This window comes from Nicotiana tomentosiformis, chromosome 6 (assembly GCF_000390325.3).
Source record: "Nicotiana tomentosiformis chromosome 6, ASM39032v3, whole genome shotgun sequence".
Classification (NCBI taxonomy): Eukaryota; Viridiplantae; Streptophyta; class Magnoliopsida; order Solanales; family Solanaceae; genus Nicotiana; species Nicotiana tomentosiformis.
In genome coordinates, this window is record NC_090817.1 from 7,832,415 (window position 1) to 7,904,503 (window position 72,089).

At 37.3% G+C, this 72,089-nt stretch overlaps 3 protein-coding genes and 2 long non-coding RNA genes across 12 annotated transcripts; 2 read left to right on the forward strand and 3 right to left on the reverse strand.

Annotated features, from left to right (window-relative positions):
- The first annotated feature begins 11,974 nt into the window (after window positions 1-11,974).
- On the forward strand, window positions 11,975-20,385 carry LOC104118185 (uncharacterized). Of its 7 annotated transcripts, XR_011408325.1 has the most exons (5): window positions 11,989-12,562; window positions 17,066-17,082; window positions 18,231-18,279; window positions 18,850-18,930; window positions 20,171-20,385. XR_011408325.1 is itself a non-coding variant. In XM_009629377.4 (3 exons), exon 1 carries the CDS (start codon window positions 12,102-12,104, stop codon window positions 12,558-12,560), a length of 459 nt encoding a protein of 152 aa, XP_009627672.1. In that variant the 5' UTR covers window positions 11,989-12,101; the 3' UTR covers window positions 12,561-12,562; window positions 17,066-17,082; window positions 20,171-20,385. The 7 variants fall into 7 exon arrangements, 2 of the variants coding, with proteins under 2 accessions (XP_009627671.1, XP_009627672.1); XR_011408324.1 differs by lacking the exon at window positions 18,231-18,279; XR_004512575.2 differs by lacking the exon at window positions 17,066-17,082.
- A 4,684-nt stretch (window positions 20,386-25,069) lies between these two features.
- LOC104118184 (fe-S cluster assembly factor HCF101, chloroplastic) lies at window positions 25,070-32,500 on the forward strand. 2 transcript variants are annotated; one of them, XM_009629374.4, is made up of 16 exons: window positions 25,070-25,282; window positions 25,371-25,493; window positions 26,570-26,712; window positions 26,792-26,842; window positions 27,288-27,443; window positions 27,791-27,934; window positions 28,005-28,147; window positions 28,702-28,771; window positions 28,870-28,965; window positions 29,102-29,191; window positions 29,564-29,617; window positions 30,036-30,159; window positions 30,410-30,534; window positions 30,747-30,869; window positions 31,451-31,519; window positions 32,153-32,500. In XM_009629374.4, exons 1-15 carry the CDS (start codon window positions 25,210-25,212, stop codon window positions 31,517-31,519), a joined length of 1,584 nt encoding a protein of 527 aa, XP_009627669.1. In that variant the 5' UTR covers window positions 25,070-25,209; the 3' UTR covers window positions 32,153-32,500. The 2 variants fall into 2 exon arrangements, with proteins under 2 accessions (XP_009627669.1, XP_009627670.1); XM_009629375.4 differs by having other exon boundaries at window positions 26,585-26,712.
- A 19,169-nt stretch (window positions 32,501-51,669) lies between these two features.
- Window positions 51,670-52,997, reverse strand: LOC104118182 (uncharacterized). The gene is made up of 2 exons (XR_691214.4): window positions 52,875-52,997; window positions 51,670-52,082 (listed from the first exon to the last, which is right to left on the reverse strand). It is a non-coding gene; the product is annotated as an uncharacterized lncRNA (long non-coding RNA).
- A 6,230-nt stretch (window positions 52,998-59,227) lies between these two features.
- Window positions 59,228-59,926, reverse strand: LOC117281944 (uncharacterized). Its single transcript, XM_033661798.2, has one exon. The coding sequence runs from the start codon at window positions 59,924-59,926 to the stop codon at window positions 59,228-59,230; it is 699 nt and encodes a 232-aa protein (XP_033517689.2).
- A 10,192-nt stretch (window positions 59,927-70,118) lies between these two features.
- LOC117281943 (uncharacterized) lies at window positions 70,119-71,228 on the reverse strand. Its single transcript, XR_004512572.2, has 2 exons — window positions 70,749-71,228; window positions 70,119-70,384 (listed from the first exon to the last, which is right to left on the reverse strand). It is a non-coding gene; the product is annotated as an uncharacterized lncRNA (long non-coding RNA).
- Between the last annotated feature and the right edge of the window lie 861 nt (window positions 71,229-72,089).

Sequence of the window (72,089 nt, forward strand, 5' to 3'; positions counted from 1 at the left end):
ACATAAAGTGCAGGGTGTAGCATGAGTACAACCACCTCAACAAGTAACAAAAATTATTAAGGAACTGAGCGATAGTGACGAGCTAAGTAAAACAGTCCAATTATTTATTTTCACAATTTAAAAATAAACAGAAATAAACAGGTAAATTCCATAACTCAGTAAATGCCACAAAGAAGTTTAACAGATAAATGCAGCAACAACACAAATAAATACAACCTCACAACAGTGTCACTCCATCACTCATCACTCGCACTCAGCACTCAATACTCAAAACACTCAACACTCTGCGCTCACTGGGGGTGTGTACAGACTCTGGAGGGGCTTCCAAAGCCCAAGCGCTAAGCACAGACAACTCACGTGCCATCATATCAATACCTGGATCCGCATGGTCAGCTCACGTACTACGTGAACAACTCACGCGCTATGGTATCAATACCTGGACCCGCACGGTCAACTCACGTGCTACGCGGATAACTCACGCGCTATGGTATTAATATCCTCACAACTAGGACCTCGGCCTCACTCAATCATGTACCTCACTAGCCTCATCATCACCAACAAATAAGGGAACACAACCCACATCAAGTATCACTGCATATTAGCAAATAATAGAGACTGAGGTAAACAGGTACAATAATTTCTATGATTGAGTACAAATAATGTGAGCATGAATAAAGTCTAAGCATGATCTCTAACATGAAGGCAAACAAGTTCAACAACAAATAAACACATAACCACAGATAATAGCCATTAGGCCTTACAGCCTCACGGGACGGACCAAGTCTCAATCCCTCATGGTGCACACCCACACGCTCGTCACCTAGCATGGGTATCACCTCCAAACAATCACGTGATGTCAAATCTCCGGGTTTATACCCTCAAAGCCAGAGTTAAAACTGTCACTTACCTTAACAGCGTAAAGATCCTACTCCGGGATGCCCTCGTCTTTGGACTCGGTCTCCAAATGCTCTGAATCTATTCACAATCAGTACAATACCATCAATATACGCTAATGGAATGAATTCCACAAGAAAAACTATCAAATTATGCCAAAAATCCGAAACTGACAAAAACCCGAACCCCGAGCCCACGTCTCAAAATCAGTCAAAAATGGCAGAATAGTAAACCTTGACCTCTCTCGAGTCTAACAATACCAAATTCATCAAAATCCGACATCGTTTGGTCCTTCAAATCCTTAAATTACTCTCCAAAAATTCCAAGTCCTAACCCCTCATTTTCACTAATTACCATGATTAAACAACGGAAAACCACCATATATACAATTATTAGGGCTCAAGTAACTTACCTCAACGAAACCTCCTTGATTCCCTCTTCAAATCTCTCCCAAAAGCTCAAAAACCGAATAGAAATGGTGAAGAATACACCACAATTCGCGAAGTGTGATATATAGGATCTGCCCCAGGGATTTCACACCTGCGGACCCTTTCTCGCACCTGCGGACTCGCATCTGCGGTCTCAGGTGCGCATCTGCGAAAGTCACTTAGACGCCAGGCTTCGCACCTGCGGCTGCCCCTTCACACCTGCAGGCTCGCAGGTGTGATCCTCTCTTCCGCACCTGCGCTCAATGCCAGGCCTCCATTTTCTGCATCCGCGACATGCCATCCGCACCTGTGGCTCACCATCCGCAGGTGCGGCCACACCAGTAGTCTTACACCAGCAGCTTCCAGCTACATTTTCCAAATTCCAAACTCCCCAATACCCATCCGAAATCATCTCGAGCCCCTCGGGACCTCAACCAAAAATACCAACAAGTCATATATCAACATACCAACTTAGTCGAACCTTCGAATCACTCAAAACAACATCAAATCATCAAATTATCCTCGGATTCAAGCCTAAGAACTTCTAAATTTCCAAATTCGGCAACCGATGCCGAAACCAACCAAACCACGTCTGAAAGACCTCAAATTTTGCACACACACCACAAATGACACTACGAACCTACCCCAACTTCCGGAATTCCATTCCGACCCCGACATCAAATTTTCCACTGCCGACCAAAATCGCCAAATTTTCAATTTCACCAATTCAAGCCTAATTCTACCACGGACCTCCAAATCACTTCCGGACGCACTCCTAAGTCCAAAATCACCTAACAGAGCTAATGAAATCATCAGAATTTAAATTCAAGATCGTTTACACATAGATCCATATCCGGTCCACTTTATAACGTAAATTTTTAAATTATGAGACCAAGTGTCTCATTTCACTCCGAGTTCCTTCCGGACCCGAACCAACTAACCCGATAAGTCATAAATAAATTAAAAGACATATATTGTTAAGTAAATGGGGGAACAGGTTTATAATATTCAAAACGACTGGTCGAGTCGTTACATTCTCCCCCTCTTAAACAAACGTTTGTCTTCGAATGAGTCTAACAGAAGAACATACCTGAAATCACAGCATCTGAAGCAATAGCGTCTGGCCTGGCTGTGAGGGCATAGAAACGGTCCTGACCACCCCCCGATCTGCCTCCCCCTCTCGGGCGACCCATGGCTGACTTGGCTCCTTCCCTAGCTGGCTGAACTCCACCCCTAGCTGGTTGGGCGGGTGGTGAGGTAACTGGTGCTGTAGTCGGAGGCTGAGTACTCCGCTACGGAGTCCCACCCAACATCCTAGGGCAATATCTCGCAATGTGACCAAAATCCCCGCACTCGAAAAAAACCCTCCTCTGACGAAACTGCTGCTCCTGATGCCCAAAAGAATTACCCGACGATACCTGACCGGGCGGGGCATAATGAGAACCATGTGCTGGCAATGCACTGAATGATGACTGACTCTGCTGAAACTGGCCTCCTTAAGGAGCACCACTGGAACCACCCTGACCACGAGGCCTCTTAGCCTCCCTCTCAGTCCTCTCTTGACCTCAAACAATCTCAATCTATCGAGAAATGTCAACAACCTCATCAAAGGTAACCCAGATACTCTCTCCCTGGTCATAAGCAATCGAAGCTGAAAACCGAGGCCATCTATAAACCTCCTGATCCTCTCTCGGTCTGTGGGAACCAACCAGACCGCGTGACGAGCTAACTCAGAGAACCGCATCTCATACTGGGTAACTGACATCTCACCCTGGCGAAGCTGCTCAAACTGCCTACGCAGATCCTCTCTGCGGGACTCAGGTACAAACTTCTCCTAAAGAGAATAGAGAATTGTTGCCAAGTAAGGGGTGCTGCGCCAATAAGCCTACTCCTCTCGTAAGTCTCCCACCATCTGAGTGCAGCCCCAGAAAACTGAAAGGTAGTGAATTAGACCCCACAAGTCTCCAGAATACCTACAGTATGGAGTATCCTCTGACACCTGTCCAAGAAGTCCTGAGCGTCCTCTCTCTCTGTGCCACTGAAAGGTGGCGGCTGAAGTCTCCCAAACCTCTCCAACCTACGATGATCATCCTCAGGCATAGCAAGAATAATATAATCCGGTGCAGCTACAACCGGCTGGGCTAGTGGTGCCTCCGGTGTCTGAAGTCCCTGAATAACCTGCTCGAGTATGCGAGCGACGGGAGTCTGAGTGCCTCCCCCAGCTTAAGAAGTGGCTGCGGCCGTCGAAATAGAGACCGCCTGAGCAAGGCCAGTACACGCCGTCAGAATCTGGGCTAGGGCCTCCTGAAGGCCTGGAATCACAATAGGCACAGGTGGTGCCTAAGCTGGTGCATCAACAACTAGAACCTGGTCCTGATCTAGGACAATCGGTGGATCTGCAGGTACTGCCCTAGCTGCTGTACGGGCTGCACCTCTGCCCCTACCGCGGCCTCGGCCTCTTGTGGCCCGAACTGGTGGCTGACCCTTTTGACCGGTAACACGAGTCCTCACCATCTATGAGAGAATGAAATACAAATGTTTAGTTACTAGAATACACAGAATGCACGATAAAAATCCAAGAATATGAAATTTTCCTAAAGGTTATGCAGCCTCTCGAAGATAAGTACACACGTCTCCGTACCGATCCTCAAGACTCTACTAAACCCGCTCATGACTCGTGAGACCTATGTAACCTAGGCTCTGATACCAACTTGTCACGACCCAAAATCTAACTATGGTCGTGATGGCGCCTATCGTATTACAAGGCAAGCCTATTCTCCAAAATATTACTACTAAACCGATTATAAGAATTTAATAAAACATTTCAACATTTGAATTTCTCATAAACTAAATCAACTTTAAATATAATTTTAGAAATACGAAAACGAGCCCCAAATATCGGGGTGTCACTAAGTCATGAGCATCTAAATCTATGAACTAAGAAATGACACTGTCTAACTGTCAATACGATTCAAAAGAAGAAATGATAAAAGGAGTGACAAGGTCCTGCGGACGCTAGCAACTACCTTGCAATCTCCACAGATAGCCGTCCTGAACTCAACGATCGCCGCGTTGTGACTCACCTGAATCTGTACATAAAGTGCAGGGTGTAGCATGAGTACAACCACCTCAACAAGTAACAAAAATTATTAAGGAACTGAGCGATAGTGACGAGCTAAGTAAAACAGTCCAATTATTTATTTTCATAATTTAAAAATAAACAGAAATAAACAGGTAAATTCCATAACTCAGTAAATGCCACAAAGAAGTTTAACAGATAAATGCAGCAACAACACAAATAAATACAACCTCGCAACAGTCTCACTCCATCACTCATCACTCACACTCAGCACTCAATACTCAAAACACTCAACACTTTGCGCTCACTGGGGGTGTGTACAGACTCTGGAGGGGCTTCCAAAGCCCAAGCGCTAAGCACAGACAACTCACGTGCCATCATATCAATACCTGGATCCGCATGGTCAGCTCACGTACTACGTGGACAACTCACGCGCTATGGTATCAATACCTGGACCCGCACGGTCAACTCACGTGCTACGTGGATAACTCACGCACTATGGTATTAATATCCTCACAACTAGGACCTCGGCCTCACTCAATCATGTACCTCACTAGCCTCATCATCACCAACAAATAAGGGAACACAACCCACATCAAGTATCACCACATATTAGCAAATAATAGAGACTGAGGTAAACAGGTACAATAATTTTTATGACTGAGTACAAATAATGTGAGCATGAATAAAGCCTAAGCATGATCTCTAACATGAAGGCAAACAAGTTCAACAACAAATAAACACATAACCAGAGATAATAGCCATTAGGCCTCATAGCCTCACGGGACGGACCAAGTCTCAATCCCTCATGGTGCACACCCACACGCTCGTCACCTAGCATGGGTATCACCTCCAAACAATCACGTGATGTCAAATCTCCGGGTTTATACCCTCAAAGCCAGAGTTAAAACTGTCACTTACCTTAACAACGTAAAGATCCTACTCCGGGATGCCCTCGTCTCTGGACTCGGTCTCCAAATGCTCTGAATCTATTCACAATCAGTACAATATCATCAATATATGCTAACGGAATGAATTCCACAAGAAAAACTATCAAATTATGCCAAAATTCCGAAACCGACCAAAACCCGACCCCCGGGCCCATTTCTCGAAATCAGTCAAAAATGGCAGAATAATAAACCTTGACCTCTCCCGAGTCTAACCATACTAAATTCATCAAAATCCGACATCGTTTGGTCCTTCAAATCCTTAAATTACTCTCCAAAATTCCAAGCCCTAACCCCTCATTTTCACTAATTACCATGATTAAATAACGGAAAATCACCATATATACAAGTATTAGGGCTCAAGTAACTTACCTCAACGAAACCCCCTTGATTCCCTCTTCAAATCTCTCCCAAAAGCTCAAAAACCGGATAGAAATGGTGAAGAATACACCACAATTCGCGAAGTGTGATATATAGGATCTGCCCCAGGGTTTTCGCACCTGCGGACCCTTTCTCGCACCTACGGACTCGCATATGCGGTCCCAGGTGCGCATCTGCGAAAGTCACTTAGACGCCAAGCTTCACACCTACGGCTGCCCCTTCCCGCAGGTGTGATCCTCTCTTCCGCACCTGCGCTCAATGCCAGACCTCTATTTTCTGCATCCGTGACATGCCATCCGCACCTGCGGTTCACCATCCGCAGGTGCGGCCACACCAGTAGCCTTACACTAGCAGCTTCCAGCTGCATTTTCCAACTTCCAAACTCCCCAATACCCATCCGAAATCATCCCGAGCCCCTCGGGACCTCAACCAAAAATACCAACAAGTCATATATCAACATACCAACTTAGTCAAACCTTCAAATCACTCAAAACAACATCAAATCATCAAATTACCCTCGTATTCAAGCCTAAGAACTTTTAAATTTCTAAATCGGCAACCGATGCCGAAACCAACCAAACCACGTCCGAAAGACCTCAAATTTTGCACACACATCACAAATGATACTACGAACCTACTCTAACTTCTGAAATTCTATTCTGACCCCGATATCAAATTTTTCACTGTCGACCGAAATCGCCAAATTTCTAATTTCACCAATTCAAGCCTAATTCTACCAAGGACCTCCAAATCACATTCCGGACGCACTCCTAAGTCCAAAATCACCTTACGGAGCTAACAGAATTATCTGAATTCAAATCTGAGGTCGTTTATACATAGATCCATATCCGGTCCACTTTCTAACGTAAATTTTTAAATTATGAGACCAAGTGTCTCATTTCACTTTGAGTTCCTTCCGGACCCGAACCAACTAACCCGATAAGTCGTAAATCAATTGCAAGACATAAATTGTGCAGTAAATGGGGGAACGAGGTTATAATATTCAAAATGACTGGCCGAGTCATTACACATAGTGATGCATTTATTTTACACGGTTTATCTGGAAAGAAAATAAAACATATCATTTATTATTGAAAGGATTTTGGGAAAATTATTGCTTTCAAACTTATTCATATTTTTTGAAAATTTCGGTAAATGATTTGGGTTTTTCACTGATGTACTTGAAATGAAGAACTATTATTTTTGAAATCATGATTTAGCTGAGCATTTTATCTCTGAGTTACTTCTCGTATTATTTGCTTTATATTGTTAAGGATTGTTGTGGACTAGTGATTTTGGACCCGAACTTGGTAGAAGTTTGTCACTACTTTCAACCTAAGGCTAGATTTATTACTTATTCAGTACATGGGGTCGGTTGTACCGATACTACACTTCTGCACATTGCGTGCAGATATTGGCTGTCGTTGTTGCTGTGTTCGATGGTTGCCGGATTTAAAGATGTACCTGCATTCCTGTTGTAGCTGCCTCTTGTTCAGGGTAGCCTTAGATTTATAAAAGCTCTGTTTATGTATTATTCAAACAGACTATGTATTTATTTTATTTTTGTTTTGTATACTCTATTCTTAGAAGCTCATGATTTGTACTACCAGTTCTTGGGGGATGTATAAGATTAAGATCTTTATTCACTTAAATTGCTTTAATAATTATTATTAGAATTGGATAATTGAAAGTTGGCTTACCTAACGGGTTGGGTTAGGTGCCATCACGACTAGTTGGATTTTGGGTCGTGACAAGATTTCACGTGAACAAGAAAAAAGAAAGATTCTTCAAACCAAATGAAGTCCGGAAGTGAAGTCCACAACACTTATAAATTGAGTGTTTCATGAAGACATAACAACTACAACCACCATCCGAAGAAAAACATACTCTCTTCCCTTCACCATTCCCTTCACCTACACCAGAAAAATCATTATCCACAACTCTCTTTGAAAAATATTTCCCTATGTATACTTTAGTTTTCTATGTCAAGTATGTAAAATAAATAAAGTTTTATGCTTTAGTGTGCAAGTTTTTATTTTCAAGTTCAGTAAACTCTTCGGGTTTAACGAAAGAGAATTCTCTCTCTTGTAAACATGTAAGTTACTGTTTTTATAAATTATATTTCTGTTTATTATCCCGATTTATTTAAAGCTTTATATTATGTCTTTATATCTTTAATTTCTTAGTTGCTAGTTTGCAAATAACTAAAAAATCACTCTAAGTATTTGATTACCTTTCCAACTTCTTAATAACCCTGATGGATTAACCTGTAAATTTCTAGGAGAGATCAATTAAGATGAGCCCAAAATATTATCAGAAAGGCGTTAAAGTGGGCAAATATAATTAACTGCGTCCAGGGTGAGGTTAAAGAAAGATATGTTAAGAAAAGATCTATATCTTTAAAAGGTTGGAGAGAAGAGATGAACAGAGTGGGAAATTAAAAAAAAAGTATATAAAATGGGGGTAATGTTTAGTTCATAATTTGATAAAATAATAGCGATACAATTTTACAGATCAAGAGAGAGAGAGTATCGAGTAGGATTTTACAACATAAGGCTATCACCCTATCACTTTCTAATATATTTTTATATTAGATAATACTAGCCTTTTCCTTTGTTGAAACAAAATAAATATTATAGTACTATATTTAGCTAGCGTTTTCCTTTGGGCATAAATTTGATTGAAACTTGATTATTTTTTAAATTGTATTGAAAAATAATTTTTGAAGTTGAAGTTGTATTTGAAAATGTATTTTACTAGAAAAGAGGTTGAAATTTTATGAGTGAAAGAAAACATTTTACCCAAAAACTGGCACAAACCAATTTTCTGGAAATTGAAATTTTTTCTTCAAAACATTTTCAGAAATTCATCAAATTCTATAAACAAATAATATTTTTTTTGTTTTTTTGAAAAAATTAAAAAAATCAATGTTCAAATGGAAACTTAATAGGCGTTTGGATATAAAAATTATAATTTAAAAAAATAGTATTTGAAGTTAAGTTGAAAAAATAATATTTAAAATTTAAAATGTTGTTTGGACATGTATGTCACATGAAAAAATATTGCAGTTTTGTGAATGAGAAAAAAAAAAATTAAAAAAGTAGTCAAAATAACCTTTTCTGATTTAAAAAAAAAACCCATTTTCAAAAATCTCCAAAAATTTTAAAAAATTCATAGACAAATAGGTTTTTGTAAAAAAATTTCCAAAAAAAAAAAGAAACAAAATTTATAGGCAACGAATCCTTAATCACAAATTTAATTTTCAAAAAAAGAATCATCTATACTATATTAAAAGCTTGAAGGCCCTATCGAAATGCCGTTCACCTTTTTTACCCTTCGCAAGTGTATTATATGTTGGATATAATTGTAAATGTAATAATTATTTTCTTCAAAATAAATAAAAAAACTAATTATCGGCTACTTGCCCAAAGTTTACCCTGATTGAAATTCTTGCCTTTACTTCCCTTTTGATAGCTTTGGATTCAAATTCCGTTATCTATTTGGTCTTAGTTTAGGACACGTCCCTTTTGATCAGTTTGGGATTCAAATTCCATTGTCTATTTGGTCTTAGTTTAGAACTCAATTTCTTCAAAGTTTACTGATCGAATTAGGCTTTTCCTTTCGTTTCTTCCCAATGTTTTGAAATCAATATCGTATTAGGATTGTCCCTTCCGTTTTTACTCTTTGTTTTGGAATCAATTTTGGTTTCTAGAATTTTATAACTATAAAAGAAGCTATTATTCTACATTCTTTGTCATAAACTAACGTCCCCATAGCGAATTTGCTTGTCACTTCGGTAAATTTCTATCTTATACTATATTCTTGAAGTTATGTAATAATTCAACTATATGTCTCATGTATGATCATTGGTTTATGTCTCATGTATGATCATTGGTTTAAAGTCACTTACAAATATTGTACATATTGTTTGGATCGTTGCTTTCATCACATAAAATTGGTTAGGTATTCTAACTCATATCAAGTTACTTATTTTATTAATTAAGATTTTTATCACTCTATAGTTGATATATAATTTTAATTACTAATTATTATGCCACACTCTATGGTTGATGTATAATTTTAATCATTAATTGTAATGCCATCTGAAGTTGCTCATATTTTCTCACAAAATTAAATTTATTATCTCTTCTAATTGACTATAGTATATATATCACAATTTTAAAATTGTGTTCTTAAAGAATAGCCCTTGACAATTGGCGTCGCTGAATCTACCTAAAGTTTTGACAATTTTCATTGGTTCAGGTAAATAATTCTCCTTATCGGTCTCATAAATAATATTTTATATAATCTTCTTGTTATGATGAATATATTATGTTATGAAAGTTATGTAGCTTTCTTGCAGTTCAACTATGATTTTTCTACTACTTTTCAAAATTTGAGATTGGGATATTCTGTATTATCAATTTACATAAACTATATGCTAATTTAACTGCTTTGGCTTTATTTGTTATTTATGCTACTATTGAAAAGTTAGTTTTTACTATGCATAACAATTATACATGATCAATGAGTTGTGTTCTTGTATATGTAATAACAATTTTGAGGCGTGTTCTTGTATATGTCATAAAAAATTTATTAATCCTCAATTTAAGTAGTTGGCACATTGTGGTTGGATTAATATACTTTAGTGCATTAGTTATCCTTATAATTGGTCTAAATATTTCCTTTAAATCTTCTTTTAAATAAAATTTTTATAATTATGAATGTCTTCTATGACTTTACTACCTTTTGGATATTAGACCACCTGTTCGCACTTGATTTCAGGTACTCGCAATGGCAACTGAAACTGAATTTGCAAACGAATGTGTGCTACTTAACAGTTTGAGAAGATCTGATTCTCAATGGATAATAAAAGTCTTACTTATTCAATGTGAAGTAGTTAAAGAATTTAAAAATGAAACAAATCAAGGCTTTCAATGGACTCTGATATTTGTAGATGAGAAAGTAATGTTATTTTTATCTTTCAATTATATCCGATATTTTTCGTATTATGTTCAATCACTATATTAAATTATGATAAAATTTTACAGGGAACAAAAATGCAAGCAATACTTTTCACTAATCAAATGAATATGTGGAAGGAACATTTAGAACAAGGCAATATCTATTACATCATTAACGACCGCATAAATGATCGTAAACCTAATTTTCATTCAATACACAAAGACTTTGAGATTGTGTTCAGTAACAATACTATAGTCAAAAAATGCAACAACCAGTTTTCCACCGTTAGCTTCTCAAATAGTTTTGTTTCGTTCGAAGAGGCAGTCCAATGCACCAATGGAATAATATTTGATAATTTCTTTAGATTCATTGATTAATCTTACATTATATATAATATTTACTTAATAATTCTTAGTAGTTATTTACATATATTTTCTATTAATATTCTTTTGCAGACACACTTGGTATCTTAGTGAAAGTTAATGCTTCCATCGGAGATGGTAACAAGAAACGAAGAGAAATAATGCTAATGAACGAAACGTAAATTGAAGTTAGTTAACTTATTCATTTAATATCATATTATTAAATGATCAAATGTATTAACTATAGTTAATATAATATTGAATTGTAAAACTCAAGTAAAATCGTCAAACTGTAACTTCATGGGGAGAAATAACAGAAAAGGATGGTGATATGCTCCAAAATATGATGTTTGAAAAACCTATTGTAGCCCTTTTTGAGGTTAAGGGTACAACATACCGAGTCAACAACAAGAGTTTTGGTCATGACAGATGAACCAAAGAGACGAATTGGCACATACACCAAGAATATTGTCTACAAAGAGATATTAGGTAAGATACAACAACATAACATGTTATTTACTCATACGATATATTTATTTATAATTACAAATCCTATACATATCACGACCTTAATTAATTACAGTGTTGATGTTTGCAGGTTCAAAATAATTTATCTATTAAATCAATGTAATGACACTCGTTTTCTCATTTCAGTTTCATGTTCAATCCATTTTGATATCAATTACTATTACACACAGTTCATTTGTGTGATAGATAATTTTCTTACAAATAAACGCGGCTTATACGTGCAACGTACGTGCCCAAAACCTTAAAAACAAGTGTTGAACATAATAAAGGAAAGGAAAAAGAAAGAAAAAAGTTCTCGTCACATACGTGGCCTTTTTTGAGTCACTTGGCGATTAAAAAGGTACACGTGAATTCCTAAGTGATATATATATATATATATATATATATATATATATATATACACACACTTTATCCACTCCTTTGGTCAAACTCTTCAATCGAAAAAATCTCCATTTCCCATCTCCCTTTTCTTCCCAGCAAATTCCGAAACCTCAAAACACACACACACACACTAAAAATGGAAAAAACCCTCTTATTCTTCACCATTCTTCCTCTCCTTTTCACCATCTCTTTATCCTCTGCAAACCCGAACCCGACTCCATCTGAGGCACATAGAGAGCTAATCAAATACGGGTTTCCTATCGGGCTACTTCCCATAAACGTGAACGGCTATGCCCTAAATAAAACTTCCGGCAACTTCGTTGTTTCTCTAGGCGCCACGTGTAAAATTACACTTCCTCCGGACAATTACCTTGCCACGTATTCGAAGAAAATCACTGGCAAAATTGTTGAAAACCGAATTGCTGAGCTTGACGGAATTAGCGTGAGGGCATTTTTTAAGTGGTGGGGTATTACGGGTATTAGATCTAGTGGTGAGAATTTGGTGTTTGAAGTTGGAATGGTTACTGCTAAATACCCTTCTAACAATTTTGATGAAAGTCCTGAGTGTGAGGGGAAAAAGCATTCCTCTTCCTAAAGGTATCTTTTTTAATCTATTATTTAACTATTTATTTAATAAAGTTGTTACCTTTTTGTATATTACTCCTGGTGTCTCAATTTATGTGGCCGATTTTTGAGCATGTAGTTTAGGACATAAAGAATGAGTTTTGAATAGGGGCGAAGCTAGAAGCCGACATACCGGTCGAACCCAACAGCTAGTTAGTCAAACTATGTCTAGGTATTGTCTAGGTATTAAGAAATTTATTAAATATTTAAAAAAATTAAATTCAAAACGCAATTACTAAAACCTTATGAAAGCCCTGAGTGTGAGGGGAAAAATCATTCCTCTTCCTCAAGGTATTTTTTGTCTATTATTTATCTATTTATTCTAATTAAGTTGTTACCTTTTTGTATATTCTTTCAAAATTTGGGGTGACGTTATCTTGAGTCAATATGATTGTGGTTTATTACTTCTGGTGTCTCAATTTATGTGGCTTGTGTTTGATTGAGCATGTAGTTTAGGAAAGAGAGAATGAGTTTTGAAATTTGTGGGTCTAAAATAGGGCGAATGACATAAATATGATACCTTTGTGCCATCTTTGACCCCGGTAATAGAAATTTTGGGAAAAAAAGCATGGCGCCGTAATTTTAGCAAGTTATTGCTGATCATTAGAATTTCTAGTCAAATCCTGACGATACTAGAATCTTTTTTAGCCACAATGCTGAAAAAAATCTGGTGTTCGTCATTTGACGGATCACCAAAAATTTTCAGCATACAATACTAAATTTCTGGTGCTTTAAAATTCTAGCAATTGTCAGGAGCTTGATTTGCAAATCTAGTGCGGGCTATTTTCCCAGAATGTTTCTTAACAGGGTCAAAATATGAATAATAGCTTAAAGAAGGTCCATCCAGCGTAATTTCTCCTCTAAAATAAGTTATAGCTATTTAAATGGCTATAAATAAGCTCATTAAGTTAATATATTTAGCTCCACTGACTTAGAATCTTGTATCTGTCTTTCCTCTTCCATATAGGAGACACTACCATGTATTTTAATGGAGTAGCAAATAATGATTTAGCTATTAGGGTTCCCCACTTGTAGCTTTATAGGAACTAGCTGATTTGTGCTTTTGGTTTTATCAGAACCCTACAATCTCTATTGAAGAAAGGGCCATTTACACTAAAAAACAAAAGATATGATGATTGTGCTGCATCTAGGATGTGTTTGATATGACGGAAGTTATTTTCCATTGAAAATGTTTTTGGTATTTAGTTGGTCAGTAGGAAATATTGTTCAAACAAAATATGTACTAAAGATTAATAATAAGATCAACAAATTGAAGAGTATTATGATGCAACTTTGAGTTCTAGAGATTAATAATAATGCAAAGTAATATTAAGTTAAAAGTTAAAGATTGTTGTAAGGAAAATGACTTTCACCAATAAGGTAGGGAAGTCATTTTACTCCTTTTGATGGAAAACATTTTCTTCCATCATACCAAATATCAGAAAATGACTTCCTCATGAAAAATATTTTCCTGGAAGTCATTTTCCATCATACCAGACATACCCCTAAAGGAAAAACAACGAAAAAGGTAGAAGCCTGTTAACGAGTAGTATTTAGCAGCAGTACATGGGTCTTTGATTATTAGAGGTTTGTCTTTAGGAAACATTTTAAGATGTTGATGGTCTTGTTGGTTGACCACTCTGCAGAGGATATAACGATTTTCCCAGCAACATCAACTTCCTTATTGTATTTCCAATCCAAACTAGGGTTTTGATTAAATAATATTTTCCCAGTTATATTCTTGGTCGATTGGGCACCGTGCACAAATGTCGTAATAACGAATAACTGACTTAGCATCATATCCTTTGTATGCTGGAGTATCCTAAACATGACATATAGATGATTGAAATGAAATTTAGCTCTACTGATTCACTGGTGAGCTTTCTAATTATCCAATTTTTTTCTTCTTTAAAATCTACAATTATTTGACCAGTTGTTAATGATGAGTTTTTTGGTTTGTTGGAAGAGTGTGCAACAACGAGGTCCCTATTCTTAGAAATCTTCTTAGGTAAATTGGAGACCTTTTCTTTGATAAGTTTGATCTTTTCTATGAAACTAAGAAGGTAGTAAACACTAAACAAGATGCAAGAGATCATTATCTCTAACAAGAACTGAATTAATGACATCTTTTGCCTCATATGCCATTTGAAACACGTGTCCACATATCTTTATGCAATTCTTGTTCAACATTCCCTAAGAAAGATCTTATGAATTCTAGATCTTCTTTCACCAGTCTGATTTTTTCCTTTCATAACAATTGAATGAGCATTGGAATTGAGTAAATCATCATTTAAAGTATTTTAGTAGAAGATTCATGAAAAGTGGTCTGTCACTCTTGGAAAACCAGAGTTGAGATGAATCTAGTGCTCCCAAGTAAACATATTTGAGATCTTCCTTTATGATTTTAATATTTTCTAGCAAGTCGAGAACTACATTTGTTTCATTGATACTCTCTTCATTCCTTGATTCATTGATACTCTCTTCATTCCTTGATCTCTCTTCTAAGTCGCGTACAAAAATTAATACCTTATTAGGTATCATGATGAAATAATTTGTCATGATAAATAAAGTCCTTCTAGAAACATCTTATGGGTCTTACTCTCCTGTTCATCATCTCTCTATCCTCTGTAAACCCGGAGTCAATATAGTTTAATACGTCTTATCTCATTCCAACTTATAGCCGAAAGAGTAGGATACTTCTGTTTTGCCCTTTTAGCTGATCAACTTGATGAAATAGAAACTTGACGAAGTAGATGAACTTGATGAAATGGATGAATTTGATGAGATACGTGAACTTGATGTCCCTCTACTGGATTTCAAGCTAGCTTATCAATTCTTGAAGATTATTCCTCTTGGCATCAAAGTCAGCAAATGCCGAATGCCGGACGCCTCACTGAGTAACTCCTACAAGCCTTCTCCGACATTCATAGAGAATATTTGATTCTCGAAAGACTTTATTCATTGTGACAAATTATTTGATCTCTTGGCAAGTGTTGGAGCACTTACAAGGAGATATCAATTCTTGTTCGCGAATTAGAAGAGAAAGCAAGGAAGGAAAAGAGTATCAATGAAACAAATTAAATTCTGCAACTCTTGACTTGTTGGAAAATATTGAATTTCTAAAGGGTGATCTCAAACATATTTACTTGAAAGCGCAGACTCACCTCAATTGTATGTCCCCACGAGTAATGGACCACCCTTTATTAATCATTTACTCAAACTAAAATTATTGCTTAATTCTAAAGCTTATTCAATTGCTTTGATGAAGAATGAAATTGGGTTGGCGAAAGAAGATCTAGAATTTATTAGATCTTTCTTCGGTAATATTGAGCAAGATTTGTATAAAGATTTATGGACATGTGTTTTACATGTGGTATATGAGGCAAAAGATGTCACTAATTCAATTCTTGTTAGAGATAATTGTCTCTTGCATCTTATTTACTCATTTTTTAGTGCCATAGAAACGATCAAGCTTATCAAAGAAGAGATCTCCAATTTACCTGATGAGATTCTAAAAATAGGACCTCATGTTGTAAACTCTTCCAACAAACCAAAAGCAACTCATTATTAATAGTGAATCAAATAATTGTAGATTTTAAGGAGGATGACATTGCAGTACTAGATGTCATTGCAGTCATTAGGACGCCGGGTTTAGGTAAAACTACCCATATAAATAATGATAAATCAGTTACTAGTCATTTTGACATATGTCCATCGTGCACAATTGACGAAGAATGCAAGAGAAAAAATATGTTGTAGAACTATTTTGATCAAGTTGCTGGTTCAGATGGAAAATACAATATTGATGATGATCTGTGAAAATCACTATATCCTCTACAACCTGACACCATCGGGGCCCCACAAGGAACTAATCAAAGGGGTTCCTCATAGGGCTACTTCCCAAGAATGTCAATGGGTATTTTCTAAACACCTGTTCCTGCAACTTCGTGGTTTCTTTGGGTACAAGTGTTCCATCACCCTTCCTCCGGATAACTACATTCCCACCTATTTCAAGAAAATCAGTGGTAAAATTGTTGAGAACAGTATTGTTGAGCTTGATGGGATTAGCCTTGAGAGCTTTCTTTAAGTGGTGAGGTATTACAGGTATCAGATCCAGTGGTGAAAATAGGTGTTTGAGTTTGGAATGGTTACTGCTAATTGCTCTCTCTAAGAATTTTGATGGAAGTCCTGAGTGTGAGGGGAAAAAGCATTCCTCTTCCTGAGGTATTTATCGATTTACTAAATTTGTTACCTTCTCATATTTTCTGTGAAGTTATGTCATGGGGTGACGTTCTCTTGCGTCAATATGATTGTTGTTTATTACTTTTAGGTCAATTTTGAGAACTATTATGCGCTTATTCTTAAGTTGTGGATCTCTTTGTTTATCCTAAGATTGACACTTTCCTATATTTGGAAACTCTTGAATTTTAACATCCTCATTTTTGCCCTTTGTATGGAATGACATGATTGTTGAAGACCACGGGATTCTAAAGGTAATTTTGGTGTGTTAAAATATTTAGTTTCTTTGAAACAAAACATATTTAGATTGTGCGTCAAATATTCTTATGTAAAATGAAAGAGAGGAAGTATTGGGTTTCAGTTGCTGAAGTTTTGGGTACTTTTTGACAGTGTAGTTAGCAGTCTGTCCTTGGCTTTTTATGCTAAGTTGGTATGCATCGTCACAAAACAGTAATGGGTGCTGTGATATATTTTGCATCTACCAACACAGAATCTTGTATTGGACACTCCTCTTCGGTATAGGAGACATACTGTGTTTATTAATGGAGTAGCAAATCGTGTATCAGCTTTTAGGTCCCCATTTTTAGCTTTATAGAAACTGGCTGTTTTGTGCTTTTGGTTCTTATCAGAACCCCTCAATCTCTGTTGAAGAAAGGATCAACTACATTAAAAAACATAAGATATGATTATTGTGCTACATCCAAGGAAAAAGAGTGAAAATAGGTAGAAGTGTGTTAAGCAGTAGCATTTAGCAGTTCAGGTGTATGTGAATTGTGATTAATAGATGTCTGTCTTATGGAAACATATGTGGTGTCATGAGTGGTTGTCTTATTAGTTGACCAGTCTGGATATGTTGGATACCTGCTTTAATCATGTCATGCAATGAATTTCATGCTCTTTGTTTTCCACGAGAATTGGTATTTTAATTTCAAGTTTTCAAGTTTCAACTAAGCTACTCATACTCTGCAGAAATTCCTATTGGTCTTTTGGTTTAGTTTGTTGTGGTGTCATAATGAGTAAAGAAGTGAAAAGAGAATTCTTCTCAAAAAAAGAAGTGAAGAGAATAAAGAAGGCATGTGTTTTTTTTCATTTGCCTTAGTTCTGTAGATAAAGAGTTCTATCTTACGCGCATAAACACTACAAATTTATGGTTGTTTCGGAGTTCCGTGAGGATGTAACCTTTTCAGGTTGTATTTATCTTGATAGAAAGGATCTTTAGGGTTTGGTGAGAGGCTGAGAGCTCTTCTTTAAGAAAGGCCTTATGAAAAAAGTCTTATAGAATAAAATCTTCCTTGAAGTTACTCGCTTAAAGGTATATTTACTTAATACTTAATAGATTTACTAGGAATCAATTTTGAGAAATAATTGTCATATTTGGCTTTTGGAACACTCCCCCCTGCAGTTTTCGAGAAGTCTTGCCTGTATAGCAGTTCTTTTTTTCTTCCTAAGAGGTACTTCTCACGTTCCTTCTTTTTTGAAAGTTCTTTCTCAGCATGCTGTAATATTTCCCTGAGTTCCATAAAATTTGCTTAGGATCCACATATTCGTTTGGCACTACTGGATTGCTCAAAAGCATTTCATAACACTACCTTATTTCATTGTTGGGAACTCAAGTTTCATGCATATGGTCTTTCCACAGTATTTCAACTAATGAGTAAAAGTTTTTGAACCATCCTTTTTATTTGAATTACTTAGTATTGGAATCACGACTTACTGGGAGGGAAAAAAAGAAGGGGAAAAAAAAGACAATGACAGAATCATGGAGACAAACAAAGTAAATTATCCATGGAGTTTGACTGTCAATGTCATGTTTTCCAGCTCTTTGGTGACTTTCTAAAAGTAGTTTTACGGGCCATGGTTCTTCCTTTATGCTGTATGTGTGATTGGTGACATAAGTGATACTTGAATCATTGAATTGTTAATGACCTGTTTGTCATGATTGCTCCTTTATTTCTCAATTCAGGAAGCTGTACTCTCCAAATGGGTTACTAATAAATGATATGGTTATGATTTATGCACAGTGTAACTGCCCCTTCTCCCCTCCGGCCCAACCAAAAACATAAAAATAAAAGAGAGAAAGAAAAACAAACAGAAATATTAAGGTAAAGGAATATTTACCATATCAAAAGTCTTTACTTTCCATTTTCTTTTGTTGCGTTGATCATCTAAATTTTTTGGTGAAGTCAAAGTTGCTACAACAACCTTTTGCTAAGCTTTGCTTAACATCTATTCTTCAGTATATGGGGTTATGAATTCTTGGCACGTTGAGTGCCTTTTGTCCATCTGCCTCTCCTGAGTACATATTTTCTGTTGATGTGTGCTAGTCTTTGTTTTGTCATAATAAACTGGTGGGACAAACAGTTGGACATGAAGGGATTAAATTCCTGACTTGAATTTTGGGAAACTCAAAATATATGGTTTATTAAAGCAAGAGAATTTAAATTCACTGTTGTAATTTTTTCTTTAAAGAATGGAAAAGTGGTTGATTAACACTGTTCATGTGAAACATTTCCAATTTTAAAAAATGTTAGCCAATATAGATAATGCAAATGTTATATTGTGCGAGTTTTTCCGACAAAGAAAACACGGAAACGAAAACTCTTGATTTACTGGTGTCTTCAGTCTCTCATCCCTTTTCTTCTTCTCTCTCTCTCATATATATATATATATATATATATATATATATATATATATATATGTTATATTTCTTCTTCTTTTCCCCCAAGGCCCATTTCTTTTGGAGCCCAACACCTCCAAACTTAAACAAATGGGCTAGAGGAACACTTCTTTTTCTTCATCCAAAGTCCAAACGAACGTTTTTAAATCTGTGAAGTAGAAAAAAAAACATTGTATAAGAGGAAGCTAAAAAATATTGTGAGAAAAGATGGTAGATAGTGAAAAAGAAAATGGAAACTACCTGTCCGCTTTTCATGAAGCAAACACTAGCTTAGATTCAGTTATTTGGAGTTCAAAATATCCTTAGTTGTTATTGTTGGAATGTTGAAGTAAATTATGCTGAACTTTACAATGGATAGGACCTCAAGAGCAGGATAATGCACATTCAGACAAGTTCATGGTTTCACCATACTTGGTGTTTATTTTGATTAAGTGCATTCTTTGGTGGTGTATGCTTACTAAGTTGGTATATTGGGCAACTTTTACTTATGCTTTTACTTTTGGTCCAGTATTTAAAGTAATGTGAATGTTCAGGAGTTTTTGATGAAATAGTAGCTTTGTGGTTAGGAACAGAATTTTCTTATGGCATAATGTTCTTTATTGATTAAGCATAGTATACCAGTACCTTCAAGTTTGACCGCCTTATATCTTCTTTTCAACCTGCAGGGCTTTTGTCAGCTGCTTCTTTTGATTGGCTTATGAAATAAACCATATGGAGTTGGGCATGATGGTGCTTGATATGTTAAAGTTATCTTAGCACATTATCTTATCTGATTGACGATTTAGCGAATTGTGCAAGCAGTTGCTAAGTGTTATTGTATATATATGCTCTCTATTTTTATCTGGAATGTTATTAATGGCAATAGAGAGATTGTTGACTATTTTCCTCTGTGTTGTATATTTGCTTCTGTGATTGTGACCTTGGACATAGGACTTGTTTTATTGCAGACTGGTTTGATTAGCTTAACCAGGGATGGTTTATAATGAAAACAATTTCTAACCCCTGTTCCCTGTCCCTCTCCAATCCCAAAAATAAAAAAGAGAGGCAAATAACTGTATAGTTTGTCACTTCAGTTCACGGGTAAATCATCATTAAGACTTTATTTTCGCAGCCAGTGGCCATAAACTGATTGTGTTAGTTTTATAACAGTTTGACTCTATATCTTTTCCTTATTCTCCATCTGGAGGGAGTTTATTCTAAGCGTTTAGGAAATAGCAGGTGTCTCAGCTATATGGATTCAGTCACTGTGCTCTGTTGTTACTGAGAGAGCTGATGTATGGTCAGCAACAAGGGCTAGTGAAGCTCCTTATAGCTTAGTTATCATTTCTTGTTTAGTTCCTTAAAGGTAGCATTAGCTTGTAACAAACGAATGACAGTCTTCTAGCGGTAAAGTTTGCGTACACTCTACCCCCAATTCTACTTTGTGGTATTACTCTGAGTTTGTTGTAGTTGGTGTAGTAGGCCTCAGCCACTGATGAACTGGCTCCATATCAACCTTGATTCTATCTTTAGATACAGTACGGCTCGAGAGTGCTAATGTGTCCAATCAGGACTTACACTTCGAAAATTTGGCATAAAGCCTTTGTTCTCTACGTGAGATCCCTATCTGAAGATGTCAAGGGGTACAAGCTCACATACTGTTACGGCTATGGAAAATACGTGAAAAGATGCCATTTGTGTAGATTTTGATAATGAATTGCAGCCTTGCACAGAGTATTCTAGGGAAAAAAATCAGAAATAGTCATATTTACAACTGGTAAATGAAAAATAGTCACATTTTAAAAAGTAATCGAAATTTAGCTATTTTTCGTGGTAAAATCTGAACAAAAATACGCGTAATAATCCGGAAAAATTTCAGCATAATATGCTGGAGTTCGAATTTTTTACATATGAGATTCCAGCATAATGTGCTGGAGTTCCAACATAATATGCTGGAAGTTTATATGCAGGAGCTCCATGATCCAACATAATATGCTGCAACTTTTCGTGTGCTGGAGTTCTAACATAATATGCTGGAAGTTTATACATAGGAGCTCCATACTCCCTCACATTATGCTGGAATTTTTCGTGTTTCAGCAAAGTAATGGCTATTTTTTAATGATTTTGTAAATGCTGGCTATTTTTCAATTAGCAGTACGAAAACTGTGTAGCCCGTGCTATTTTTACAGTATTTTGAGGATGTTTATTAGATTATGACAAATTACAGGGACTATTTAAGAGAAGAATCGGGTAGTAAATCCTCCTCACTAGTATAATTTGTTTATATAAATGTATAATATAATTAGTCATTAACTGAATATACCTACTTTAAACAATATTACTTAATAATTAAACACTCATCAAATAATGGTAAAAATAGCACGGGCTAGCCAGTTTTCGGATTGGTAATTGAAAAATAGCCAGCATTTGAAAAGTCATTAAATAATAATTACTATTTTGCTGCAACACGGAAAGTTCCAGCATAATATACTGGAGATTGGTGCACTTGTGTGTGAAGTTCCAGCATATTATGCTGGAACTCCAGCACACGGAAAATTCCAGCATAATATACTGGAGTTTGGAGCACCTATGAATGAACTTCCAGCATTTTATGTCGGATCAGTATATTATGCTGAAACTCCAGTATATTAGTAAAAATTACATGGGGCGCTCTATTTGGTCGCCCCTTTTTAACTTATACTCGTTTTGTTTTTTCGTTTGCATCCGTACCCATTTTTTTTTTGTTAAAAGCATTTTAAAAAGACGAGTTTGCCCTTCTTTAATAAAAGACTATTGACAAACTGCAGGACAAAAACTTAAGCATGTTTAGGCTGAAATTATTAATTCGTCCAATTAATTATATTATCCCGTTCCTCCTAGAATAATTAATAACTTGTTTTGACAGTTTATTCATTTAGTAAACTAAAAAACTTCAGCTTGTTTAGACTGAAGTTTCGGATAAAACTCAGGACAAAACTGTAGACTGCGTTACAAAACTTCATCATGTTTTGGTATGAAGTTTTAGCAAATGAACTAAATAACTTCAGCATGCATTAGCAAAAACTCTTTAGAAAATTACATACTGCAAGACAAAAACTTAAGCATGTTTAGTCTGAAGTTTTAGTAAATGAACTAAATAATTTCAGCATGTTTAGTCTGAAGTTTTAGCAAATGAACTAAATAACTTCAGCATGTTTTGTCTGAAATTTTAGCAAATGAACAAAATAACTTCAACACGCATTAGCAAAAACTCATTAGAAAATTACATACTACAAGACAAAAACTTAAGCATGTTTAGTCTGAAGTTTTAGCAAATGAACTAAAAAATTTAAGCATGTTTAGTCTGAAGTTTTAGCAAATGAACTAAATAACTTCAGCATACATTAGCATGAAGTTTTAGTTTCAATGTGAAACAACTTCATGCTATATTAGCATGAAGTTTTAGCTTCAACATGAAATAACTTCATGCTACATTAGTATGAAGTTTTAGCTTCAAGGTGAAACAATTTCATGCAAGTGTGATTCTGAAGATGAATGTGGACAAGTTTCTGATTTTTTTATAAAGTTGCTGAGAGGAGAGAAGGAGATCATTTTATATCTTTTGTTAGGGGTGTAATTGTCATATTATTACAGATTTTTTGTGAGATAGCTACCAAATCAATAATTTTAAAAAATAGGGTACAAGTTAAAAGGTGGCACAAATATAGGGTACGACTGCAAATCCCCCAGTATATTATGATGGAGTTCCAGTATATTTATACTCGAACTCCATCATAATATACTGGAGTTCCAGCATAATATATTGGAAATTCACATGTAAAAAATTCGAACTCCAGTATATTATGCTGGAATATTTTTCGGATTTTGAATAGTGTTTTTGCTCAAATTTATTTTTACATGAAAAATGGCTAAATTTCAATTACTTTTGAAACTGTGGCTATTTTTCAATTACCATTTGTAAATCTAGCTATTTTTGAATTTCACCCCGAATCATGTGAAACAATCAAAATCAAGTAAGAGGCTTAGCTTAATTTCTCTATTCCTTGGATTTATTATTTCAATATAAGGAAATAAAATCTAGATTTACCAATTTCCAAAGTCATTTTTCCCCTTTCTTTTTCCAAAATTTCCAAAGTGTTGAATAGTGAGTTCTTAGTCGATACTCCTATTTCATTTTAAATGAGATTGTTATCATTTCGGGAGGTAGAATTGTGTATATATATATATATATATATATATATATATATATATATATATATATATATATATATATATATATATATATATATATATGATATATTCTGGTCTCCTAAAAATTTATATTTGATTTATCCAGACCGATTTACTGGAAAATTTTATCAAGACTACTGGGAGATTATTGGCTTTGATATACACACCATTGCACTATATTTTTATGGAGGTGCTATACTGCCTAAGTCCATTACACACACTAATTTGGTGTTGTTGCCTAAGAAACCTATGGTGCAAATATTTTCTGACCTTAGACCAATAAGTTTGAGCAATTTCATCAATAAGGTGATATCTAGGGTACTACACGATAGTCTGGAGAAGTTCTTGCCTGCCTTGATATCTCCTAATCAATATGGATTTGTGAAGGGTAGGAGTATCTTTGAAATACCAAAGTCAAGCTATTACGTTGAGAAGGTTGTAGATAATTTTTGCAGCGAGCTTACTTGCCATGGTACAGATTTATAGACTGTGCAATGCATCGTGGTAAAAGATGAGTCACCAAATAATTGCAACGGATATAAAGTGTGTAATCAGTATGGGATGGATCCGAAGGAAGCATAACCGAGGATAAAGATTCAAAGGTTTGACATCGGATAAGATTTAATGAGCAGCCATTACAGAGAATATCTGCATATATATATATATATATATATATATATATATATATATATATATATATATATATATATATATATATATATTATGTGTCATATTATTAATTCTGAGCAATCATAGCTTAACTTTTAATTCAGCTTTTAAGAGTATAACTTTTATGTTAAGAAAAAAATAAAGAACCTTTTATAGTCCAAACTTCACTCAATAAAGTTGGTGAAGATTCTAAAAAAAATTAAAATTAAAATTTAGCAGGAAAAAGTTTTAAATAATTATTTTTTTCATTTTTTCGAGCCATAGAAGCTGTTTCGTTCAAGGGATTGATAAAATTTATAGTTAAATTTTTTGGTATAACTTATCCCATATAAAAAGTAGGATAAATTATTCACGTTATAGTGCCAGTTTTAATTCCAAGTTTATAATCCTTAATTGAACTAAACGACCCCTTAGTGATCAGAATTACTTAGTACTTGTACCGGTTGTAACTGATAAGAGTTAATAAATACCGCCTAATTTGAGCCGGATAAGATCATTATTATTATACATAGATTGTATATTGATTATACAAAGTTATACATAAATTATACATGTATTATACTATTTCTAATTCAAGAGATCTTTAAAAAAAAAATTAAAAAAAAATCAAGAGATCTTTAAAAAATAAATAAAAAACCTCCCTTGCTATATATGGCAGTTTGGATCAGTTGTGTCAGTTGTGGCTAAGATAAAGCGATTAGATTCCTAACGATCATTTGACGTGACACTAAAACTTGAGGCTCAAAATGCTCCCTTCACCCGAACTCTCAACTCCACCTCAATTCCCACAGAACAGAAAGAAAACACACATTAACCCAACTAAAGAATGACACAGCTTTTTCAAGTTCCATCTTCTTCTACTCTCACTTTTCATCAATTTACATCACAACCCAAAGCAGGTATTGTGCAGTAATTTGTAATATTCATCCAGTTGTGTTTGGGTCCTGAATTTGGTTTTGCTGAACTTTTGTGCTTTGCTCTTTACAGGATTATATGTAGCTGAGAAGTCTGGTTCTTGCCTTTTGTCTCAAAGACATGTTAGGAACTTGAACGTTTCGTATACTTATTCAAATTTGAGCTCATTTACAGCTAAGGTTGCTTCAAATGGAGGTAATTTTGATCCCTTCTTCAACTGAAAGCCTGGAACCTTCGTCTTATAAAATGCCCAATTTGTAGAATTTGTCAAAGTGTTGCACTAGAATTTGTGTAGTTTTGTCTTTTTGTTCTTCTAGTTGTGCTGTATGCTTGTTTTCTGCTACTTAGTTTTTGTCAAAGTGTCAAAGTGTTTTTTTTTTTTGTTGAGGGGAGCCTTGTAAAGTTGATGCCATGTGACCAGGAGGTCACGGGTTCAAGCCGTGGAAACAACCTCTTGCAAAAATGCAGGGTAAGGCTGCGTACAATACACCCTTGTGGTCTGGCCCTTCCCAGACCCCGCACATAGTGAGAGCTTAGTGCACCGGGCTGCCCTAGTTTTTGTTAAGTCTCTTTGGGGCACTGTCTGAATTGAATGTCTCCACATGTTTGCTTCACTAAGTCTAATTTGTTCTTTTTGTGTACATAAAATACTCGTCCATAGATTATAAGAAAGAATTGAATTTTTGAAACTTGTAGTTTTAAACATGCCAAAACATTTGTGTGACTATAAGTAGGGGAGGACGCACAAGCCAAGCTACGGGTTCGGCCGAACCCAGTAGCTTTTCTTAAACAATGTATTTGATGTTTAAAATTCATTAAATATGTACAAATATAAAATTTAGATCCAAGTCACTAACACTTGAAATCGTCGTTCTAAAATTTAGAACCCATAAGATTGAAATCCTGGCTCCGCCTCTGACTATAAGACTTTTGAAGCTTTAAACATGCCATAATATTTGTGTAGCTTCTCATTTAATGGTAAAATGGAAAGTTTTAAGTTAAATTGTTTCTAAATTTAGAAAGAGGTCATTCTTTTTAGAAATGACTAAAAAGGATAGGGTCACTAAAACAGGAAGCAAGGGAATATTTAATCCAGGACTTCTCATAATGCCTGACTGGTTCTTGGTTTCTGATGCTATGCAAATTCTATTGGGCTTAAACTCTTATTCTTTTAACTTCCTCCCTTCCAACATATGGTAATATTTTTTTCGTCCTACACTGCCGCTGTTCGAGATCATTACTCTTATACTAGCATATTCAGTAACTTGCAGCTTGTGCTTCTACAGTGTCAGGTCAAACAGCTGAGTCTGAAGTACTTAAAGCCCTATCCCAGATTATCGATCCTGATTTTGGGACTGACATCGTCTCCTGTGGATTTGTGAAGGACCTCTTGGTTGATGAGGGTTTAGGAGAGGTCTTGTACAAACTATTTTCTCACATTCATAACATATATGTGTGAATTATTTTCCTTATTCAATCTGTTGGAATTTCAGGTGTCATTCCGGTTAGAGCTTACAACACCAGCATGTCCGATCAAGGACATGGTAAATGAAACACAACTACCACTATTTCATCAAGAATTGATGTGTATCAAGTGGTACATAATTTATATTTTTTACTTTTCCTTTTCACCGCAAATTAGCTTATCAGTATATACTAGGATACACAAGATCAAGAGCAAACACGTTCTTGTTATTTCACTAATAATTTATTTTTCAGTCATCATGTGAGCAGTGGTGGAGCCACGATTTTCACTAAAGAGGTCAAAATATAAAGAAGTAAACCCACGAAGAAGCCAAGGGGTGTCAATATGAAATATATGTACACTAAAAGAAACTTTTACCTAGCTATGCAGCGTATTTTTTCCGACAAAGGGGTGTCAGTTGATGCCCCTCGAATATATGTGGCTTCGCCACTGCCTGTGAGTGCGGATTTGTGATTCATATAACTATGATTAGACTAGAAATCTGATATTCAATTTTCCAACAGTTTGAGCAGAAGGCGAACGAGGTGGTTGCTGCACTTCCTTGGGTTAAAAAGGTCAATGTGACAATGTCAGCCCAACCAGCAAAACCTATGTATGCCGGACAGCTTCCCGCCGGGCTACAAACAATCTCCAATATAATTGCTGTTTCCAGTTGCAAGGTGAAGAATTCCACAGTCTTTCTGCTTCCGTGCTTTTTAACCCGTTAAAACATTTCTTGTAGTAAGTATCAAAGATCAATTCCCATCCCCCGAGAGAAAATAAAAAATAAAGATTGAGAGGAGAAGGACTATAGCCTTCATCTAAAAGCAACATTGTAAGATTTGTTGTTATGCAGCATTTAGTTTGTTATTCGGTGCTTTATCGCTTGAGCATGTCTCAATATTATTGCTTTTCATATTTTGTGTTTCTCCAAACCCTCAATCATTTTGCTTTGATCAGCTTAGCATATGCAATTAATCTTATGTGTCCTCTTTCCTTTATTGATGTTAACCTCTATAAACCACAGGGAGGGGTAGGTAAATCAACTGTAGCGGTCAACCTCGCTTACACTTTGGCTGATATGGGAGCTAGAGTTGGTATATTTGATGCAGACGTATATGGTCCTAGTTTGCCAACAATGGTGTCCCCAGAAAACCGGATACTTGAAATGGTAATTTTCATTTTGTGGACTGAACGAAGTTTTCTCTACTGCATATAACCGCTGAAAGATTTTTTTGTAGAATGCAGAGAAAAGAACCATTATTCCAACTGAATACATGGGTGTTAAGTTGGTATCTTTTGGATTTGCTGGGCAAGGGCGTGCAATTATGCGAGGTCCTATGGTGTCTGGGGTCATCAACCAACTTTTGACTACTACAGAATGGTATGACATGCTTTGCATCTGAAGAGAAGTCAAGAACCATCAACCAATTAACTTAAGACATTTCTTTGAAATTTCTATACCGGAGAAATGCTTCGAAATCTATTGAAATTTCGTATTCCGGAGAAACGTTAAAAAGATTTTTTTGTTACACTTTTCACTCTACATATCATGTTTCAACCTGTAATGCAATCTTTTTTAGATTGTAACCTGGAATTTTAAGCAGCTTATTGACTATTACTATATACTATATTAGCCTTTATCAAGATTAAGCCATCAGCTTCCAAATAGGATGGCTACTATTTTGAAAAAGCCAACTAGTACCTACTGCATTAATGTGTTGTTGTAAGATTAAAGCTTTATCCCGTGGAATTAGTCGAGGTGCGCTCAAGCTGGCCCGAAAAAAAGGATTAAAGCTTATTTAAGTAGATTTGCATGTAGTCTTAGAAGTTTGTTTTGGAGGATTACTGCATATGGTTCTTTTGAGAAAGATGGCTATGCTTTAAATCTGGTGATCTTTAATTACTTTATTGTCCTAAATGTGAGCAAATATGCAGGGGAGAATTGGACTACCTTGTTATTGACATGCCCCCTGGAACTGGTGACATTCAACTTACTTTATGTCAGGTTTGCTTATTGACCGTACAACTAATGTGTGCATGTTTGTGAGAGTTCGTGGTAGCATTTCATCTTATATATCCTTCTTTGGCTGTTTCAACTGTTAGGTTGTTCCTTTGACTGCTGCAGTTATTGTTACTACACCTCAAAAGCTAGCATTTATAGATGTAGCAAAGGGTGTCCGCATGTTCTCAAAGCTTAAGGTACAGGTTCCTTGTGTTGCCGTGTTATCTGCAATGTTTTTTTCTCTCTCACTGTGATTAGAATGTAAATTCTCTTTATCGAGCTGAAAAGATGAGTTGCTGTTTTTTATTGTACATTTCACACTTGAATGTACAGGTTCCTTGCGTTGCCGTAGTTGAGAACATGTGCCACTTCGATGCTGATGGAAAACGTTACTACCCCTTCGGCAGGGGTTCAGGGTCTCAGGTTTGCCGTTGCTCTTAGGTCCTATTGATGTTTTTTTCTCCTTTCTCAAAGTTTAGCAATTTTCGCTTTCCTTTGTTTGAGTAATTCAGATTTTTTGGAATGTTAGGACATTGCCCTCAATTCACACAGATACTCGAGCGGATGGATTTGGTCTAGATATATTATTCTCAATGCATACTAACCAACCTAACCGTGGAGATTCAAACACCAAATCTGAAATTTTAATACAATCCTCTAATCCAAGTCTGCTTGCAGAATCTTCAGTGTCGTGAGATCAATTTTGTTTGGGATCGTTATTGAGACATGATCATTAAAACATGCAATTCATCGTTGAAGAGTATGTTTATATAAATTTCATCTGTATCTCTGCAGGTTGTCCAGCAGTTCGGAATCCCCCATCTATTTGATCTCCCTATCCAACCAACTGTAAGTTGCAACATTTAAAACTCTAAACTGGTTCAAATATTTGAAAATTCACATTTACATCACTTAGGTCCGCACTAAATATTGTAAACATTTGAACTACTGAAGACTTCCATTTAGATTTCTCTGTCAATGAGTCAGAATTCCTGCATTATCCTTTCCCTTAAAATAGTGAATGTCATCTTTCATAGATTCACTTCATCGGTCTGGTTTTAAATACAACTAAGATTCTCTCTTCTGAATTACGACCTATTCTTCTTCAAATCATTCTTTCACCTGACTAGTGGAGATAACCAATTCAAACGAGTTTGACTATGAATTGATACTGCTCGGGACTGAACTTTAATAAGTACGTGTATAGTTGTAAATTGTCACTTCGGAATTTCTGAAAAATACGCCAACTTTGTGTTAAATTGTAAAGCTATCTGCTTCTGGAGATAGTGGAATGCCTGAAGTGGTAGCTGATCCTCAAGGTGAAGTTTCCAGAACGTTCCAAGAGTTAGGCGTGTGCGTAGTACAACAGTGTGCCAAGATTCGTCAACAAGGTACGTTTTATTTATTTGTTTATTTCTCTTTTCAATTACTTATTCAAGCCAAATTCATTGGAAAGAAAAAAAAAAAGATTTCAGTTCTATTCAAGAATTCCTGCTAATTATTCATGCGATACAAGCTTCATTCTAGTGGGAATATATTTGCGAATATTTTTAAAATCTATTGTCAGTACTTTGCTTGAACTAGATATAATGGTTACTGATTGTCTCTTTTTTGTTTTGTTGGTTGTTTATTTTGTTACAGTATCAACTGCAGTGAGTTATGATAGATCTATCAAGGCGATCAAGGTCAAAGTACCTGATTCCGATGAAGAGTTTTATTTGCACCCTGCAACTGTAAGAAGAAATGATCGATCTGCGCAAAGTGTGGTATGCATTCAAGTCTTTTAAGTTACTTTTCCAGCTTTCCAGATGCGTTGCACTGCACGATTAATGACATGCTAAGACATTTATATCAATATCATTGCTGTCCGCCATGCTTTTTCTTGGACTAATACTCTTCTTGTTCTACTGATTTAATACAAAATATTTCATGTCGTTAACATTTTGACTTTTTTTTCTCTTCAATGTCTTTGGTTCAGGATGAGTGGACGGGTGAACAGAAACTGCAATATTCTGATATCCTAGACGACATTGAACCTGAAGAGATTCGGCCATTAGGAAACTACGCTGTGGAAATAACATGGCCAGATGGATTTAACCAGGTCTTTTGACACACTTATTTTCACCACTTGATCATTCGTCGCTCTCATCTAAGTTGCTTCTTCTATCTATAGGAAACCTAACAAGTATGACTGTATTTAAAAACTTCTACAATGAAAACATGCTGTAAAAAGCATGACCAATTAACTATTTGGACTTATTTGGTTTATGTCTATCGGAAACAACCTTTCTACCTTCACAAGATAGGGGTAAGGTCTACGTACACACTACCCTCCCCAGACCCCACAATTGAGACCGCACTGGGTATGTTATTGTTGTTGACTGATTTGGTTTATACAAGTCAAATAAAGTGGAGGTCAGTATTTTACGACTGTTGTAAAGTGGTGCCGAAATTAAAGATCAGGCTAATCTATGTTGTTCAGCTAAATTAAACTTTCCGGTTAATTAGTAAGCTGGAGCCAAGTTTTCCTTAGATCTTTGTGATGCAAACTTTTTCAGGACTATCCTCCATTATGAAACACAACAAAGAAAGTCGCCAATTCTTATTTATGAAATACACGCTTCAGTTGGCCTATATATAGCAGATTGAAGTAGGTTTTTTGGTTTTATTTTTGTGTTGCAGATAGCTCCTTATGACCAGCTGCAAATGATGGAGCGCTTGGTTGAAGTTCCTCAACTTACTCCTGCATAGGTAATGACAAAGTCGCATCTAAGATTTAAATTTAATGGGTTTAACCTTTAAATTTCTTTGAACTGAACTCATTGTACTTCTGAAATTACGGGTTCAGAACTAGTATATGGTAAAACACTTCAAGAGTTTTTCAAATATATATCTATGTTTGGCATCGAATATACTAGTTCAGTTGAACCCTGTGTTCGAGGTCTATCGGAAACAACCTCTCTGCCCTCCAGGGTAGGGGTAAGGCCGCATACATCTTACCCTCTCTAGACCCCACTTGTGGAAATCCACTGAGTTTGTTGTAGTTAAACCCTGTGTTGAAAAACTCCATCCACCTGAGGGCCTGGCTTATATGCATTATCAATTTTTTTCTTTTTTACTTAGTTAGCCTAATTAGTGGCATAAATCTTCACGTGACTAAAGAGGAGTCTTGGAGCAACGGTAAAGTTGTCTCCGTGTGACCTATAGATCAGGGAATCGAGTCGTGAAAGCAGCCATTAATGGTGCATTAAGGTAGGCTGTCTACATCACACCCTTAGGGGTGCGACCTCTTCCCCGGATCCTGCGTGAACGTGGGATGTCATGTGCACCGGGCTGCCCTTTTAAATTGTTTACATGACTCAAACTTTCATGTTTTATTTCTAGGGATGAATTAGAAGTCCAAAATCAGATATAAATACAGTGGGAAGATTTTTGCTTTGCTCCTCTACCTGGCCAAAGTCACAAGAAAGTTGCTAGCTGGAGCTACAAGGATCTCAGTGATGTTTCATTTTTGACTTTCTGTAGATAGTAATCTCCACTACCATTTGTTCAATATATTATTTTTATAGCAATCTTCACTAGTGTGAATCATTTTGTCACAACAATCTATCTGTCATCATTGTTGTACAGCATGCTCCAGTGCTTGTACCTTGATTGGTCAACAAAAGGAGATAAAGTGAATTGGGGATGTAATCAAACCTTAAAATTGTGAAGATACATACGTTGAGTTTATGTTCACAATGTAAAATTTTATACTATTCGGTTAAATTGACCTACGAAATGTAATTTTACCTATCAAGTCTCTTATAGTAACCAGAAAAATAAAGTAATATCTTGTTATAATTGGTTAAATTACATTAAACACTTTACATCGTAATTGTACATAACCAGAATTTCTGGTTAAATTACATTAACCAGAAAAATAAAGTAATATCTTGAATTGTTATACATTTGTCACCTCCTGCGCCATCATCTTAGAAGCTCGAAAAAAGAAAACAAACAAAACAAATGAAAGAAGTCAAGAAAAACATGAATTTAACCACAAAATGCATTTTTAAAAGGAGAGAATTAGTCAAAATGTTGGGCTAGTGTTTGACTCTCTAGAATTATTATTATTATGTTCATAATAAGGGTTCGTCTAGAAGCATTAGATAGGATGGTGAGAAGTTTTACTAAAGCTTAATGGCCTAAGATTGGTAACAACTCACTAAAAATCCGGGTGAAAATAGAGGCGGAACCAGATTTTAAGTTCTGGACTTGCCGCCGATGGATTTGCAGTTAAATATTTATATATATTCAATAGATTATCCTTATATATATATATATATACATAGTTTAAGCAAAATCTATTGGGTTCGTTCGAACCCATATATAATTCTCTTGCTCCGCCTCTAGGTAAAAACGTGACATTTATGGATTCTATATTTTATTGGCAAAGAGGAAAAGTTAAGAGCATGCAATACAATGAATAATGTAATAAAGACAAAAAATAAATGTATCTAGTCATCACTTTCACCAAACCATTGAATCGCCCGTCGACATAGACAAGTAGAATTAAAACTAAAAGACTGTGACTTATTTTCTTTTGTGCATATTTTTAATTGGAAAGTGATTGTGATTTAAGCATTCATTTTTAGACATACTATATAATAGTTGTAGAAGTGTGCGGTATAGTCCCTAACTTGATGATATCCACAAAATACGAGAGAGATATTAGGTATATAAGTAGATAAATCTTAGACTTTAGTGACGCGTTTTAAAACCGTGCAAGTTTAGGTCTAAAGTGGACAAATCACTAGTAAGTTGGGCTGTTACATATTGTATCAGAATCACTCTGCGTGCAACTTTGAACGATGATGGGACAAATCTCAACGAGGAAACTGAGTCCCTAAGAAGGGTGTATGTGACACCCTAGACTAAGTTGACAGCTAACACAAATCAATGAAAATTTATATAGTTGATGTCGACTTATTTAGAATTGAGACTAATTATTGTACCGATAGCAATCGAGAACCTCAGCTTTACATGATCTTGAATTCTTGATAAAAAAAATAAATAAGTAAAGAACTTTTTTTAATTAAAGAAATACGTAGTACATACGTCGGATATTCCAATAATTTCCCATGTCAAATGAGGATAAGATTTGGGCAGGCCAGATTTGATGCTTGTTTGACGTTGGCTGTATTGGCCCTGCAAACAATTATTCAGCTAAGATAAAGCCTCTTACACTCTATGAGAGGCCACAAAATTTGGCTTACCTAATGTACTTTACTCTTTTTAATTATTTTGATAACAACATATTCAACGTTGTTGATGAAACATTCCATCAAGTTCAACCGGAGAATAATTAATAAATTAATAATTAATAATCAATAATAAAAACACACCCGGGTGTATAAAGTATTCGCGTTCAAGCATGGTCCGGTGAAGGGATGCACCCCATGAAGTAATGATGTAGACAGTCTACTCTAATGCAAGCATTAGTGGTTGATTCTACGACTTGGGATAATAATAACAATAATAATAATTACGTAACAGTTAAAGAAATTCTTTTAGAATATCACTTATTAGAGGGGTCTTCAAAGTCATGCATTATCTATAATTTAAAAAGTGATAGTTATCAATAATAGGGATAAGAATTAAAATATTCAAAACCTTTTTCTTTTAAGTCTTAGAACTATGGTTGTTACTGTGGTGTACATAGGTCGAGTTAGTTTGGATTTTTTAATTATCAAATCAAATCAGTTGTAATCAGATTATTAAATCTAAAGACCAAACCAAACCAATAAAAGTCAGATTTTTTAGTCTCGATTTTTCTTGAGTTTTTCGGATTTTCGGGTTTTTCGGGATTTTTTTCCATAAAGTCTTCATAACACAAAACATAGAATTTTTGCTCCAAATATTTCTTTAATCCTAGTAAGACAGAACTATATAAGGTATTTTTCAATAAAATAACATAAATATGAGATGAGTTATGGCATTGTACTAAAATATTCAACAATAAAGATAATAAAATCGCACAAAATAAATATTATTAATAAGCCAAAATAAAAACAAACATAATTTAAAATTACTAATAAGTTGCTAAAATAAGTACGACTAATAAGTACTATTATTTACATGACTAAACACTATAAAAGAAAAATAAGTTATGCATTTTATCTAAATAATGGATAAGCTAAAAAATAGATATCCAACACTATTTTCATTCGTAGTGCAATTGAATTGAATGTCTTTTATTAGCCTTAGTATTGATTTGATTTTGGTTTAGGATTTATTTGAGTTACTAACATTTATGGACTATAATACTGATTGGAGCATCCAAAAATTATAAGTTCAAGCTTGAAATAATACGTTAAAAGATAAAACTATGAAAAAATTTAAGAAATATTTATAAACTACACTACAATAAATATTTTTATGTATTAAATATATTTAAAACTTCTATACATATAATATCGAGTTGGTTTGGTTTCGGTTTGACTTTTTTAGTTAAAATCAAACCAAACCAAATATGGTCGAGTTTTTTTTTCAACACCAAACCAAATCATAGTCGAGTTTTTTTCTCGGTTTGACTCGGATTAGTGCGGTTTGTCGGTTTCATTTGTACACTCCTAATTGTTACTAGTCTAAATATAATAAAAGCCTCACAGAGGTTTAAACTTTTTGGCTAATACGAATGTTGCTTGCTTTGTGCGAGATTGCTTAGTTAATAACCAGTTAATCCTTTGTATATTTCTTTTTTGAAAAGGATATTTCTTAGAGCTAATAAAGTTAGAAAGATAATTCTAATATAACAAATGGACATAGTGGTAATTGGCAACTTTTGCTCACTTCAGTTAAAGAAAAGAATCAGCATAGTAATAAAGTGATAATTACCCATTCATCTTTAATCAATAGTCTCGGCTTCGAACCTTGAGTATGAAATCGTTTTTCTTAGGGACACTTTACCCCACTTTAATATAAGATTTCAGACACGATCCAGATTTAGTCGGACCATAATATGAGTGTCGAACACCGAAAAAAATATATACAAAATTCATATTTCCGAATGTCTTCATACGTGTGAGTCCCCTTTTAATTTCTCTCTTTATATATATATATATATACACACACTCTGCTGGCCGGTCAATGTCAGCTGTTTGAATTTTGAATTGCTTTCGGTCAATGTCATTTTTACGATCTGGGTTTACTTTTTAGGAATTGTGTATACCTCTTTGCCTGCTCATTGTTTGAGCGATTTTAAAGCAGTTGTAATCGAAGATAGGATATTTGGTTTTCTCAACTAAATGGGAACGATCTATATGTTTGATCGATCTCATTTCAGTAAATCACATGTTATTTCCTTTGCGCTAATGATTATCTTCGGGAAATATATGGATGTTTTCGTTTCACTTATATATACAACCTCTAAGGCTCTAACTATCGGATGGCGTCTATGATCAATTCCTGATTTATCACCAAAATAGAAGTGCTACTCGAATGTTATGCGATAGAAGCCTATGAAAGTGAAAGGTAAGTTCTACTTCTATAGAACATCTATAAGATCGGCTATGTTAATGTTGGGCTGTTAAAGTTCAACATATCCACAAGATGAGTACTGTTGCAGAAATGCGAATGCTAAGATAGATGTGCGGTTATACAAGATTAGATAAGATTAAAAATGACCATATTCGTCGGAAGGTTTAAGTAGCACACATTGAGGATAAAATGAGAGAAGGTCGCTTGAGATGATTTTGTCATGTCCTGTCCTAAGTTGCTTGTAATTGAGTCGTAGTAGTAGTAGTTATTGTTATTTTAAACCTTTTCTATAATCAAGAAATCCATCCGGAGCTAACTCTTAAGAGGTCTTTACTCTATTTTTCTACACTTAAATATCAGACTTAGTTTGCATGACGAAGAACTCAAACAAGTAATGACACTTTTTAAATTTTAAATTTTAAATTTTTTGTTTGACTTTTAATAACATTATGTTATAACTAAGCAAATATCTATAGTATATTTTAGACAAAATATTTTAGCTTTTTATTTTTTTCTTAAATACCGTATCTAAGTCGATCTAACAAATTACACAAAATTGAACAGAAGGAGTGTTATACAGGGAGTTGTATATAAAAATAAAGGAAAATGGCCAGAATTGTCCCTGAAGTATTAGAATTGGTACAAAAATGTTCTTCATCCACCTATTTGAATAACAATGCCCTTACCGTTATTTTTTTGGCTCAATATTACCCTTATTACTAACAGAAATTTCTTGGAAAAAAAGAAAATTTAATTAATATCCATGTTGTTGTTCTATTGGCATAACTTAAACTTCAACCAAAATATAATTAAACTCACTCGTAACCCCGTCCGAATATTGACCCGCTCCGATTTTAAAACATAATATTCTCTCTCTAGTAAAAAAATTGACAACTATTATTAGTACATTATATGAACCCAATATGTATGAAATTGCACAATACCAATTCCCCATAGCAGAAAAGCTTACATATTAATTAATAGAACGAATAGCGAAATAAATTAAAAATAGAAATACACATTACATAAACAGTAAAAAATCAAAAAAAATCCTCAAATTTTTACAAAGGAATGACAAAAAATAGTGAATAAAACCTTCAGAAATTTCAAATAAAAATATTATACAATAAAGAATACCCATTACATCAACAAAAAGAATCTAAACTTTTTGCATTAAAAAGAATATGACAATTCCTTCCATCTTCCATAAAAATTATGGCAAAGGGTCAAATATACCCCTCTACTTTCGAAAATGGTCTAAGAATACCCCTCGTTATACTATTGGATTATCTATACCTCTGCAGTCATACTTTGAGTTCAAATATACCTCTCATTTAAATGGAGGGACACATGTCATCGTCTTGTTGATCAATTCTAAATATCTCCTAATTAATTAAAAAGACTCATTACCCATACCCGAAAAATAATTTATTTTTTGTAAAAACTGGAAAAAATAAAATTATTTTTTACAAAAAACTGAAAAAAACGAAAAATATTTTTTTTTCTAGTTTTTACAAAAAATAATGCTTTAAAAAAACTGAATTTTTTTTTCTAAAACAATATTTTTGTAAAAACTGAAAAAAAAGTTGAAAATTAATTTTCTAAAGCAATTAAAAACTGAAAAATACTGAAATATTTTTAACTAAAAACTGAAAAAAAGAAAATATTTGTTTTTTCAGTTTTTACAAAAATATTGCTTTAGAAAATTATTTTTTAGTTTTTTGTTTTCAGTTTTTACAAAAATATTATTTTAGAAAATATATTTCAGCTTTTTTTAAAGCATTTTTTTTGTAAAAACTAGAAAAAAAAATATTTTCATTTTTTTTCAGTTTTTAGTAAAAACAAATTTAGTTTTTTCCAGTTTTTACAAAAAAATTGCTTTAGAAAATTTATTTTCAGCTTTTGTTTTTCAGTTTTTACAAAAATATTGTTTTATAAAATATTTTTCAGTTTTTTTAAATTATTTTTTATTTTTTCCAGTTTTTACAAAAAAAAAAAAAAATTCGGGTATGGGTAATGGGTCTTTTTAATTAATTAGGATATATTTAGAATTGACCAACAGGACGATGACACGTGTCCCTCTATTTAAATGAGGGGTATGTTTGAGCCTAAAGTATGACTGAAGGGGTATAGATAACCCAATAGTATAACGAGGGATATTCTTAGATTATTTTCGAAAGTAGAGGGGTATATTTGGTCATTTGCCGTAAAAATAAAAACTAGATTATTAAAAAAGAAAAAGAAAAGAAGAAACTTTTCCGTGGGTGGGAGTGGGACCATGAAAAAAGAAGAAGAAGAAAAAAAAACTCTCCGATGGGACCGAGGTGGCTGAAATCTTAGCTTATATAAATATAACTACCAAAATTAATTGTTCACTCTTCCTTCTTCAAACAAACTTCCATCTAAAGCCGCCAAACACAATGACCCTTTCATACTTCTTTCCATCGTCGGAGTCTCGTCGGAAAACCTGCCGGAAATCTACTTTCCGACAACGGTCGTTGACTATGGTAAAGCAACAGAAAACAAGATTCTACATCCTTAAACGTTGTATCATCATGCTTTTGTGTTGGCAAAGTCATTCTGTAGCTGATTGATTTGCAAATAATTCAATCATTTCTTGTGAATATTTGTGAAAAAAGAAACTTCAGAGATGTTGTTTTTTCGTCCCTTTCAAATGGGTAAAGCTTTGTTTCAGCTGGTGACCATGCTTTGTTTGAGACGAGGGTCTATTGAAAACAAGCTTTGTGCACACATATATATCATTTTCAGATATTATTTGTGAGATTATACCGGGTATATTCTTATTTTTTGTTTCGGCTGGTGATCAAGGCTTTGGAGATATCAAAGATAAAATTATGATAATGAATTTCAAGAATTCCAATGGCCAGAATTTGTCAAAGAATTCAGATTTATGGAATTTGGAAGAGTGAAGAAGAGGGAAAGATTGGAAAACATCTTTATTGATCACTTCTGCAAACCACAACGAGTAGAGGCTGATTTAGAATTTAAAGTTTAAGAATTTTTATAAATTTAGAGTTAAATATTTGTATATATTTAATAAATTGTTTAATATATATACAATATCGTCAATAGGTTATTATACAAATGATAAGTTTTTGTAGGGAGTGAAAAGGAAAAAGTTTTGAAAAAGAGGAGGATTTGTTTCCCCTTTATTATGTATTTTTTTTATCTGTTTGATTTTTCAATGTTTATAATGATTAGAGGTGAAAATATCCGGCACTAAGTGGTGTGTTCTACTTTTCTGCAGACCTAATTAGCATTACTTGAATAAACATATGTCATGATTGAATATTGGAAAATCTCAATCTAGCAATCTATTTTTGAATTAATTGGTTATTAAGGGCTTTTAGGTAGTCTTTTTTAGTTTCCAAAATTTAGCTAACAATTCTTCTCAAAGACCAAAAGAAAAGGTTAGGAAAATGAATGAAGAGAAATGTTAAAGGAAATGTAGTTCGGTTTTGTTCTTGTACATGTCCCATCCTCAGTAATGTTATCCTTCTTGTTATTTGAAGAATGAATGAAGCTTTTGCGTAACTTTTAAAGTTGATGCCATATGATTAGGAGGTCACGAGTTCGAGCCGTGAAAATAACCTCTTGCAAAAATACAGGATAATTAGGGCTGCGTATAATAGATCCTTATGGTTCGGTCCTTCCTCCGACCCTGCACATAGCGGGAGCATTATGCACTGAGCTGCTTTTTTTAAATCCTTAATAAAGTGATTAAATTCTTTTACACATAGCTAGAGGTCTCAAGTTGAGCTCTTCTATAGGGAGTTCTAAAACCTCTTGAGTCTTGAGTGAACTTTTACGGCATAAATATGAACTGGTCGGATGATATGAGCGCGGAAGCAAAAACTAAATAGAGCACAAATAAAATGATAAAAAGATAGAAAATAGCAAAGAACTAACTAGAAAAATAAGGAATACTAGCATTAAGGGATATTTATTTAGGAAGCTAAGTATTACAAGTATAGCCACCAAATACAATATAGTCTTCAATTGTTGGCCAAATTGCATATGTAACCGTTCCATTATGAAAGTAGCCTTCAATTAGAATTCAAAATGTTCGAAGATTATCTAGATTTATCATCGAATAAGTGAGTTCAGAATATATGGAATCTTGAAAAAACAAAAAGAAAAAAAAGAAAAGAAAAGAAACCTAGCTACTACAAGTAGCAAGAGTTATTGTAAGCATTGAGGAGTCCAAAAAGAATAGACAAGACATTCCAAGTAGAGATGAGAGGGAGGTAGAATAAGAACGAACTTTTCAATATTCCGTTGCTTATCTTTTTGGTTTAGATACAAGTGGACCACCTTCCATATGCAAAAACACTCTAACAACTTGAAATATGCATATGGATTCTCCAAGTTTTTACCCGTACATAGATAGTCCCTTCGTTTTTCGAAGAGTAGGTTTATCGAAATGACGGGAAGCGATAAATGGACCTCGGTTCCTTCCTTCGTACATTACAACCGAGATGACGGGTCAACGAAATGTCCCATCAGTCGCGTCGTTCTGACTTCGGACACGTGCCAGCCGCCGGTTGACTTTCCTCGAATGTGAAACATCACACATTGATTGTCCTTCCTCTATAAAAGCTCCGACCCCTTTTCCACTTCTCCACTTTCCGATTTTAGAGCTCTTTGATTTACCCTCGAAATCTTTACTTACCTTTAACTCCTTCAAAGCTTCATATATTTCTCCTTAGATCTTTATACCTTCATCCTCAATCTTCATACATTCTTGTTGAATCTTCAACCTACACCTTCATATCTTCATTTTATATTCAAATCTTCATATTTTTTCTTCAAACCTTCATATTTTCCAGAACCCGATGGCACAAACTTCCAAATACGTGCCTCATCAAATTCCCCATTCATCTTCTAACCCGGCCACAGACGCCGAGGTAGCCATTCCTGAGGTGGCCCAAGAGCCTCCCTTGAAGATCTTTGTCCTCGAGGGATGCTCTATCGAGAAGGATTTCAACGTCGAGAAGGCTTCCAATCAATAAGACCGAGGCGAGGGAGCACAGAGGTACATATACTCCGGTACTGCGGAGACGCTACCCATATTTCAGGTAGACTGTACTGGGAGGGCAATGAGGTGGTCGTCCGCGGGCCCAACGAATACATCACTACTCACGTGGAGGGGTACCTAAGTATTTACACTTACCCCTTCACGCTCGCCTTGGTGGACCCCATAGTCCTCGAATTCTGCAAAAGGTACCGGTCTACCTTGGACAAATTCACCCGTCATTTTGGAGGATCGTAATCCTCCGCCGACACTTTGTAAACAACACCGAAGCATCTCGATTCACCCTTGACCATCTGCTTCGTCTATATAGTCCCTGAATATTCCAAGGCGAGTTGATCAAGCTCGTTCGCCGAACAAGGCTCTGTTCTCGAGCATCGATGATGATCGAGACCGAGGTTGGCAGGGGAGGTTCGTTCGGATGAAAATCGAAGATCTCATCCCCTCTGAATTTCTGCCATTCCCGGAAAAGTGGAACGCATCTCGTAAGCCTTTTCCTTTTCGAGTATTTGGCATTTCCTTTTATTCTTTTCCTAATTGCCAGTGTTTGTCGTCATGCAGCGGTTGCCTAGATTCCTAATGTAGTCCCCCGCTTCAAGGAGTGGATCAAGGGGATCTGCAAATATATGTCCTACTTCGAGCGCATGACACAAACTCTTGAAGGGTAAGTGAGAGGTCCGTTCTCATGGTGAGGCTTCCCCCTGAATGATTACATTCACGCACTCGACTTATATATTGCTAAGTCTTCTTCATTCTCACAGGTTTGCCCAAGACCACCGAGCTCAGGCCATTCGATGAGGATCCGTCCTCACTCGTCGAACCCTCCGCTTCCAAGAAAGCTGACCACAAGGCCGATCCCCCTAGCTCAGGAACTAGAGGGAGAGACGGAGGTCGCGGCCTCCCAAAAAGCCGCTCATGTACCGAAGGAGGTAGTTGGTGTCATTGACATCATGGATACATCATCCTACACTGAGTCCATTCTCGGAGAGGCTCAAGCGGGCAAAGAGAAATCAAAAGAGACGGCACCGCGCCCAGATGATGCCCTCAACACGATCTTCGATGGCATGGACATGGACGCGTTGGAGGACTTTTTCGGGCTTGGTCACCCAGAGGTCCCAAAAAAGGATGTGCCATCGGGAGCGGGCGAGTCGAGCCCGAGCCCTAAACTAGTGAAGCAGTTCCCTGCCCCGAGTGTGGACCCCGACCGTAAGAGAATGGTCGTTCTCACTATCCCAGCAGACGCCCGGGAGTTGTCTGCTCCGGTGGGCATGGCCAGCTACCTTCGTTACCTGGTGATCGAGAAGGACCATGCAAAGATGAACAAAGTAGGAATGTTGATCCTCTTCAACGAGGTGCAACGAGCGTTGAACCTGGTGAGACGTTTATCCTTCGTACCCCTTGCGAATTGCGCTTAGTTTTAGACATGTTCTAATGACTTCGTTGTTTTTTCAGGCTTCACTATTTCATTATGAAAGCTTTCTTTGGTCCTGCTTGGAGATCAGCCAGCTCAAGTTTGAGCCTAAAGAGCAAGTCTAGAAGAAGGACATGTACATGGCTCTTAATGAACAACAAGATGAGGCCCTCAAAGACCTCCCGATTCTCCGAGCCGAGCTGGAAAAAGCCCAGAAGGAGGCCTCGAACTTGAAGTGGCAGCACGCCGATCTGGTTGAGAAGGTAAGGATCTTTGAGGCTAAAAATGAGAATCTACTCGTGGTGACTAACAACACAACTTTGTAGGTCCAAGAGAAGATAAACCTGATCTACCAGCTTCGGGCTGAGATGGATGAGGTCAAGGCCACGACCGAGGTGTGGAAGGGCAGGATGGACATGTTGGCTTCGAAAAAAGAGGTTACAAAACCGGAGCTGACATCGGTCAAGTACCAACTTCGAGTGGCAAAGGATAAGGCCGACAAGTGGTCTCGGCTAAAGGATGAACTCCGGGCACAGCTGAACTCAACCATCACAGAATGAGATGCCCTCGGCCAAGAATATAACGCGTGGAGGTCCAAGTTGGAGGCAACTTCTATTTATTCCTACGATGCCCGAGGAAATGCTGGCCTAGTATAAGGCTGATTAGAGATAGCTGAGGCCCTCTTAAAGATGAGGACTGAGCATGTAAAGCAGCTATCCCGGAGAAAAACCCTCGAGGAGATCCATGCCCGAGGTGTTGACTTATCGGCCGAGATTGAGGAAGCCAAGAGACTTGAGGCCGAGGCAAAAGAACTCTATGAGCCTGGGGTCCCAAAGGCTCCGAAGGTTCCGAGGGTTCCGACGATTCTGGTGACGAGTCGAGCCCCGATGAAGACCATGCGTAAATGCCTTTATTCTTTTTTAGTTTTCCCTTGTATATTTTGTTTTTATTTTGAGACCGTTTTATCGTGCCTTTGTAATTATTTTTTGAAATATATATAAAAAAACCCTTTTTGACAATGCCGTATCTTTACTTTCCTGCATCTATTTGTAATTTTTTTATTTGCGCATCGTTTTAAATGCTTTAGCATAAAGTCAAATGTAATCTAGAGTATCCGTTCATTCGGAGGTTCGAATGTGTCCCGATTTTAGTGAAAACTCCGGGTTACTCGTGGCTTCGATATTTTGATAGGATCAAAAGCTTTTAAGATGCTTAAGTGTCTTAGACGATGCTTTTGCTGAGGGTAACGTTTTAATAGGTTTTGATTTTTTGTAAGGGAATTACTTTCTGAGTACGAACTTCGGACGACTCCGAGCCACTTTTAGGGCGGCCGTAGCAGGCCTAAAAAGCTTGGTGCCTCGGGGATTCTGTAGCTCGGGTTGTCTGAATTTTTATCGATCGATAGTCCCCGAGTAGGGGTAGCCCATGGGCTTTAGGATTCAGTATCGGAGAAGTGAACTGTGCAGTAATAAAGTATAATGGAAGTAGAGATTTTTTTCATTGTTTAATATGTAACGTACATGATCGGAGGCGCATAAGCCTTGTGCTGTGGTTATAGTGGATTATATGGGCATGGTTCACATGACCGTTTGACCCTTACAATGAATCCTAACCACCAAGTCTTGGCTTTTGACATATAAAATTTTCTTTTCCCTTGCTAAAGATCTTAATTTAGGGGTAATGACCCCCAGTATTCGAGGCCGAACTTGCGAGGGATCGGATACTATTGATTAGGTGTAATCTATCATCAATTCCGGTCTAAGGCCAGCCTTCAAAACTAAGGTATCACATTTTACTGTTGCCTCATTTAAAACCTTGCCGAAAAACCAACTTCGGAACAAAATCAGTTCAAGGGAAAAAGAGTATAACACGTGCTTTCTGACCTAATAGTCGCGTTCGCCCCTGGCCGAGTACCTGCATACGTTAGTCCGTAATGTAATAAAATTAAAAAGGAATTAAGTTCATACCTAACAGTAGTATCGCTTTAAGTGTGCCACATTTTATTTGTTTGGTAGTTGTACATCATTTCCCGATTTGAGTTTATATGAGCCTTTGCCGGTTATTCCGACAACTCGATACGGTCTTTCCTAATTCGGGCCTAGTTTCCATTTGTTTGGGTTCCTGGTGTGTAGTGTTACCTTTATCAGTACCAAGTCCCCGACTTGAAAATGCCAGAGGTTAGTTCTCTGGTTGTAGTACCTCCCTATTCGTTGCTTCTCTGCGGCCAACCGAACCAGGGCGACTTTCTTCCTTTCGTCCATTAATTCCAGGCTCGTGTCCATGGCCTCGCCGTTTGACTCTTCGGTAGCATACTAGAACACGAGGCTCAGTTCCCCTACCTCGACTGGTATTAAGGCTTCTTCTCTGTAGACCAGAGAGAAAAGGGTCGCTCCGGTACTCGACTTCGAAGTCGTACGGTATGCCCACAGGACTTCGGGTAAGATGTTTTCCATTTTCCTTTCGAATCTGTCAGCCTCTTTTACAGGTTTTAGAGTATGGTTTTATTCGTCGATTCTACTTGCCCATTCCCACTAGGGTGGTAAGGTGTTGATAATATCTTCTTGATCTTGTGGTCTTTGAAAAACTTACTTACCTTGTTGCAGACGAATTTCTTTCCGTTGTCGCAAACGATCTCGGTCGATATCCCAAATCGACAAATTATGTAATCCCATATGAAGTAGATGACTTCTTTTTCTCGGACCTTCTCGAATGCCTGAGCCTCGACCCATTTGGAAAAATAATTGATCATGAATAGTATGAATTGGACTTTACCGGGTGCCCATGACAAGGGTCCGACGATGTCCATTCCCCACTTCATAAACGGCCATGGTGACAGGACCGAGTGGAGCATCTCTCCTGGTTGATGAATCGTTGGGGCGTCTCTTTGGCACTCGTTGCATTTTCGCACGAAGTCTTTTGCATCCTTCTCCACTTCATTTCAGTAGTAGCCAGCTCTGATTAGCTTCCAAACTAAGGATTCTGCTCCCGAATGGTTCCCGTAAGTGCCCTTGTGAACTTATCTGATGGCATATTCAGTCTCCACCGACCCTAAGCATCTGGAAAGTGTGGTGAAGAAAATATCCTAAACAATGCCCCTCCGACTAAGCTAAATCTGGCAGCTTTGGTGCAAAGGGCTCTTGATTCCTTGGGATCCGAAGGCAATTTTCTTGTCTTCAAGTTGTCTATGTATTTGTTTCTCCAATCCCAAGTCCAACTCGTTGAGTTTACTTCGGCGTGACCTTCTTCTATCACCTAGTTCATTAATTATACCAATGCCCCAAGCTGAATTCATCGGAGTCGACAAATGACCATAAGTTAGCCAGTGCGTCAGCCTCACTGTTTTGATCTCGGGGCAGATACTGCAGAGTCCATTCCTTGAATTAGTGTAGGGTCACCTGCAATTTGTCCAGGTACCTTCGTATCCGTTCTTCTTTTACTTCGAATGTTCCGTTGACTTTATTTACGACGAGGAGGGAGTCGCATTTTGCTTCGATCACTTCATCCCCAAGGCTCTTAGCCAGTTCTAGACCTACAATCATGGCTTCATACTCGACTTCATTGTTAGTCAAATAGTTCTAATAAACTGTCTAATTATGCTTCCTACTAGTGGATTTAACACGATACAAAGTCCGGAGCCCTCCGCGTTGGAGGCACCATCCGTGAATAGGGTCCAGATTCCTAAATTATTCCCCGAGGTGAGCAGTAATTCTTTTTCGTCTTCGGGTATTAAGGTCGGCGTAAAGTCATCCATAAAGTTTGGCAAAATTTGAGATTTTATGGCAGTTCGAGGTCGGTACTCGATATCGTACCCTCTAATTTTCACGGCCCATTTGGCCAACCGGCCCAAGATCTCGGGCTTATGCATGATATTCCTTAGTGGGTAAGAGGTTATGACATATATGGGGTGGCATTAAAAGTACGGTTTTAGCTTCCTGGTAGCACTTAGCAAAGCGAGCACTAACTTTTCTAGGTAAGGATACCTCGATTTGGCATCACCTAGGGTTCTGCTAACATAGTAAATAGGAAATTTTGTACCTTCTTTCTCCCGGACTAAGACACCACTTACCACCAACTCAAAAATCGCCAAATCGAGGTACAATTGTTCGTCTGCCTTTGGAGTGTGCAGTAGATGAGGGATCGACAAGTACCGTTTGAATTCTTCCAAAGCTTGCTGGCATTTCAGAGTCCAGGAAAAATTCTTCTTCTTTTTAAATAGTGAGAAGAATCGATGGCTCTTGTCCGAGGACCTCGAGATGAACCAGCTCGATGAGGCTATACGTCTGGTTAGTCTATGAACCGCCTTGCTGTTTTCTACTACGGTGATGTCCTTTATGGCCTTTATTTTGTTGGGGTTGATCTCTATTCCCCGATTGGATACCATAAACCCAAGGAATTTACCCGAACCGGCCCTGAATGCACACTTCTCCGGGTTTAGCTTCATGTTGTATTTCCTTAATATGTAGAGGGTTTCCTACAAATGTTTCAAATGGTTCTTTGCTCATAGGGACTTGACCAACATATCGTCAATATAAACTTCCATTGATTTCCCTATTTATTCTTCGAACATCCGGTTTACAAGGCGTTGGTAGGTTGCACCAGTGTTTTTTAATCCAAACATCATCATGTTAAAGCAGTATATGCCGAATTTGGTTATGAAAGAAGTCTTTTCTTGATCATCCGGGTCCATCTGAATTTGGTTGTACCCGGAGTAGGTGTGGAGAAAACTGAGTACATCGTGCCCGACCGTTGCGTCGATCATTCGATCGATGTTAGGCAAAGGGAAAGAATCCTTTAGACATGCCTTGTTTAGGTCTTTATAATCCATACACATCCTTAGTTTATTTCCTTTTTAGGTACTACCACTATGTTAGCTAATGAATTCGAGTATTTAACTTCCTGGATGGATCCTATTTTTAGAAGTTTGGATACCTCGTCCTTGATGAACGCATGTTTGATCTCAGACTGTGGTCTCCTCTTCTGCTTAACCAGATGGAACTTTGGGTCCAAACTCATCTTGTGAGTGGTTACCTCCGGTGGGATGCCTGTCATATCATGATGGGACCAAGCGAACCAATCGACGTTAGCTTTAAGAAAATTAATAAGTTTTTTCCTAAGCTCATGGCTTAACCCCGTGCCCAAGTATACCTTTTGATCCGGTATATGTTCGATTAATATGACTTGCTCCAACTCTTCAACCATTGATTTGGTGGCATCGGTGTCATCAAGAGCTATGAATGATCTCGGGATGTTGTAATCATCTTTATCGTCTGCTCCTCGTTCTTTCTGTTTCTCCAGTTCGACTGAGGCAGGTATCAGTGATTGCTATTTAATCTCTTCCCTTTTGGTCGGTTCTGTATTCCCTGATGTTGAAACCGCGGGCATCGGAATTATCTCGTTGACAACAAATATCTCCCTTATGGCTGACTCTTCTCCATAGACCATTTTGACTCTCCTCGGTGTGGGAAATTTTAACGCCTAGTGTAAGGTCGAGGGTATCGTCCTCATGTTGTGGACCCATGGCCTTCCGAATAGAGCGTTGTACCTTATGTCCCCTTCGATTATGTAGAACTTCATTTTTTGGGTTGTCCCGGCGGTGTTTACTAGCAATGTTATCTCTCCTTTCGTGGTCTCACATGCCATGTTAAATCCGTTCAATACCCGGATCACTGGTACGATTTGGTCCTATAACCCCAATTGCTCTACGACCCTTGATCTGATGATGTTGGCCGATATACCTGGATCAATCAACACACGTTTAACTCGAGATTTATTGATAAGTACGAGTATTACTAGTGCATTGTTGTGAGGTTGTACGATGCCCTTAGCATCTTCGTCGCTGAATGAAATGGCTCCATCCGTAATATAATCCCGGGAATAATAATAAATAGTTTAGTGCATTTTATCATTGTCCCTTGGGGGACTTCGATTCCCCTAATGATCATATTGATCACATAGTACGGATCCTCTTGTTCGACCTGTTTGTTGGCGTCCCTGTTTATGAAGTGGTTTTTGGATCGCTTACTCAGGAATTCTCAATGGTGCCCGTTGTTGAATAACTGAGAAACTTCTTCTCTTAACTATCGAAAATATTCGGTCCTATGACTCTGAGTGCCGTGATACTTACACATCAAATTAGGATCTCTCTTGGTAGGGTCAAACTGAAATGGTCGGGGCCACATGGTCTATTTGATGCACCCTATAGATTATATGATGCTGGCAACGTCCATGTTGAAGTTGTACTACGATAATATTGGTGATTCCCTACTCCTGAGCGGCCTGTCGAATCCATTCTTGCTCATCAGACCTCGGCCTGTCGTTCTTTACGGGGAGACACCCGAACCCATTTCCCATTCGGTACGTACTGTAAGGTTAATACCGATCTCGTAACGGTCTTGGATCTTGATCAATGGCTCTCTTAGATCAATCATCGGCCCTGATGGGGTAAACAGATTCAGAAGAGACCCCGAGTTGGTCGTCCTCGGCCCTGATCTTTGACTGGTACCTATTGTGGACGTCGGCCTAGATTATTGCCGGGTACTCCACCAAATTTTATTTTAGTTGTTGAGAGGCCAAGGAACTTCGGTGGTTGAGCCCCTGAGTGAATGCCTAAACGGACCAATCATCTACAACAGTTGATAGGTCCATCCGTTCCATCTGAAATCTTAACACGAACTCCACGAGCATCTCATTATCCCTTTATTTCACCTTGAAAAGATCTAACTTCCTGGTATCGACCTTGATGGCCCCGACATGGGCCTTTATGAAAGCATCTGCAAGCAAAGCAAACGAGTCAATAGAATTTGGGGGCAAGTTGTGATACCATATCATTGCTCCCTTGGACAAAGTCTCCCCAAACTTTTTCTGTAATATTGACTCTATCTCATCATCTTCTAAATCGTTTCCCTTGATTACACATGTATAGGAGGTCACATGCTCTCGGGCATACGAAACCTCTTCGAGATTGGCTTTGGTGCCGCTATCGGAGGAAAGGGCTTCTTGATAGATTTTTTGGAGTCTGGTCATTATCCTGGAGTTGTCGGGCATACGAAACCCCTGGAGTTGTATGTTTTCACCGCCTTGTCATTAACCTCAATCTTTTTCTCACCTGACTCCACCCGTTTTGTCAACACTTCTAGCATTTTCATTACCTCGGGATTTACCCCGGGCTCGACTTCACCCGGTCTCTCAGTAATTTGCTCATCTCTTCGAGTGCTTTCCTGGTATTGTTCGGGCTCGACCCTGTTGGGGGCGTGACTTTGATTCTGCAACTGTGCTATTGCCGCTTGTTGAGCCTACAACATTTCGAAAATCAGCCATAGGCTCACCCCATCACCTTCGCCTTCAGGCGCTTCTTGAGCTGGTGGTCAGGGTCCCCAATGAACGCTATATTTGGGATCAGTTGGAAAATTGATGTTGATGGCCACCTGCAAGTTAGCATCGACCGGGTCGGCAGCTGGGACACCATTGGGATCGGCAGGAAGAACATCGTTGTTGGGCACCAAATTATTATTTTTTGCTGTGATGGCTAGACTCATCGTCAACGTTCAAGTAGACTCATCGTCAACGTTCAAGTGAGAAGACTACGAGTTTGACATTTTAAAACTTAGCTGAGATTAAGATTTCAAAGAACAAGCATAAAACAGGGTACGTTATGTAGATTCGTATCAAATCACCACTATTATTCTTAGTCCCACAGTGGGAGTCAAACTGTTTACCCAAAAATTGGGTAACAATTAAATTTGTATGCAGTTTAAAGGATACATGGTTTAATTCAACACGAATAATTAAGAATATTAAATAAATTAGAGACAAAATAAACGAATAAACTAATCGCAATGTTATGACCAAGCCTGAACTTAGATTAAACAGTGATCTCGTCCTCGATTGGACCCTCGGTTTGACCCCAGTCATGAATGAACAACAGAACAAGTGAGCAAAGTCTTTAACAGTAGCTAGAAGGAAAAAATAAAATTTAATTTCTTTGAATTGCGTGTTACAATATGACTGACTAAAGAAAAACTTTCCCTTTATATAGTAGGAGAGTTTCAGTCCTAGTAAAAGTCTAAAAAGGTAAAAATCTTCTTTTTCCCGTAATTGTTGATCCATAATCGACATCGAGAGAGATTCGCGCCATGATTGTCACACCTCCTTTTTTCCGATAGGGATAGGGAGTTTTTCTAATTAAAGTGACATTGTTCGAAATGAGATTATTTATTTGATTTTAAGAGTCGCCACTTGGAATAATTATTATGGTGTCCCAAGTCACCGATTTATTTTAAATCCCAAATCAAGGAAATTTGACTCTGTTTTAAAGTCTGCCAATACAAAAGACCGGGTAAGGAATTCTGTTAACCCGGGAGAAGGTGTTAGGCATTTACGAATTCCGTGGTTTTAGTACGGTCGCTTTAATCATACCTGGCTTAGTTAATTTGTTTAATTACTTACTTTTAGAACCTATGTGTATTTTTTTTTTTTTTACCTTTTACCACTTTTAATTACTCGATTATTCGAATCACACGTACTTGTATTCGTCTTGTTTTGGTATGTCAAAGTCATGTCACGCGTACGTGTACACAACTAATAACACTTTATTATTTTTAAGATTGTTTGGCCAAAGTCACGCGAACGTGTACACAATCACGATAGTAATATAAAGAACGCGCCTAAAGCATTTCTACGAATATTTGTGATTTATTACCTATTCTAACTTGAGATTATTGGTAAAGTCGTGATCTATGGAAAATTAAACAAATATGGGTTCAATTTCATTAGACATTGGCGAAGGACCTCTGATGGGCTAAGCAAATTGCATGTGGATTTTTAGGTGAGGCCCAAATGTGCTAATTCCTTTTTAAAAGCATCAGCACATGACACTGGGCTCAAAATGGAGCCCAAGTGAATAATAAAATTCCAATAACCAACTGGAAACATGATTTCTTCCCTTGGCCAAACATTCTTTTACACAATTGGCCCACGCCATGCCCAATAAAAGGTAACTAACCTTAAATCATATTCAATACACAATTATACAAGCCTAAAAAGAAACAATACCCATTTGCAGCATTAAATAATTACATGTCTTGAATCACAGTTTCAATTACTCTAATTACAATTCATGAATGACTACATAGATCCGGAAAACAGAGCAAGCATGACAATTGAACTAGATAAGAGCTTTAAGATGAAATCAACACACCACTTGCACTGGAGTATCTAAACACTTTTGGTGTTTCCTTCTTATGCTTTAATATCTACTGGTTTAGCCAAACCCATTAGCAATTGAAACCTGAATTAGAGCTATGTGTGCATCCATCACCGAGGCTTTCAAGCTAGCATGCAAATCCAAAATACCACTAGTAAAATTTTACAACTTAAACAAACACCTTATCAAGTGTAGGTTATCACAGTTTCTAATTCTAACTGGTAACAAACTATAAACTTTATGGCTAAAGAATAAATTGTATAGATGAGTAATTTCATACAGGTCTGCAGATAACTTCAACTTAACGAATCTTAGTCATTGTTTAACACGATACATTGTAGTAATTCAGCTAATAGATCATAGCCACATTCCAACAATAATTAAACAACACACACAGATTGATAAACACCAAACACAATCACCATACTACAAACAACAATTTCATAACTCAAACAAACTGAAGTTTACATTATTTGATCAAGTGTAATACCTTACAAGTAATAAAGAACAACAAGAAAATAAGCCTATGAATTTGAGAAACATAGCTAAAAACAGAATCAACTACAACTTAATGAAATAGTATCCAACACAGAAAATGAAGCTCAACCAAACTTCAAACCCAGAACTTGGAAAACACAACTATCCGATAGTGAAGCAAGTTGATGAAAACCTTTGTTTTTTTTTTGTTTCTGAAATCCCAAAGTTGGTTTTCCAAAAACTTTCTTTACTAAAAATGAAAGTGAAAGACAATGGATTTTTCAGAAATCAATGTAAAAATCAGTGAAGTAATGAAATGAGGAATTCTGAATTTTAGAGAATTTATGTGTAAAGTTCGTGTCTTTTTTGAGTGAATGAATGTGCAGTCCTTGAAAAAAACCTCCTAGAGTGTGAGGAGAAAGGTTCCTTTATAGAAAAATACCTATGCCTTATGAGGGAATGGGATTACACCAAAATGAATCTGCCAACCTTCCCTAAATTTCAGAAAATTGGCATCTTTTGTACCAGAAAATGGACAATTGTATCCAATTTCAGCATCTTTTCTAACAGATTTGGACAACTGTCCCTTTCTAAAAGTTTTTTTTTTTCATTTTCACTCTTTTTAACTTTTGAAAATTACCTCTTTTAAACCAAATCTGACCCAATTTCTTCAATTTATTATATTTTAGCCCCCATTTCTAGAACCTTCCAGGCAATTCCAAACTAATATTCCCTGATTTTCTCATTTCTTTTTCTCCCCTGGTATTTTAGTAATTACAAACAGCTATCATAAAAAATTAGATGGATTAAAAATCGCAGCACAACAAGAAATATTCAAACTTTAACTTATTTTGTGTGATTAAACTAATTCAAACGTGTAATTAACTAATTAAAGTCATTTTAACCTAATTAAAACTGACTACTATGCTTTTAAAATATTGGATTAATCACAGAGGACTAATTAAACCTAATTGATGAAGTTGAAATCCTAACTAATCTAGAACATGCTAAACATACAAGAAGACATACTAACAATCAACATATTGATGCAACCTTAAAATAACTATCAATTGATTAATTTAACAAAAGTTGAAGCCAAACTAAAAGCATGCTGTTAATTTGAAGTAAACCTAATCTATAACATGTAACACAAAAATGTCAATCCATTAACCTAAAATAGGCAGTAATCAAAAAAATGAAAAGAAGGATTACCCATTGACGACAAGGTTGCCCGAAAAAGACATCCGACTAACAGCCAACATCGTTACATGAGCATTAGCCCACACTCGTGCGTAGCCAATGCTATATGTGACGATGTTCGCCATATACCGGCAAAAGAAATCAACATTATGGGGGTTCCATGGTGGTGGCCTAGAATAGGTCCAAAACTGACTCCAATTGATAACTCTCAACAAGAGTGTTCAATCAGCGTTGGTATAAACCTCAGGTAGGCCGAAATTTGGGGAAACTCAAAATGGGGTGAATTTAGGTTTTTGTGACTTTTTAGATCTAAAATTCAAAGGATTTGGTGGGTCTTTTGGGAAAATTGATGGTAGATTTGGATTGAGGATGAGGAGAGGAGTATGGGTTGTGAGTTTGAGGGAGTTTGGAGTGGTACCGCCGTCTTAGGGCGATTTCTGGCGGCGACGGAAGGTGGGGCATGAGAGAGAGATGAGGGAGATGAGTTTTGGGGTCTCTAGGGTTAGGAAGGGCTTCAGACAATTAAATCTAAAAGGGTGTTGAGTTCTGGACCGTTGGATCTGGTGCATGAACGGTGGGGATTTGAAGAGATCAAAACGGGGCCGTTTGGGTTTAATGGTGCTAGACGGGGTTGGGTTTGGTGGTAATTGGACCTTGCAGTGTGGGTCTTTGGGCACTTGGGCCGCTGAAATTGTGCTTTTGGCTCAATTCCGCACAAGACTAAACAAAATATTCCTTTCTTTCCTTCCTTTTTCTTTCTTTGATTTTAACTCCTAATCAAATTAATTAACAACCTAATTAATTCCTAAATCAAGTCTAATTTTCCAAACCTAATTATCTATTTCTAACATTTAAATAATTAATTAACTTAACCCTAATTAATTTAAAACTGAAAGCTAAAATGTAAACATGACTATGGTATTTTTGTAATTTTTATTTAATAAGGCAATTATGTTCTAAAAATACAATTAAACATATGATGCCATGCCATGAAGAATTAAACATTTTTTATTATTATTTTTCATGATTTTAAAATATTAAATATGCACAAAAATGAAACTAAATGCAAACAAACAATTCGAAAGGAATTCCTAAAATTCTATGAAATCAAAAACAATTAGAAAGATTTATTTTTGTGGATTTTGTAGGAGTATTTTGATCGAGCAAAAATCGCGTGCTCGCAGCTACCCCTATTTGCTCGAGAACATAAAGAGTTTTCAGGCAAAGATAAAGCGAGCAATTATAAGCAATTTTTGCCCACCTGATACTCCATGGGAAGCATTTTGAAAACGTTTAAACGAACCTTGCTTCGGAGGTTGCCTACATATCCTTGGCTATAAAGGAATCAGGTCAGTGTAGTTTTGGAAATTTTGGTAGCTGGGACTACCGAAAAACTATGATTTCATTGTTGTTACTGTTGTTGCTTCTTGCTGAGATCCTTATTACACCAAAGTCAAAATAATAAAGATTAACTAAGCCTATTAGCTACGAGTTACAAGATTCCTATCTATGAGTCTTTTGAAGCTTGATCTTGAGTCTTGAATGGTTCTTCATGCAGACTCTGATCTGAACCTTGATACTTGCTAGCTGCAGGTGCTAGTTCATTCTTCTTCGGCTTTTCAGATCAAAACGGGAAATGCAATGGTCATGACTTCGGTCATGTCCTGAGCAGTCTATATCCGTTCATCCGCTTCTGCATTTTGGATTCACTTTTCTTTTCTTTTCTTTATCTTGGTTTGAGACTTCTTCTTTTGGTCATCTCAAACTCGTGCCTCGAGGTAATACCTACTCGGACAACAAAATAAACAAACGAACAAAATTTTCTGTCCCAGTTTTCCCAAGGAAAATTTCGTGAGTTATTTGTATCAAAACGATATACTACTTCATTATTGAAAGCAATAAAAGGTCTGGATTAGTGCACCCCGAGAAAATCAGAGTCTAGGGAGTGGAAACCCTATATCTAAAAATTAAAAATAAAGCCAACTAGGGAGTGAAGACCCTATGTTAAAAAAAATAACTAGGGAGTGAAGACCCTATATCTAAAATAAAAATCAACTAGGGAATGGAGACCCTATGTTGGAAAAGCAGACTAGGGATTGGAGACCCTATGTCTAAAATAACATCAACTAGGGAGTGGAGACCCAATGTTGAAAAAATACTAGGGAGTGAAGACCCTATATCTAAAATAAAGCATCAACTAAGGAGTGGAGACCCTATGTTGTAAAAGCGACAAGGGAGTGGAGACCCTATGTCTAAAATAAAGCATCAACTAGGGAGTGGAGACCCTATGTTGGAAAAGAGACTAGGGAGTGGAGACCCTATGTCTGAAATATCATCAACTAGGGAATGGAGACCCTATGTTGGAAAAGAGACTAGGGAGTGGAGACCCCATGTCTAAAAATAACTTTAACTAGGGAATGGAGACCCTATGTTGGAAAAGAGACTAGGGAGTGGAGACCCTATGTCTAAAAATCAAATCAACTAGGGAGTGGAGACCCTATGTCTAAAAATCAAATCAACTAGGGAGTGGAGACCCTATGTTGGAAAAACGACTAGGGAGTTGAGACCCTATGTCTAAAATAAAATCAACTAGGGAGTGGAGACCCTATGTTTAAAAATGCAGCTAGGGATTGGAGACCCTATACTAACATGATTTTAAATTTTCTTTATTTTTCATCATTTTTTTAAAGAGAATGAGTAAAATGCAGGAAAGAATTTGGAGAAGACTTCCTTTTTTTGGAGTGGTTGTTGCTGCAGAGCTATTTCAGTCTCCACATAATTTTCTTTTTGGTTGTACCTGCGTCTTGCAAGGTTGCTTTGGATTACACCTATTTCCTGTGGTTCAAACAAAGAACAATTTGTCAGTTTGAAATGATGGTTGCATTTGCGACCTTAGGTGTTTCAGTCACTTGATTGTCGCAGACTTCTTTAATGATAATGTTCACTTGCAACTGGTTATTTCCTGAATATCGCTTGCACTTCGGACCCCGGAGAACCTTTGGCTTCTCCAAACCTTGCCATAACGGTTGGTCACGTGGGACCTAACCATTTCAATCTTTGTTTTGCCTTTGTGTGCATTTGACATTCTTTGTTTTTCAAAGCATTCAATTTCAGAGCGTTGGGGAACCTTTGGCTTTTGACACATTTCCATAACGGTTATCCACGTGGGACTAAACCTTTTTAACTTCATTTTCCCTTATAGGCACTTCAATTTGATTTCCTTTTTTTATGAGCTTTTGATTTCGAAACACCGGCTATGATGGCCAATTGGGGTCAACTTGACGCCCCTGCTGAGGTTGGGTGCCTTTTTTGCATATTAGCTCGTATCAAATTAGAACCCTGTAAATCAGTCTTGCCATCCCTTCTTTTCCTTAGTTTGGAACAGAGTTAGATCGAAAAGGATTCAAATAAAAACAAACAATGGAATGGATAATGAATTTAGACAAGAGGTGTCACTTTCGGGGAAGAGAAAGAAGGACTTATCTGGAGTGCATGCAGACTTCAATGAACCTGACATGCCTCTTGGACTGGATGCCTGATATGTGTAAACTGTCCGACTATCAGAAATTCATCACAACTTTTGCTTCGAAATCGAGAAACCTTGACTAGGACTGTGTCAATGTCAGTGACTGAGGAACCTCTTTTCGATCAGTGGCGCTCTTTGCGGGTTTTCACTAGCTGACCTCTTTCATTTCTCTTCTCATTGTCGCCTTATAGTGCTCTTTGCGAGTTTTTACTAACAAGACTCTCTCATTTTCAATTTCTCTGCTTACCGTCGCCTTACGGTGCCCGATTTTCACCAATAAGACTCTCTCATTTTATTTCTCTCGTTTTGATTGCATCGGATCCAAGTAACCATATTCTCCGATCCTTGAACATTCTCACCGATTGATCGGAAGGGCTTGAAAGGATTCAGGTAAAAAGGATTTGGATTGAATTACAACTTTGGAACCTTTCAGGCAAAACTATAGCCGAAACATTATAACAACTGCCTCAATTTCAACTTTGGGGAAGTGTGAATTTTTATTTTGGTGTGACTAAACCCCAGAGAGAGGCTGCCTACGTATCCTTTCGGAATCAAGTCAAACGTAGTTCAAGGAACTTTTTTATTTTATTTTCTTTTTCTTTTTCTTTTTCTTTTGTATTTTTTAATTTTAATTTTAAATTTTTTAAGTTTCATCATTGTTTTTAGTAACAAATTCTATGTTCCAAAGAGGGTAACCAAAGAAAGAGGGAACCAACTCAAAAAGGTTGTAAGGATGGGTAGTGTTTGGGTAGCGAGAATGAAAGCCTTCGTCATCCCAATCAGAGCATGTTAATGCTGTGACAAAAGGGTCAAACTTAATACCTCTTTACCGCATCTGCATTGAAAGCTGTCTCGGGGTCATTTCCTTCAATGTCTCCCAAATATAGCACTCCCTTTGGCAACACTCTCCTTATAATGTACAGACCTTTCTAGTTTGGAGAAAATTTTCCTTTTGCTTCTTTATGAGGAGAATACGTCTCAGGACGAGTTGACCCACTTCAAATTTCCTGGGCCGCACTTTCTTGTTGTAGACACGGGCCATTCTTTGTTGGTACAATTGCTCGTGGAAAACTGCGGCCATCCAGTTTTCATCAATCATAGTCAACTGTTCCAACCGGGTTTTGACCCATTCCCCGTCCTCGATCTCGTCTTCAACAATGATCCGAAGATAGGGAATCTCAACCTCTACTGGTATTACAGCTTCAGTACCATAGACCAATAAGTAAGGAGTAGCCCTAAATGTTCGCACGGTTGTGCGGTATCCCGATAGTGCAAAAGTCAGCATTTCATGCCATTGCCTAGAGCTTTGAATCATCTTCCTGAGAATCTTCTCGATGTTCTTGTTTGTCGCTTCAACAACACCATTGGCTTTGGGTAGGTAAATGGTAGAATTGTGATGTGTAATTTTAAACTGTTCACATACATCCCTCATCAAGTGATTGTTCAGATTTGCAGTATTGTCGGTAATGATAGTTTTAGGAGTAAACAAACGACAAATAATATTGGAATGCATGAAGGCTACCACTGCTTTCTTAGTGACGGCTTTGAAAGTGACCACTTCGACCCACTTTGTGAAATAATCAATGGCAACTAGGATAAATCTATGCCCATTTGAAGCTTTCGGCTCGATTGGCCCAATAACATCCATGCCCCAAGTAACGAACGACCAAGGCACCGACATAAGAAGTAACTTTGAAAGCGGTGCATGAATCAGGTCACTATGTATCTGGCATTGATGGAACTTCCGGACGAAACTGAAACAATCATTTTCCATGGTTATCTAGTAATAACCTGCCCGGAGAATTTTCTTTGCCAGGACATATCCATTCATGTGAGGCCCACATACTCCAGAATGCACTTCGTTCATGATCTTTTCAGCTTCTCGGGCGTCTACACACCTTAAAAGATTCAGATCTGGAGTTCTTTTGTACAAGACCTCTCTGCTAAAAAAAAAAAACTGCTGGCAAGCCTTCTGATAGTTCTCTTCTGATTTCCACTGGCTTGCTCGGGATATTCCTTTGTTTTCAAAAACCTTTTGATATCATGATACCATGGTTGAACATCTGGTTCTATTTCAATTTCATTACAATACCATGCCTTTCTCGAATTTGGATTTCCAGCGGGTCAATATGGATATTTCCCTGGTATGGCAGCATTGAGGCCAAGGTAGCTAGTGCATCAGATAACTCATTGTGGAATCGAGGAATGTACCTGAACTCGACGGACTTGAACCATTTGCTAAGATCTTCCATATGTTTCCTGTATAGGATAAGCTTGATGTCTCGAGTTTCCCATTCACCTTGGGCTTGCCGAATAATCAGGTCAGAATCCCCCATGATTAACAATTTCTCTATATCCAGATCAACTGCCATATTCATGCCCATAATGCAGGCTTCATACTCAGCGGTGTTATTTGTACAGAAAAACCGAAGGCGGGCTGTGGACGGATAGTGCTGACTTGTGGGCGAAATCAGAATCGATCCAATCCCGACACCTTTTGCATTTACAGCTCCATCAAAGAATTTTTTCCAAGCATTAGTGTCTTCTAGAATTACTTCAATCGAGTTTACTTCTTCGTCCGAAAAATAAGTACGTAGGGGTTGGTATTCATCATCAACCGGGTTCTCAGCTAGATGATCCGCCAAGGCTTGAGCTTTCATCGTCGTGCTGGTGACATAAACAATGTCGAACTCAGTGAGCAGGATTTTCCATTTTGCTAACCTTCTCGTGGGCATTGGTTTTTGGAATATGTATTTCAAAGGGTCCATTCTTGTTATGTGATACGTTGTGTAGGCCAAAAGATAATGTCTGAGCTTCTGGACGACCCAAGTAAGGGCGTAACAGGTTCTTTCTAGCAACGTATATTTGGCTTCATAACTGGTGAACTTTTTGCTCAGGTAATATATGGCTTGCTCTCTCTCTTCCCGGTCACATCATGTTGCCCGAGGACACAACCGATAGAATTTTCTAAGACTGTCAGGTACAAGAACAAAGGTCTTCCGGGCTCAGGCGGAACCAACACTAGCGGATTTGACAGATATTCTTTGATTTTATCAAAAGCTTCTTGACACTCATCTGTCTATTTGATCGATGCGTCTTTATTCAGCAACTTAAATATGGGTTCACACATGGTAGTAAGCTGAGTAATGAATCTACTGATGTAATTAAACCTCCCTAGCAGACTCATGACCTCTTTCTTGGTTTTAGGAGGTGGTAAATTCCGAATAGACTTTATCTTTGTCGGATCTAGTTCAATACCTCTTTGACTGACTATAAACCCAGAAGTTTCCCAGATGGAACTCTAAATGCACATTTAGCTGGGTTCAGTTTCAAATCATACATGCGCAGACACTCAAAGAACTTCCTCAAGTCTCGCACATGGTCTTATTGCGTTATGTATTTAATGATCACATCATCCACATACACCTCAATTTCGTGGTGCATAATGTCATGGAAGATGGCAGTCATAGCTCTCATGTAGGTTGCCCCGACGTTTTTAAGACCGAATGGCATGACCCTGTAACAGTAAGTGCCTCACGGTGTGGTGAAAACTGTCTTTTTTGCGTCTTCTTCATCCATCAGAACCTAGTGATATCCAGCGTAACAATCCACAAAAGACTGTATCTCATGCTTGGCATAGTTGTCAACAAGAATGTGGATGTTTGGCAATGAAAAATTTTCCTTGGGGCTTGCTTTGTTCAAATCCCGATAATCAACACACACTCGGGTTTTCTCATCTTTCTTTGGCACTGGAACCACATTAGCCAACCACGTGGCGTATCGGACCACTCAGATCACACCGCCTTTCAGTTGTTTGGTGACATCTTCATTGATCTTATCACTAATATCTGTCTTGAACTTTCTTTGCTTTTGTTAGACAGGTGGATAGCCGGGATAGGTCGACAATTTATGTACCACTAAATCAACACTCAGTCCTGGCATATCATCATAGGACCATGCAAACACGCCTTTGAATTCAAACAAAAGTTGGATTAATGCATCTCTAGTTCTTTCATCAGTGTGAATGCTTATCATGGTTTCTCTGATCTCTTCTGAACTACCCAAATTAACTCACTCGGTTACATTTAAGTTTGGCTTAGGATTATTCTCAGGTTGTTCCAATTCTTGGTTTATTTCCCTAAAAGCCTCATCTTCATCATATTCTGGTTCTTGATTCATTATATCACGGTTAGACAATGTTTTAGGATCCGGGCATGAAGTCTGCAAGCATGTCATGTTATTTAAGTCCGCATTATTAGAACTAAAAAGAAAAAAAAAGAGAAAAAGAAAAAAAGAGAAAAAGAAAAAGAAAATAGCAAAATCAGAATAAAAAAGAAGAGACATCTATAGACGATGAAATACTGATTTCATTTCATTGAATTGAAGATAAGAGGGTTTACATCTAAATTAAAAGACAATAAAAATAAATCATTCGAGTTACACCCTGAAATAACTCGTAATGCAGAAGAGATGGCAAGACTAGATTACTGGGACTCCCGTCTGACAGGGAATGGAGTAGCCTTCTAATTCTAAAGCTTGGCATCTAGCCCCATACACTGCACCTCGGCAGTGCTCGTGCCTTCCCGTTACAGGACCATGTGAACCGCATACAACATTTGTTACATGGCCTCACAAATATCACCAATCTCTTCGACCGTGAAGGCCTCTTCTTCTTCTTTTACATATTTGGGCTTGACAAATGATCGGGCGAGATGTGGGATAGGCTGGGGTAGGAACCAAACTTCTTTTTTGCGCTTATCCGCCCATTTTCTATCAACTTCGGTAGCTTGGAAACCCACGCCGAAAAACTTCTCGTTGGCGATCGAAGTGACGGGCTCTGTGATGCCTTGTAGAGATACCCCGATCCCCTTTCTGAGCTTGTACCCATGTTTAATCATTTCAGTGGTGACCATGACTGAGGCATTAGATAAGCAACGCTATGGGCATGGGGACCCTTCTTCATATTGATCAGAAATCACAATCTCAAAAGCCTGGTATACAATATGCTTACTGCCTTCCCTGGCTTCAAGGCATGAGACTGAAGGATCCCTGTAGATGGACTGCTCGTCCTCCCCATGAACAACAATTTCTTGATTCTTGTACTCAAATTTGATCATCTGGTGGAGAGTGGATGGAATGGCTCTAACAACGTAAATCCATGGTCTTCCCAAAAGAAAATTGTATGAGGTGTCTATGTCTAGAATCTGGAAAAATTTCGAAGTTCACAGGGCCAATGGTCAAAATTAGATCAATTTCCCCTATTGTATCTCTCTTGATGCCATCAAAAGCCTGTACACAATCATTGTTAGGTCGGAATCTTTACGTTCCAATCTCCATTCTCTGGAGTGTTGAAAGAGGGCAGATATCAACCCCTGAACCACCATCTAGAACGACTCTCTTCACATAGTAGCCCTCATATTTGACAGTCAAGTGAAGGGTTTTGTTGTGGGCAGCTCCCTCTGGGGGAAAATCGTCGCGGCTGAAAGAAATCCTATTGACCTCGAAGAATCATTCGGTCATTCTCTCTAGTTGCTCAAAAGAAGTTTCAATTGGGACATATGCCTCGTTCAATTTCTTTAAGAGTACTTTCTGATGATCATTTGAGCTCAACAATAGAGATAGGAGTGAGACTAGGGAAGGAGTCTTCCGGAGCTGGTCAACTATTCCATAGTCCAAAGTTTTCATTTTTCAAAAAAACTCTTCTGCCTCCCCACGCTCACATGTTTTTTAGGTGAAAACCGTTTATCCCTTTTCAACTTTAATTTTTCTAGGTTATGGTACTTTCGAGGTTGATTCATTTCGTTTACCTCTCCCATGACTTATTTGCCCCGGTAAGTGACCACTATTTTGTTGTAATTCCAGGGAACTGCTGTGGGGTCTCTCATGGGGTTCTGTGGTGCGTGGATGATAACCACGGGCTCAGTCAGCCCGGGTGAAATTATTGTCTCCCGTGCCATGTAAGTCCCCTTTGGCACATACAGCTTCGGCACGTGACCTTTCTTGGCTCGAATCTCTTGGGAGAATTCAAAGTGAGTTGTTCTTTCCTTGGGGCTTTAAGAACATAGAGAATTGTGTTCTTAGCAGATGTTTCCCTAGTTTTTGTTTCTACAACTTTTTTTGCCACTTGAGGAATTGGAGTGATTTTCTTCCTAGTTTTGGCATGTTTTACCGCAGCTTTGGGTCTTGTTTCTGAATCGGCAATGGCAATGATAGCTTTCAAAATTGGATTGAATTCCTTATCCTCACATATCATTCCAATGACCGGCCCATTTTTATGAGCCGACATTGGGTTGTTAGTCACATTAGGGACTTCCTCGTCCCTCAGCACAATTTGTTTTTGTTCTATCAAATTCCTAACCGCCCTTTTTAAGGTCCAATAATCCTACGTATCATGACCCTCTACCCCCGAATGGTAAGCACACCTGGAACCTGCCCGGTATGATAGGGATTCAGGATTTTGTCAATTAGGGGGCACATACTGCAACAGACCCAGTTGGATCAACTTTTGAAGTAGGCTAGAGTAGGATTCACCAATAGGGGTGAAATTGCTTCTCCTAGGTGGCTCACGAGGGCATGGATTATGTTGGCGGTTATATTGTGGTGGACGAGGATTATATAGAGCTTGGTAAGGATTTTTATTTCTGGGAGGTGGAGCTCGAGCTTGGTTGTACTGCTGATGTGGCCGTGTGTAGGGTTGGGCATTCATCACCGCATAGGGAGGCGATGCCACGACATAGACTGTATCTTGGTGGGGATAGTAGTGCTGTGGGGTTCTGGGCGTCTTGTAAGAGTGATCACGTGATTGACGGGGCCCTCTTGAACCTGAAGTCATCATGGATCTTTCCTCCCTCTTCTTTCTGTTGGCCAAACCTCCTAAGCCGTTCTGGAGGGCTTGGGAGGTAGCTCTCAAAGAAGATTGGCTTAATATCCTGCCACCTTTCAAACCATTTTCTACCATTTCTCCGATTTTTATTGCCTCTACGAACGGTTTACTCATGGCAGACATCATATTCTGAAAATAATCGACCTCTTGGGCATGCAAGAAGATTGTAACCATTTCGGTCTCGTCCATGGGTGGCTTTACTCTAGCAGCCTGCTCGCTATTTAATAGCATATTCACGGAATCTCTCAGTGGTTCTCTTCTTCAAGTTAGACAGGAAGTTCATGTCTGGAGCTATATCAACATTGTACTAAAATTGTCTGACAAAATCGTGGGCCAAATCATCCCATATGTGCCGGTGGGAGATTTCCTGGTCCATGTACCATTCTGAAGCGATTCCAGTCAGGCTTTCCCCAAAATAAGCCATGAATACCTCTTCTTTTCAACTAGCACCCCTTAACTTATTGCAGTATCATTTCAGATGATCAATCGGATCTCCATGCTTGTCATATTTTTCAAACTTTTGCATTTTGAAGCCAACTGGCAGGTGAACATGTGGAAACATGCAGAAATCAGAGTCGGTGACACTCTTCTGGCAACTCAGGCCCTACATGTGTTTTAGGCTTTGCTCTAGGCTTCTCTTCTTCCGAGCCATTTCTTCCTGCTCGGGGTTTCTCATTGTTCTTTCTTGATCCATTGGGGACTCATATTGCGGAGGATGAGGGTATGAGTCTGGAGTAACATGAGTTGTATCTGGTTGAAATTACGGGCACGAAATGTGAATGTTAAAGGCTCATAGCATGGACTGGCCGCGGTTGGCAGTGCCATGGTAAAGACTGGTGGTGTAGTGAGCAATGTTGAGGGTACCCCTATAAATGGTGCTTGGGGGCGGACCTCAGAAGGCGTACCGGTAAAGTTGGCTGACATAGTAGGGTACCCTAGCGGATAGATGGATTAGTCATAAGGATGGGGATGTTGGTGGTTCCACCCGTCCTGGGGATCTGCTCGGGAAATCTAGGGATTGAACTTGGTGGTTCTCTACCATTGGACCAGGTGTCCCACATCTCAAACATGTGAACACATAACATCCTGTTTTCTTCAGCAGTTGCCTACTCAGGCTGGGTCATAACCGGTGTGGCATTATCCTTAGGATCGATGATGTGGAGACTACTTTCTGAAGACATTGGGACACTTCTTTTTGATCTTGTAAAGTAACAGTGGGAAGCCAGGATCCGTCAAAACCAACCACCTAAATAAGGCCTGTCTAAATAGCACGCACAACAACCTTGTCAGTTTTGAGGCATTTAACAGATAGGGAATCACACATTGGGGATGCAATGCACCTGAATAGTTAAACGTTTCTAAATGTCTTTGCAATGGTTGTGTGTTTCATCCCGGCTTTGCTATTTCTTTCTCAAATTTCAACTTTTGATTTCTTTTCCTTCTCTTTTCTACTATTTTTTGCTCTTTTATTTCTCGCTATTTTCTTCCCTTTTGTTTTTGCCCCTCTTTTTCACTCAATTTTTTTTCTTTTTTTAAAATTTTATTTTATAGCTATGATCGAATCATATGGGGATTGCCTACATATCATGATGCCGCATGAATTAGATCATTACGTAGTTCAGGAAATAAATGCGAAATAAAAGAAATGATTTTTTTTTGGGGTTTTCAATATTTTATTAATAAAGACATCCTTTTGGGTTTTTCTATTACAAGGACTCTGAAGTACTGATGACTACAAAAGAAATCATATAGACTCGAAACAAAACAGCCTTGACAAAGACGAACAAAACTCGAGAAAAAGTAAAATACAGACTCAAAACCAAAAAATACATAAGAGCCTCCACTGGTACTCCGGGGGGCCTGTGGGACATCAGCCCATCTCAGCGCGGGCCTACATGCAATCTCTTTTTGAAGGTGGTCTAGGTCAACCATCACCTTGTGAACAAAGGTCATCACAGAAGCAAAAAACATAGACCTAGTCATGTATTCACATTCATGTCATTTCATTACAACATAATCAATTATCTCTTTGATTCTCATTATGATGACACCCTTTTCTTGAAGCAAGCATCCAATTTGCTATGCCCGGGCTTCCAGCACCTGTGTGGCTGTGTTGTTTTGGTCTTGCAACTGTTGCATACTTTCTTCTAATCGGTAAAGGAATGCATAGCAATGCTCTCTTTCTGCCTTGAAATCCTTTGTTTGTTGGACCATTTCATTCTCAAGGGCGGCCAACTTTTTCTTTAGAATTGTTACTTCTCTGTCGTATTTCTGCTTCAACTGGTGGGCTAATCTAGCATGTTCTTCCGCACCTTTGGCCAACTTTGCTTGAGCTTTTAGCAAGTATCTCTCGGACTTTGTCAAGTCAGCTGCATAATCATGCACCTTTAACCTTAAGTCAACTGCATAATCATCTTTCTCACTCCTCATAGTCGTTTCAGCGGCTGTCCTCATGTCCTGGAGTTGGGCTCAGAGTGCCTCGTTCTCTCGGGTCAACCTTCTCTTTTCACCTTCAGCCTCCTGCTCCTGTAAGTTATTGTCAAATGTGAGGCTTCTCAACTTTTCTTCTAAGGGATGGATGTTGGCTTGATATTTCTTATCCTTTTCTCCCAGGCCAACCGTTCTCGGACTTTGTCATCAAAAGCCTAAATATGAGGTTTTTTGGCGGGCCTTTCGGGCTCGGGCTCTAGCTCATCAGTAACGCAATAACTTCTCTCAAACCATGTGGCATAACCTATATCTACCTCACCTCTCGCAAGATCTGGTACCTGGGTATCCTCTTTCAGGTATCGACAACTATTCCAAGTTTGCTGGATTAAAGCCTTGGGTAGTGGGGCTTCATGGTGTAGCTCAATGACTTGGACACTTAAATCTTCATCTTCGGGAACCACTTGGTATCTTCCCAACTGTCTTAGAACTTTCTACGGTGCATACGGTTGGACACTTCTCAAATCCATCAACAGCAAATAGCTCTTTCTAGACGTCATATGTATGACTTCCCTTACCGGGAGCCATCCCAAAGTCCATTCAATCTGACTCACCTTTAGAGTTATTAGATGGAATATGCAAGCTTCTACCCCTTCTGGAGAGTTGTAATCTTTTACCCTTTCCTCAAAACTCTCGATGAAGTTGTTCTTGCTCGGGCCATAACTCATGAATTTTGGGTGATGGAGGAGATGTTCAATTAACCACATTTGCAAAAGAATATTGCAACCTTCAAAAAGCGTCCCCCCAGACTTACACTGCGTCAATGCTCGATATATGTCCGCTAATATAAGTGGAGCAAGCATGTGATATTCTTTGGTAGTGAGGACTTGCGCAATTCTGGCCATGCGGATATCAATTGTCCGTTTTTCATTTGGGAAGACCATATTTTCCAGAAACACCACTATAAAAGCAAAGCGACGATGAATTTTCCTGGTGTACTTGTTTGGCTTGTTATTCAGGCTCTTTTCATGTGCTTCAAACCCATTTGAGTGCCCATATATGGAATACAGGAAGCAGAAGGATCAATATCCATTGTTTACATTGTTCTTCCTTATTTGCTTACTGATATTCAGGTTATCAAAGAATCGGTGCACAGAGGGAGGCCTTGGAAATATAAGTTGTTGATTTCTCAAGTCCCGACCGAAACCAGTATATCCGGCTAATTCCTCCAGAGTGGGGGTAAGCTCAAAACCTGAGAAGCGAAAGACATTGTGGACGGGATCCCAGAAAGTTACCAAGGCCTTGATCAGATCATCCCGAGGTTTGATTTTCATAAAATTTGTGAGAGCACCCAAATGTTTTACTACCCAATCCTAACTATCTTTATCCACGTCATACCACCACATTTGAAACTGCAATGGAACCTGCTCAACAACATTTAATGGCAGGTTCTAGAGAGTGTTCATTTTGTACCTGTGAATGGTTAGGGTTAGGGTTGACTCTAGTTCGAAAGATAGACCAGTGGAATCTTTTGCAAAACAAGTTTTCAATTTTCCAAGGAGAAATCAAATAAGGGTGGCTATTTATGCAATATTAGCCAACGATGGCCATATTTGCAATAATGGCCCCTTCCCACTTTCGATTAAAGTTTGAGGCCGGGGAAAGGTACTTCATGGGAAAAGTGAGTCCCCATTGACAGACATATTTATTCTTTGCGAGAATAGCCCTTCGACAATTTAAAGATGTTCTAAGGCTATTCTGGCAAAAACGGTGCAAGACGCAACCGAAGTTGGGTCGGCTTTCTCTTTTGACCAAAGCAACTGACACATTTTTATTTTTGGGTTTTTTAAAAATTGGGGCCAGAACCGATGAGGTTTGCTTACGTATCTCACATCCGGTGAGAATCAGACCTGCGTAGTTCGGTCAGTTTTGACATAATCGGAAAAACATGATATTGATTCATTTTGAAATTCATTTTCTTCTCTCTTTTTTTAAAAGTTTTGGCAGATTTTCGGCATTTTTTCAAATACCGGGGTTTTTAGAACCGGACAAATTTTCCTCTCCTACCTCACTCTTAGTTTTTCTCTTAATTTTCTTTTCCTAGCCAATCAACATGCAAACCGAAATAAATAAATGCACAAGTAGCACGTAGGATACATCAGGATGATCTTGTAATTTTGGGTACACCTATCCTAGACGGACCCAACCCCTGTGTTGAGTCCCCAAAGTCAAATGCACATGATGCAAACAAACGTTCCTACTAGGGATCTGACATTAGGCTATGTTATTCTAGGTTTAAACCTGGGGGTGTATTTTAGAAATGGCTTACCCAAGCAGACAGCTCGAGACGGGGTGGGGGCAATGTACCGAGAGCACGAAAGTCTACCCGGTCTAGTTACTGATCCAGCCTCGTTCTATTTGGTACGACCTCTAACAGAAAAGTGGGCCACGGGTACGTGTGCACCATATTTTTAGAAGACTTAGACGGGAGTCGTAAGAAGACAGATATAATACAGTTCATATAATATAAGGAGGTAAATGAGCGACAATTAGCACATAAGGCCCACAAACACAGCAATATCAACAAACAATAAAGTCAAGTATAGATCACATTACAAGCTCGAATTTTTAACCTTGAACCAGAGATTCTGAGTTCGATCCCCAGCAGAGTCGCCAGAGTTGTCACACCTTTTTTTTCCGATAGGGATAGAGAGTTTTTTCAATTAAAGTGACATTGTTCGAAATGAGATTATTTATTTGATTTTAAGAGTCGCCACTTGGAATAATTATTATGGTGTCCAAGTCACCGATTTATTGTAAATCCCAAATCGAGAAAATTTGACATTGTTTTAAAGTCTGCGAACACAGAAGATCGGGTAAGGAATTTTGTTAACCCGGGAGAAGGTGTTAGGCATTCTCGGATTCCGTGATTTTAGCGCGGTCTCTTTAATCATACCTGGCTTAACTAATTTATTTAATTACGTATTTTTAGAACCTATGTGTATTTTTACCTTTTATCACTTTTAATTACTCGATTATTCGAATCACGCGTACGGTATTCGTCTTGTTTTGGTATGTCAAAGTCATGTCATGCGTACATGTACACAGCTAATAACACTTTATTGTTATTACGATTGTTTGGACAAACTCACGCGAACATGTACTTAGATCTATTTTAGCAAATTATAATTATGTCACGCGAACGTGTACACAATCACGATAGTAATTTAAAGAACGCGCCTAAAGCATTTCTACGAATATTTGTGATTTATTTCCTATTCTAATTTGAGATTATTGGTAAAGTCGTGATCTAGGCGAAATTAATCAAATATGGGCTCAATTTCATTAAACATTGGCGAAGGATCTCTAATGGGCTAAGCAAATTGCATGTGGATTTTTAGGTGAGGCCCAGATGTGATAATTCCTTTTAAAAAGTATCAGCACATAACACTGGGCTCAAAATTGAGCCCAAGTGAATAATAAAACTCCACTAACCAACTGAAAACAGGATTTCTTCCCTTGGCCAAACATTCTTTTACAAAATTGGCCCACGCCAGGCCCAATAAAAGGTAACTAACCTTAAATCATATTCAATACCCAATTATACACAATTATACAAGCCTAAAAAGAAATAATACCCATTTGCATCATTAAAGAATAACAAATCTTGAATCACAGTTTCAATTACTCTAATTACAATTCATGAATGACTACATAGATCCGGAAAACAGAGCAAGCATGACAATTGAACTAGATAAGAGCTTTAAGATGAAATCAACACACCACTTGCACTGGAGTATCTAAACACTTTTGGTGTTTCCTTCTTATGCTTTAATATCTACTGGTTTAGCCAAACCCATTAGCAATTGAAACCTGAATTAGAGCTATGTGTGCATCCATCACCGAGGCTTTCAAGCTAGCATGCAAATCCAAAATCACCACTGGTAAAATTTTACAACTTAAACAAACACCTTATCAAGTGTAGGTTATCATAGTCTTTAATTCTAACTGGTAACAAACTATAAACTTCAAGGCTAAAGAATAAATTGTATAGATGAGTAATTTCATACATGTCTACAGATAACTTCAAATAAATGGATCTTAGTCATTGTTTAATACGATACATTGCATTAATTCAACTCATAGCTCATAGCCACATTCCAACAATAATTAAACAACACACACAGTTTGATAAACACCAAACACAGTCACCATACTGCAGAAAACAGTTTTATAATTCAAACAAACTAAAATTTACATTATTTGATCAAGAGTAATACCTCAACAGCAACAAAGAACAACAAAAAAATAAGCCTCTGAATTTGAGAAGCACAGCTAAAAACAGAATCAGCTACAACTTAATGAAACAGTAGCCAACACAGAAAATGAAGCTCAACCAAACTTTAAACCCAGAACTTGGAAAACACAACTATCCGATAGTAAAGCAAGCTGATGAAAACCTTTGTATTTTTTTTGTTTCTGAAATCCCAAAGTTGGGTTTCCAGAAATTTTTTTTACTAAAAATGAAAGTGAAGGATAATGGATTTTTCAAAAATCAATGTAAAAATCAATGAAGTAATGAAAGGAGGAATTCTGAATTTTAGAGAATTTATGTGTAAAGGTCGTGTCTTTTTGAGTGAATGAATGTGCAGTCCTTGAAAAAATCGTCCTAGAGTGTGAGGATAAAGGTTCCTTTTATAGAAAGATACCTATGTCTTATGAGGAAATAGGATTAAACCAAAAGGAACCTGCCAACCTTCCCTAAAATTCAGGGAATTGGCATCTTTAGTACCAGAAAATGGACAGATGTATCCAATTTCAGCATCTTTTCTAACAGATTTGGACAATTGTCCCTTTTCTAGAAGTTTCTTCTCATTTTCACTCTTTTTAACTTATGAAAATTACCTCTTTTAAACCAAATTTTACCTAATTCCTTCTATTTATTGTATTTTAGCCCCCTTTTCTAGAACCTTCTAGGCAATTCCAAACTAAGATTCCCTGATTTTCTAATTTCTTTTGCCCCTGGTATTTTAGTAATTACAAACAGCTATCATAAAAAATTAGATGGATTAAAAAATCACAGCACAACAAGCAATATTCAAACTTTAACTAATATTATGTGGTTAAACTAATTCAAACATGTAATTAACTAATTAAAGTCACTTTAACCTGATTAAAACTGACTGCTATGCTTTTAAAGCATTGACCTAATCACAGAATTGATAAATTTGAAATTCTAACTAATCTAGAACATGCTAAACATACGAGAAGTTATACTAACAATCAATATATTAATGCAACCTTAAAATAACTATGAATTGATTAATTTGACAAAAGTTGAAGCCAAATAAAAAATACGCCGTTAATTTGAAATAAACCTAATCTATAACATGTAACACAAAAATGTCAATCCATTATCCTAAAATAGGCAGTAATTAAAGAAATGAAAAGAAGGATTACCCATAGACGATAAGGTTGCTCGAAAAGGACATCCGGCTAGTAGCCGACATTGTTACATGAGAATTAGCCCACACTCGAGGGTAGACAATGCTATATGTGATGATGTCCGCCATATACCGGCAAAAGAAATCAATATTTTGGGGGTTCCATGGTGGTGTACT

Coding starts and splice junctions, on each gene's coding strand:
- LOC104118185 (XM_009629376.4), top strand. CDS start 12,102: ATGGAAAAAACCCTCTTATTCTTCACCATTCTTCCTCTCCTTTTCACC.
- LOC104118184 (XM_009629374.4), top strand. CDS start 25,210: ATGACACAGCTTTTTCAAGTTCCATCTTCTTCTACTCTCACTTTTCAT. Junction 26,843..27,287: donor CATGTCCGATCAAGGACATG/GTAAATGAAACA, acceptor ATTTTCCAACAG/TTTGAGCAGAAGGCGAACGA. Junction 28,772..28,869: donor TTCAACTTACTTTATGTCAG/GTTTGCTTATTG, acceptor TTCAACTGTTAG/GTTGTTCCTTTGACTGCTGC.
- LOC117281944 (XM_033661798.2), bottom strand. CDS start 59,926: ATGGACCCTTTGAAATACATATTCCAAAAACCAATGCCCACGAGAAGG.